Source organism: Oryctolagus cuniculus, chromosome 9 (assembly GCF_964237555.1).
Source record: "Oryctolagus cuniculus chromosome 9, mOryCun1.1, whole genome shotgun sequence".
NCBI lineage: Eukaryota > Metazoa > Chordata > Mammalia > Lagomorpha > Leporidae > Oryctolagus > Oryctolagus cuniculus.
Window position 1 is genome coordinate 26,847,765 of NC_091440.1, and position 72,089 is coordinate 26,919,853.

General features: G+C 37.0%; 1 pseudogene; it reads right to left on the bottom strand.

Moving 5' to 3' along the window:
* Positions 1-19,235: 19,235 nt before the first annotated feature.
* Positions 19,236-58,700, bottom strand: LOC138843738 (exonuclease V-like; annotated as a pseudogene).
* Between the last annotated feature and the right edge of the window lie 13,389 nt (positions 58,701-72,089).

The window sequence follows — 72,089 nt, forward strand, 5'->3', positions numbered from 1 at the left end:
ATTATATTTTATATTAAATTATTTGACCTTATAATAAACAATTCTAACAGAATTATAACAAGGGATTTGTCATTGATAAAATATTTTTGGTTGAACTAATGGGAAAATATAATTTGCATATTAAGTAATTTAAGCACAAATACTAGACTCATGTTATGAGAGAATAAATGGTATTATGTACTAAAGTTTCCAAACCAGATAGTCTTTAAGATTGACATTTTATTTTTGGATGTCCCAGTGCATTTAATAAAATTTATGGTATGATAAAATATTTGGTATAGAATCTTTGTGACTATTTAGTGATAAACGGGTCTTTAAAGTTTTAATAGATCTAACTTTGAGTTAGATCACTCTGCCTTACTGTGTGTTCAGCAGTTACTAAATTTTGGAATTGAAAAATCTTAAGATAGTGAGGAGATATCCAGAAGTGTTTTCAATTTGTTATTCTATTATGAAAAAAAGATCATTTTGATGGCACTTTGAGGTTTTCAAAATGTGGTTTTTGTGCATTTTGACATGAACATTTTCTATTACCTTGTTTCAGAATGCACACAACTACTTCCCTCGACTTGACAATTTCCTGAGCATGTTTCAGTTTGCTTCTTGCCATCCAAACTAAAAACTCTTCTTTATCATTGTTCTTTGGTTATCCTTGGAGTTCACTTTTATAACAGAAATACACATTCCTGGCATTGCAACATATTGTGCACATTTTTCTTATGAATGGACTGTATAAAATTCAAAAAGAGGCAGTCTTTAAAGCTTTGTGTTTTATCAGAAGAATATAAATAGAATTTCATTTATTGCCCCAGCCTTGTGGCACAGTGGGTTAAGCCTTAGCTTGCAACACTGATATCCCATTTGGATGTTGGTTCCACTCTGGTTGCTACACTTCCAATCCAGCTGCCTGCTAATGCACTTGGGTAATTAGCAGAAAATGGCCCAAGTGCTTGGGAACCTGACATCTATGTGGGAGACCAGAAGAAGCTACTGGCTTCAGCCTAATCCATCCCCAGCCACTTTGGCTGTTTGGTGAGTGAACCAGCGAATGCAAAAAATCCCTCTCTCTGTATGTCTCTCCATCACTCTCCCTGTAATTCTATCATTCATATAAATAAATCTTAAAAAAACAGAACAAAACATTTTGAAATAGAACGTGTATAAAACTTTGGCTGCATTTTAAACATTTCAACATTTCTACATGCAATAACGTGAGAAAGCTAAAATTAGTAAAAATATTTTGTGTTCTGAAAAGGTCTACATTATTTTAATTATTTGTCTGAGATGAATATTTTTAAACCAAATTTGTTTAGCTAGTTTAAAGGATGACTATACACTTAATTTAACTGAAATAATACTTACAATAACATGCAAATATTGTTTAAACAAAGACTGTTCTTGTGGAGAAAGGTGAATTATAAAAATAAATACATTTAATAAATTTAAATAATTCTACTTACATTTCTCTGCAACAGTACTTTAATTTATTACTACAATTTCATAATGTAACTCCAAAGTCAATCATATTTGTTCATTGATTAATTCAGCATTAAAATCATTAATAGGGACCGGTACTCTGGCATAGTGGATAAATCCAACGCCTGCAGTGCCAGCATCCCAAATGGGCGCTGGTCAAGTCCTGGCTGCTCTGCTTCTTCTTTTTTTTTTTTTTTTTTTTTTTTTTTTTTTTTTTTTTTTTGACAGGCAGAGTGGACAGTGAGAGAGAGAGACAGGGAGAAAGGTGCTGTTGGTTCACCCTCCAATGGCCGCCATGGCCGGCACACCGCGCTGATCCGATGGCAGGAGCCAGATGCTTCTCCTGGTCTCCTATGCGGGTGCAGGGCTCAAGCACTTGGGCCATCCTCCACTGCACTCCCTGTCCACAGCAGAGAGCTGGCCTGGAAGAGGGGCAACCGGGACAGATTCCGGCGCCCCAGGACTAGAACCTGGTGTGCTGGCACCGCTAGGCGGAGGATTAGCTTGTTGAGCCGTGGCACCAGCTTATGCTCTGCTTCTGATCTAGCTCTCTGCTATGGCCCGGGGAAGCAGTAGAAGATGGCCTAAGTTCTTGGGCCCTTCTACCTGTCTGGGAGACCCGGAAGAAACTCCTGTCTCCTGGCTTTGGATCAGCTAATTTCTGGCCATTGCGGTCATTTAGCAAGTGAACCAGCAGATGAAAGACCTCTCTCTCTCGCTCTCTCTGCCTCTGCGTTTCAAATAAATAAATAAATAAAATCATTGATAAATTCCTATCAAACCTTTGTGTAATTGAGATTGGAATTAATGAAATATGAATGATGACTTCTATTCTCATCTTCACAATTAACTTTGTGGGTAAAAATGCTTAAATTTAAGACACTGTATGTATGATAACTAAAATGTTTGTTATGCACATCAAGTTGGATAACAATTTCTAATAATAAATCATTGGTTTGAAGTTGTTAGGAAATATCTTCTGAAGGAAAAAGAAGCTGAGTTCACAATCCTGAACCTCAGAATTTCTGTTGCCGTTTATATTGTTAGCGCCTTATGTCTCCTCATGTTCCTCTATTCAGAATTTAAATTCCTGCACAGAAATTTTTACCATAATAATTTATTTCTTTATATATGAACTCACATGTAAAGGGTGAGTGATTTGTCCTGGAAAGTGTTTATGATCTTCAGTTCAAGCACAGTAAACTAAATATTGAAGCTGGAGGAAACTGACATTTCTGCAATATTACTGTGTATCTAGAAATCATTTTAAATGGTGCTGGTAAAACTTGATGTTTTATGTAGAAGAATAGAATTAGATTCCTACCTTTTAGCATATAAAAATCAACTCATATTGGATCAAAGACCTAAATTTAAAGGCTGTAACAATGAACATGCTAGATGAAAATGCGGGGGAAACATTTTAAGGCATAGTGTATGTGATAACTTCTTGGATAAGACCCCCAAAGCATAGGCAATGAAAATAAAACTAGATGGATGAGATTTTATCAAGTTAAGAAGCATTTGCCTAGCAAAGGAAACAATCAACAGAGTGAAGAGACAACCAACAGAATGAGAAAAATATTTGCAAACTACTTATCTGATCAAGGGTTAATGACTAGAATATATCATCAACTCAGGAATTAACAATAAAAATAATCAATCCAGTTAGGAAATGGACAAAGAATCTGAATGGACAGCTCTCAAGAGAAAAAATACAAGTGACCAATAAATATATGAAAAAAAATTCTAGAGATAATTAACCATCAGAGAAGTGCAAATCAATGCCACAATGAAATATCACTTCATCCCTATCAGAATGGATATTATCCAAAAACAAAGAATAACAAAGGCTGCCAAGGATGTGGAGAAAGGGGATCTCTTTCTTACACACGGTTGGGAATGGAAGTTAGGGCAACCACTGTGGATAACAGTATGAAGAGTTCTTATAAAACTGGCAACTGACTTGCCATATGATCCAATTGTCCTACTACTGGGTATGTGCACAAAAGACATGAATAGCTAGTATCAAAGAGATACTTGCATGACAATGTGTATAGCAGCACTGTTCACATTAGCCAATATATGGAATTAACCAATGTGCCTGTAATCAGATGAATGGATAATGAAAAAGAGATTTAATATATATATATATATATATATATATAAATATACAATTAAATATTTTTCCCAGGAACTTTTTTTTTAACTTTTATTTAATGAGTATAAATTTTCAAAGTACAGCTTATGGATTACAATGGCTTTCCCCCCATACAGTCCCTCCCACCAGCAACCCTCCCCTTTCCCACTCCCTCTCCCCTTCCATTCACATCAAGATTCATTTTCGTTTCTCTTTATATACAGGAGATCAGTTTAGCATACATTAAGTAAAGATTTCAACAGTTTGCACCCACATAGAAACACAAAGTGAAAAATACTGTTTGAGGACTAGTTATAGCATAAAATCTCAATGTACAGCACATTAAGGACAAAGATCCTACATGAGGAGTAAGTGCACAGTGACTCCTGTTGTTGACTTAACAAATTGACACTTTTTTTGTCTGTAAAAAAAAAAAAAAAGAAGAAATTAGCAATTCCCAACTTGACTCTCACTGGGATTAAACATGACAATAGGTCTGATCTGATTTCATCATCATTTAAAAAATCATCTATTATTTTTCACTTTATGTTTCTGTGTGGGAGCAAACTGTTGAAATCTTTACCTAATGTATGCTAAACTGATCTTCTGTATATAAAGAGAATCGAAAATGAATTCTCATGTGAATGGAAGGGGAGAGGGAATGGGAAAGGGGAGGGTTGCGGGTTGGAGGGACGTTATGGGGGGGAAGCCATTGTAATCCATAAGCTGTACTTTGGAAATTTATATTCATTAAATAAAAGTTAAAAAAATTAAATATTATAAAAAGGAATGATATGCTATCATTGACATCACGATGATCATAATTGGAGGACATCATGTTGAGGGAAATAATCTGGACACAGGAAGGTAAACACCATAGTTTCTTCCTTATATGTGGGAGCTAAAATTAAAGAGAGAGAAACAGATAAATGGCCATGGGTATGCTGTCAAACTTTGTTTTTAATCTTTGTCAAACAAACTTTTATGAATTATATACTACTATAATTTGAATGATGTTGTGACTATTTTAGAATTTATATGAGTGAAGTTGAACATCTTTTCACTTGGATATTGTTTATAGCCTTTGTTTACTTTTCTGCTCAGTTATGGACTGAGCATTAATTTGTTGAATTCTTTATTTAGTGGAGCATTAAGACTTGGCCTATAATGTAAATGAAAAATACATAATCTCAAAAATTCAAAAGAAATCATTTTATTCATGAATTTTGATCATTCTTTAGCATCCAAGTGATGCCTTTGATATGTCATGCTATTAAGGAAAATGTCACATATTTCTGTCTTGTCTGGCAGATTCATTCTCTATCTCATATTTACATCAGAAAAGTACCCAGTTAAAGGGATCAGCATTGCTTTTAGTTCTTGACTGAACAATGAGAGAACCTCCAAGATATTTATCTTTATATTCAAGTAGTCTGTATAGTTGGCTTAGGCTTATTAAACACTACATCCTTTTAAAAGTTTTACCATGACTGCATAAAAAATGCTGCTATGTTTTTGAACATGTATAATATTGTTCTTTACAAAACAACAAACATATTTAAAATGTAATAATTATATTTAGATTAAAACCACATTATACAAATAATCCCATTATGTTGATATACTAATATCACTGCAATTATCTTGTTAGTAATGGTAATTATATATTTGGAAATATCACATCTATAAATGTACTTTAGAATCACAAGCAATTATTTTGAATCAATTGAAGATACATAATACCAACACATGGTATTTAAAAAGTAAATATTTAGGAATTTAAAATCCTCATGAAATATTCAAAGCTTACAGGCATTTATCAAAGATAATAATATGTATAAAATGATATATAAATGGCTACATTATTTTCCCACATTATGCTGCTAATAAAAAAGTTGAAATTCCCAAACACAGCCCTTGGATTAATTCTATCATCACCAAAATTATATCTGCAATGATCAAGACAGTTTTTTCCCCAAGCCTCCATCTCTAAAATTTCTTCCATCTTCCTATTCCATTATCTGGCTGATCATCACACATGTTTTTTTTTACAGCAGAGTGTGCTAAAGTGTATGCAAGTCTGCAGACAGAACTATATTTAATCGTATGTTAGCTGTGATCGATGTACACATCTATTAGTAAGCATTCGTAAGACAGCATGTTTAAGATATGTCAGATGCTATTGCAACTCTGTCTCCCTTTTCTCATGTCTGACTTTAGACATCATCACTGCTACTCCATCCCACCTGGTTCAAACTCATCCACAAGTAATGAGTGTTTGGACACTAGATGCTTTTCATGAAAGAAACACAAAAATCTCCAGTTTTATTTTAAATTACCCTCCTAAAGTTACAATAGAAAGTTTTTAGAAGATATATTTGCAATTTTTTTAAATCAAGGATTTGCTATTCCTCCTGTATATTTTTTCCAGTTTTCCTTAAATTTCCATAAAAAAAAATTTTAAAATGACCATTAGTATTTTAAACAGAACAACTCTGAAACACCTATTTGGTTGGGGGTTTTTACCCCTTTTCACCATTTTTCTGTTTACTGCTTTTCACAAATGGAAGCTCACACTTCTGTTACTTCACAAGGTCTGCCACCATAATTTTTTATCCATCTATTTTTTTTTCTAAAAGTATAATTACTTCAATGCTTGGAACAATGACTTCCTCCTGCATGAGGATGCCAGATGTCCTACCACTGGAAAAAGTTATCATACATTACTCTAAGGGTTTGGATTCCAAATTTCCCCCAGATCTCACTGCTGTGCACCCACTACTGGGTTGGAAATGAGGTCATATACAGATGTTCTTGAACTGGGCATACACTTCCATTTACCGTTATTCATGACTGAATATCAAGGGATCTATCCTTATGTTTGATACAGTTCTACTGATCCTGATTTTCTGCTATTTTATATTTTAAAATATTATTTTTTCAAATAAAATTAAATATTTCCAAAGTATATCATGTTGTCAGTTTATATGCATATACTTTGGGTGCTGATGGACATGATCAAATTAATTTATTCAACAGCACCCATATTTGTGATTTTCTGTATGTGTGACTACACAGAATTTGCTCTCTTTGTATAATTTAAGTAAATAGAGCATTATTTGCTCAACACGCTGAATATAAGATTCCCAGAAATTAACAACAAAAAACTAGAAATTGGAAATGTTTGATTATATCTCCACACCACCTCCATTTTACTCAGCACTTTTATGAATTTGAGTTATTTTTTAAGATATAAAGTACCAGTGAGGTCTTATAGTATTTGTCTTTTTGTCTTTGATGAGCAGACGTCCTCCAGATTCATCCATTCTTTTTAAATGACAGTTTTCTTTTTTAATGGCTGCTGGATAATATTCAATACTAACCTTTCTTTATCCATTAATTCCTATATGCCTATCATTGTTCACTGATTTTCAAAGAAAAGGCCTAAGATCAAATGGATGCAATTATTGCTTAGAGAAGATGGAATAGTTGCATTGTTTTTATATCTTTGGTTAATTACCTGTGAAAACCGCAGATTACCCAATGTAGATTATGGTTGTCTGTTTACATTGTTTACATAGATGTCTGTTAATATTGAAGTTGTGGCAATGTAGTAGAATTTTGTAAGATTACCATCCGGAAAACTGGGTAAATGGTACACAGAATTTCTATGTATTAGTTCTTGTGTATGTACAAATCCAAGTTAAAAGTGACTGGGGCTGGCACTGTGGCATAGTAGATTGGTCCTCCACCTGCGGTGCCAGCATCCCATATGGGTGCCGTTTTTAGTTCTGGCTGCTCTTCTTCCAATCTAGCTCTCAGCTAAGGCTTGGGAAGGCAGTGGTAGATGGCCAGAGTCCTTGGGCCCGTGCATCCACGTGGGAGACCAGGAGGAGGCTCCTGGCTCCAGATCTGTGCAGCTCTGGCCTTTGCGGCCATCTGCAGAGTGAACCAATGGAGGGAAGACCTTTCTCTCTGTCTCTCCCTCTCACTGTCTGTAACTCTACCTCTCAAATAAATAAATAAAATCTTAAAAAAATAATAAGAGACTTAGTTTTAACTGTTGATAAAGGAGGAGGTTTCTCTGTCCTTTTTCTCAGAGCACTTGTTAGAAAAATGTAATTTTAAGTAGTTTCTCTTCTCTTTGAAATGTATGTAAACCCTTTGAATACTAGGTGACACTTTCATCAGTTTTATACTCCAGGAATGCCTTCCTGAAGAACCTGGGAGCCACGTATTGAAAGTGAAGGGAGTTAGCATTTCTCGGGAAAAGTAGAAGCCTAATCTCCAAGTTAGCAAGAGTGGATTCTCATTGCAAGGTGCAAGAGTATCTCCTGTCATGAAGAGATGAGGACGTTTGTTTTTCTTCTGGGTAAGGCCAATCTATCGGAGATGGTCATCCCAACAGTCACATGAGTTTAAGATGAATGAGGGATGATTAATGGTGCTGCCAAGTTCTCTTCCTTGAAGAATGGTAGCTTTTGATTTTTGAACACATGTATCTAGTGGGCTATATCTGTTTGATTGCTTGCAAAGTAAATAACATTCTTGTTTATTTTATATAAACACTTTTATTTCCTTATTATGTGTGGAGAGAAGTTTTTATGGGAGTTAATGAAGACTTTGTAAAAATTATATTTGCCTAACATTTAGAACTGCCAGAAATTCTACAATGGGGGGCTGGCATTGTAGATGACAGTTCGAAGCCTGGCAACTCCACTTCCAATCAAACTCTATGCTAATGGCCTGGGAAAAGTAGAGGAAGAGGGCCCATGTGTTTGGGCCCCTGCAACATATGTGGGAGACCTGGACGAAGCTACTGGCTTCTGGCTCTGGTCCGGCCCAGCCCTGGCAGGTGCAGCCTTCTGGGGAGTGAACCAGCTAATGCAAGATCTTTGTCTGTCTCTCCCTCTCTTTATCTCTCTAACTCCACCTTTAAAATTAATCAATAAATAAAAAAAATCAAGCTAGTACAATATTTGTATTTAAGAACTAGCTTATTTACTTTTTAAAAATGGTTATTTGAAAAAGAAAGAGAATGATCTTCCATCTGGTGCTTTAGTCCGCAGATATGCACATGAGCCAGAGCCAGAGCAGGCCGAAGACAGGAGCTGGAATTCCATCTGTTTCTCCCAAATGGGTGACAGGAACCCAGATACTTAGGTCATCAACTGTTGCCTCCCAGATGCAGGAGCAGGGAGGTAGACCAGCTGCGTAGAGTAGCAGGGACTCTGATATGGATGTGGGTTTCTCGGGTGGAGGATTAACTTGCTGCACCACAACGCTTTCCACATATTTTTTATTAGGTCTTCTCTTTCATGCTAATAGTTATTTATTATTGTTCACCCCTGCTTTCTAATGACAGCTGAACAATGAAGAGGAAGAAAAATATAGAAATATATCTTGCTGATGCATACTGGTAGTTATAGAAGGATGTGACTAGTTGAATAAAACTAGTACTCCAAAGATATTTTCAATCTATATTTTCTATTTATTTTTGCCATCCAACTGTATACATACCTGGAATAAATGTAAAATGTACTAAGAAATTAGGCTAGTAATTTAGTAAACCCAGTAAATGGGTTAAAAAGCACAAGTTTATTATAAAATATATTATGAATATCTTCTAATTATAATTTTGAATGTTATTTTATTATCTTTTTTCAACTCATCTGAATATCAGCTGAGTTTGTAGTGTTAAAAGAGTCTTAGAAATCAAATCATGTACTAAACTTACTGTTATATAGTTGCAGAAAATTGATCAGCATTTTTTATCATCACAATTTTTATGTGTAATTAAAAAACACTCCATATTCTAGGCTATTGGATTTTCTGCTATATGAGTCAAAATATGTTTGTTACAAGAAATGATATATTCTTACAAAATTTCCAAGGGTAATGAAGAGTGCATGTAAGTGGTATTTTGTCTGCGTTTGCCAACATTGAATTTCATTTATTTTATTTTGGAAGTGGAGTCTTCACTGAGTGACCCCATACCATCCTCATAAATTTAGGAGGCAGGTGGTTTTTTCCTCATCCTTCCAGCCTCTGTGGTAGAATGATGGCACAGTCATTAGTAACAGTTCCTATTATGAGACTAAAGCTGAGACAGTCCCAAGCCATTGCTTCCAACTGTACCTCCTTTGGAGGACCTCTTTTACCCTTTATTAGCCTGTCTGAAAGAACACAGAAAAGGATTTCTCTTCAGAGCAAAGTGCTACTTTAAGCATCACAACACTTACTGGTTATGAGGACTGTTTTTTGTTTGTTTGTTTGTTTGTTTTTTAATGAAAATGCATGTGACTTTGTTGGTTTGCAGAATTAACAATTAAATCTAACTTTGTCCTGAGCATCTCTAAAGTAAAGCTAACAAACCAAAACACACACTTTTTCTGACACAAAGACATATTCTATTGATTTACATTTTACAACAGAGTAATATTTATTGCTTCTCTCATAAAAAATGAAGTTCTTCATAAGTGTCCTCAGATTGACACAATTTTCTTTATTACCCTAAAATATTTAAGTACCAATTTTATCTTTAGGTTCTTGAAGGAACTGTTATACATATCTTCTTCAATTTAAAACATAATAAACTGTTAACCATTCAATAAAGCACTATTTTTTTTTGCCTTAGCTGTTTTTATATGTTGGTATGCTGACAATAAGAGGTAATGACCTTTTACAATAAAAGTATGATTTTTATCTTTTTACCTCAGATGAACCAATGTAAAATAATTTTTCACTTTTGCTTGAATTTACTGAAGTTCCTTAGGTATGGTCTGCATTATATTGTATGTTAGTATTTTTCTCCCAAATCAATAGGGCTCTGGATTTGGTTGGCATATGCCCCAAATTCCCACATAACATTGATTGATAACTTACCTAGCTGCTTCTCAATAACTGACACTTCTCATTGTAGGATAGCATAGCCCTCACAATTTTAGCTAGTGTGTTTTATGCTTGATCTTTAAAATTTTATTTAAGATATGTAAATTTCATGTCTATAGATTTAGGAACATAGTGATATTTTAGCTAGTTTAATTCAGCCAATCCCAGAACTTAAGATTCACCATCTGAAAATTTCCCTCCAAATATGAAGTTCCATATTAGTGAATTGTTTCTGGAGTTCTGATGAGAGTAGACAGCTTTTTTTTTCCTTTGCTTGTCTTCGATTCTCTCTGTATTTTGGTTTCACTGCATAATGATATAGATGTACTCCTCATTTGTCCTAAGCTGTCATATGTAATTTTGATATTAAAAGCAAAAGAGAATGAGAACACTCTATTAGTGGGAACGCAAATTAGTAGAGCCGCTATGGAAACTAGAATAGGGTTTTCTTTAAAAAACTAGGAATTGGACTTCTGTGTGATGAAACAAAAGACATGAATTCACTGCGTCAAAAGAAGCCTGCTCCCCCTGCTTATTGCACCAATATTTCCAATAACCAAGATATGCAAAGAACAAACACACTTATCATCAGATAAGTGCCTGTTCTTCCTTACTTATTGAAGCTTGAAAAATCCTCAACCTAAACATTGAATTGGGATTACTAGAGGCTAGGAAGGATAACGGGGGAATAGAGAAAGTTTGGATAATGGGTAACAAATCAGAGTTAAGGAATAAATTTTTTGTTACACAGCAAGGCTAGGTGATTTTAATTCACAATAACTTAGTATATAGTTTATGAACAAATAGGAGAAAGAAGCTCCAAGTCTTCAATCATAAATAATGTTAAATAAGGGGAAACATTGATTTTGTGATTTGTTAAATACATATAATATGCATATATTGAAATGTCACACTGCAGCCCATAAATATGCATAATTTATTATTTACAAAAATTAAAGCCCAATAAGAAAAAGCTATGGAAAGTGTTCTAACTTCAGATGGATCTTCTTCCCACTTAAATGGATTCTATTGATATCTACTCTCAATGGGATACAGTATTATGATTATTCTACTCCTATGCCTCAAAAAACAGGTAAACATAGTCATCTGTCACAGCAGAACATAGAATGACTGATGAGTTTCCAAAATAGAGCTTAAAAACATAAGATATATAAACAAAAATACAAGAAACAATGACCACAAACATAAATACTCATATATATGTACACAAATAGGTTATTAACTGTCATTGGTCAAATATGATGCTTTGTTTTTATCCTCTAGACAATGTTGATGTTTTGATAATATTATATTTATTAACACACCAAATGCAAGAGTTTGAATATGGTTACCAAATTTTCTGTGTTGGAAACTTAATCCTCAAATTCTTACTCTGTTGGTATTTGAGAGTGTAGCCTTCAAGTAAGTGATTAGGGTTAGTGGAGGTCATGAAGGGGACATGAAGAGATTTGTGGTTCTACAAGAAGATGAAGAGAAATCCAAGTTTATACATGTGCTGACACTATATTTTTAAAAATATTTATTTATTTATAACGCTGACTGACAGAGTGAGACACATACACACACACACAAATACTCAACACAAAGAAAAAGATCTTCCATTTCATAGTGCAGTGGCTGCTATAATCAGTACTGGGCCTTGCTGAAGCTGGGAGCCAAGAACTCCAACTGGCTATCCCACATGGTTGGCAGGGGTTCAGGCACTTCGGTCACTGTCCATGCCTTGCCAAGCTCATTAGCAGGAGGCTAAATCAGAAGTTGGAGGAGTAGATAGGACTGGAACCAAAACTCTGTTACAGGATGTGCCATGATGCAATTCTTCTCCCTTCCTCTTGACTATGCTCCCTTGATCTTCCACCATTATTGCACAGCATGAAGGTCCTCACCAGATGCAAAAACAGTGCTCTTGGACTCCATGGATTCCAAGGCTATGAGCCAAATGCACTTCAATTGTTTATAATTTACTAACCTGTGGTATCTGTTAGAGCATCAGGAACTGGTAGAGGAAACTGGGCCATTATCCACCCTTGAAGTACAGTGAACGTATTATCATCTTACCTCTTCTCTCAAAGATTGCCTGACTTGCACATCTGCTCATGGTGTGTGCTTAAGTACTCACAGACTCTTCCTCTTGAAGATCTGTGTCCCTGAGAAACCACATCACAAGAGCTTTATAGCCACCTCTTCAAAACACCAGGCATGGAAACTATGTAGTGAATTAGGAAGGCAACTACTGACAAAAATAATATGCTTACTTCTTCTTGTAAAAATAAATGTAGTTTCAAAAAATGCAAAGAGGCCAAAAACAACGCAGGGAAAAAGACAGTCAGAAGGTGTCCACCTCTCTGTCTTTCTTTCTGTCCTTCTGCCTCTATGTATCTCCTTTTGTTGAAAGACATCTTTCTTCCTTTCTCCCTACAAAAATTCTTATAAAATAAACTATTTAATAAACATCTTTCAGAGCCCTGTAATTCAAACAATAGCAAAAGTTCAATATCCTATGCTTATAATTTAAAAAATTCAATATAGGTAAATTAGTCAGTAGGTGATACTTTATAATTTACATTAAATGAATATTTTTAAAAGCACAACAAATAAAGCACATGAATTTAATTTATATGACAAGCACAGCGATTACATAATCCTTATACAAATAGCTACATCTTGTATGGAAAGAGATAAAATTGCTACTGTAATGTAATTAAAACCAATATTTGGGAAAAAAATTATTAGAGAGTGGGCCTTTACCTTTGAACTTGGGATGCCCTCATTCTACATTGGAGTGCTTGGGTTGAATATTGTCTCTGGTTCTTGAGTTCAGCTTCTTGCAAAAGCAAATCAAGGAGGCAGCAGTTATGGCTCAAGTAATTGGGTCTGTGCCACCCTTATAGGTTATATGGATTGAGTGCTAAGCTCCTGGCTTTGGTCCTGGCCCATCCCTGGCTTTTGCAGTTAATTTGGAGTGAACCAGTGCATCGTAGCTCTCATTCATTCTCTCTGTCTCTCTCTGTCTCTCTCTCTCTCTTCCCTCTCTATCTCCTTCTCTCCCTGTCTCTAAATAAATAGATAACTACAAAAATTGCCAGACATTGTACATTAAGTTGATTGTGCATGGCCAAATGGACTGAAAATTAATGTTAAGAGTATGCAACCTTTCTCATACCAATGCAAATTATGTTCAATCCAGTGACAGATGGGACAGGACTATTTTAAACATTAAAGAGACTCAGTGATACGTTTTTGTGCAAGGGAAAATAAAGTTACAAGCTCATACATATGTAGACACAATTCTTCACTTATGTTTGCTCATGCACTGTTCAGAGAAATAACTCTGCAAGTCATGGAACAGTAAAGGAAAAGCAAATGTTTTGGTGGATAGACTGGTGGGTTTTGTCTGATTAAAGGTTGGAATAAACATGAGTGATCATACAAAAGAGCGAAATGTAAGTACAGCATCTAGAAATGGATGAACCCTTTTTCATTTGAACTAAGATATTTTGAAATACGCTAAAACATATATAAACATTGTATAAATTATCCATTCCTTTTTACTCATCCCATCAAAATAAATCACATACACAATCAAAGTTAGAGAGTGTAACAAAAACAATGTGAAGTGTTTATAACATTTGGTAAGGAGATGAGTGTGAGGAGTTGGATGGTGATTCCAAGGACAATAAATACATGATGTTTGAAATGTGTACAAAAGTGAACATTTTAACTTGTGGTTTAAAAAAAATTGAAATATCTGTTATATAGTGACTATTGATTCTTTGATCAAATTTTCCAAATAGCTTTAAAAAATACAGCTGATTTTTAATTGTATTTCATTAGTGTCTATGTTAGGAATGGTAAAAAAATATAAAATTATTTGACATCATTAATATCATTTATTTTATATCATTATAATTGCCTTTTCATGTATGAGTAATATGCTTAAATTATAATCAAATGTTTATAACAAAAATAATCCCAAATATACATCTGATAGCATGGAAAAAAACTTAAAATAGTAATTTTTAATTTTTTAAAAATATTTATTTATGTGCGAGAGCTAGAGAGAGAGATCTTTCTATCCACTGGTTCTCTCCTCAAATAACTGCAATGGAGCAGAGTTGGGGTGGGGAGTTTATGCCAAGACAAAGCTAGGAACTTCATCTCAGTCTTTACATGGGTGGCAGAGCCCAAGGACTTGAGCCACCTTCTGCTTTCCCAGGCATGTTAACAAAGAGCTGGATGGGAGCAAAAGAGCTGGGACCTGAAATAGTGTCCAAATGGCATTGCAGGCAGCCACTCAACACACTGCACCAAAATACTAGCCCCCGAATGCCAACTTTTAAAAGTATTGACTTGCCAAATTTTCTAATATTTTATGATGAATTCAGTGACCCTAAAATGCAATGTGTGCAATGTATATGTATGGGTATTGTATACATAATTATGACCATATAATTATCATAGCATTTTTGTGTATCAATTATATGAGAATGAACAGGAAATGTGAAAATAATATTTGCAAATAATGCAACCAATAAAGGATTAATAACCAGAATCTACAAAGATATCAAGAAACTTCACAACAACAAAACAAACAACCCACTTAAGAGATGGGCCAAGGACCTAAACAGACATTTTTCAAAAGCGGAAATCCAAATGGCCAACAGACACACGAAAAAATGTTCAGGATCACTAGCAATCGGGAAATGCAAGTCAAAACCATAATGAGATTTCACCTCACCCCTAAATTTAACTGAAAAGTGATCCCTGTTAAATATAAGATTGGGAATAAGAGAGGGAGGAGATGTACAATTCAGCACATGCTCACTCAGACTTACCCCTAATGGTAGAACTAGAAACGCACCAGGGGATTCCAATTCAATCCCATCAAGGTGGCATGTACCAATGTCATCTTACTTGTTAAAGTAATCAGTTTAAGTTCATAATTGATCAAAAAGATGGGATTAAGTATCAGAGGGATTACATGAATAAGACCAGTGTCTGCAAATAATTGATAGATTAAAAGGAGATAATGATCCTACATGGGAAGAGGTATACACAGCAGACTCATAGAATGGCAAAAGCCCTGAACAACACTCTGGCCTCAGAATCAGCCCTTAAGGCATTTGGGTATGGCTAAAAAGCCCATGAGAGTATTTCAGGCATGGAAACCAAGACATTTTGGCAAAAAAAAAAAAAAAAAAAAAAAAAAAAAAAATCTTTGTGAGTCAGATCCCAGCGGAAAAAACAGGCCATCAAAGAAAGCAGTACCTTTCTCTGAAGGGAAGAGAGAACTTACACTTTGAATATGCCCTTTCTAAGTAAGATCGGAGTTGGTGAACTCAGGAGGCTTCCATGGTGTTGGCAGCTCATGACAAGAACCTCGGGTGACTACTGACGTCATAAATAAGAGTGTCAATTGTTAAATTGTTAAATCAACAATGGGAGTCACTGTGCACCTGCCCCCCATGTAGGACCTCTGCCCTTAGTGTGTTGTACTATGAGAATTAATGGTGAAACTACTACTCAAACAGTGCTCTATACTGTGTGTTTCTTTGTGGATACAGTCTGTTGAAATCTTTACTTAGTATATACTAAGTTGACCTTCTATATATAAAGATAGTTGAAAATGAAAAAAAAAAGAAATTAATGCAATAGATGTGGAATCTTATATCTTCAGAATTTGCAGTTGATACTCCCAGCTAGATTTCGACCCCTCATTTCCCTGATAATTCCTTTAGATACTTCCAGAACTGCCACTACTCAGTTAATACTCTTATTAAAGAAAAGAATTTGCTAAATGTGTAAGAATGTCTAGATTTCCTGGAAGTAAAGTTAGCTCTCAAGCAGTAAAAAATATAAAATTACCTAAAACCTAATGGTCCCTCAGTCAGCAGTGTATATTTGTATTGGATCAGAGAATATACATAGCCAGAAAGCAGTGTAGAGATAACAATGTTCTATCTGTGGTAGACAGATTAATTACCCCCAATGGTGATGACCTATCAGAAATTTATACATGTATTATCTTACACAGCAATAAACTGTAGATGTGATTATGGTGAGCAGCTTGAATTGGAGGAGATTGTCTAACATGGTTTAGGCGGGCACAGTGAAAATATAGAGTCCTTAAAAGAGGAAGAGGCAGAACAGCAAATCATTGTGATGCTATATGAAGTGACTTATTCCATCTTCATTGGCTTTGAATATGAAGGAAGGGAACCACCAGCCAAAAAGCGTAGGCAGCCTGCTTAAGCAAGAAAGAAAATGAAAAATTTCTCCCTGAGAGCCTCCAACAAAATGCATATCCTACCAAAACCCTGACACTAGTGAGATTTGTTGGACTCCTCATGTCAAGAACTATAAGAAAATAGATTTCATTGTTTAAAGCCACTGACTGTATGTCAATTTGTTATAACAGCAATAGGAAACTAAAACAACATCACCCCTGAATCATTCTACAACCAAATCACTCTGAAGTGATTCATTTTAGCCTGCCACACTTGTCTTCAGTGTATACAACCATGATCAAACATTGGTAGCACATGTGTTACATTTACAAACCACACAGCTAGATATTGGAGCTATTGATTTTATATTTTCAGGAACTTCAAAATTGTTTATAGAGAACCGAAAAATAAGATTTTCAGAAGTCATTCAGTTCTCTTTATTGATATCTGAATAACAATGAGCCAATTCCACAAAACAAAATTCCTTAATGCTATTTCCTGTTGGCATTCTTGCCTAATTGAGCAACTTCAATAACCTCTAATCCAGTCACTCTTGATTGCATATTTCTGGTTTTCAAATATGGCAGAATTCATTCTTACTAAATGCATATGCAATACCATAACATCAAAGACAGTACCATCAATCTTAAATCCAGAACTCATATATATTTATGATTCAATTAACTTGCTATTTCTCTGCATTGTGTCAAAGAAGAAAATATCTTAGTTCTCATCAAAGACGTGCTTCAGTTTCCTTTCTTTCTTTTTTTTTTTTTTTTTTTTTTTTGGACAGACAGAGTTAGTGAGAGAGAGAGACAGAGAGAAAGGTCTTCCTTTTCCTTGGTTCACCCCCAAATGGCTGCTACGGCCTGCATGCTGCACTGCTCAGAAGCCAGGAGCCAGGTGCTTCCTCCTGGTCTCCCATGCGGGTGCAGGGCCCAAGCACTTGGGCCATCCTCCACTGCCATCCTGGGCCACAGCAGAGAGCTGGACTGGAAGAGGAGCAACCAAGACAGAATCCGGCACCCCAACCGGGACTAGAACTCGGGGTGCCGGCGCCACAGGCTGAAGGATTATCTAAGTGAGCCACGGCACCAGCCTGTTCCCTTTAATACAAAAAATACTCATGTGTCCATTTAAGCTCTGGAATATCACTGTGTCTATCACTAAATAGTAGAAACTCAGTACAATGGGGTTTTATATGGAGCAGTATTTTTTCTATGCCTTGCGGGAAAACAGAAATAGATGGGGACTGGCACTGTGGCATAGTGGATAAAGTCACTGCCTGTGGTGCTGGCTTATAAATGGGCACTGGTTCAAGTACTGGATGCTCCACTTCCAATCCAGTTCCCTGATGATGTGCTTGGGAAAGCAGCAGAAGATGGCCCAAGTCCTTTGGCCCTAGCACCCATGTGGGAGACCCAGAAGAAGCTCCTGGCTCCTGACTTCAGCCTGGACAAGTTTCAGCTGTTGCAGCCATTTGTGAAGTAAACCATTGGATGGAAGATCCTCTCTCTCTCTTTCTCTCTCTCTCTCTTTCTCTCTCTCTCTCTCTCACTTTCTCACTCTGCCTATCAAATAAAGAAATAAATCTTTAAAAATTCAGATGTAGAAAATGCAGAGATTCGATGATTTGTCTTCAGGAAAGTATTCTCTTTCTGTATTATCACAACTACACTTGAAGTATTTGTGTGTGTGTATGTGTGTGTGTGCGTGTGTGTTTTGACATTTTATTTCATTATATAAATGTAGACAGCCTTGCCTAAGAAAGAAAGCAAAGAGTTATCAGTAACTGGACACTTTTCTTAAAAAATATCGTTTTCTGGAAGACACCCTGCTGCAGTCATAATGAGTGTTCATCTCTTTGGTAACTTCCAGCAAAGGTTTATGTATAACCTCATATCTCCTCCAGTCCTCCATAAGCCTTTCTCCTGGGTTTAAAAGTACTTAGAGGTTGCATAAATTAAAAAATAACCAAAATTGAGGCTGGCACTGTGGCACAGTAGGTTAACCCTCTGCCTGTGGCGCCGGCATCCCATATGAGCACAGTTCTAGTCCTAGCTGCTCCTCTTCCAACTCAGCTCTCTGCTGTGGCCTGGGAAAGCAGTGGAAGATGGATCAAGTCCTTGGGCCCCTGCACCCCCGTGGGAGACTGAAGGAGTCTCCTAGCTCCTGGCTTCAGATTGATGCAGCTCCATCCATTGCGGCCATTTGGGGAGTGAACCAGCGGACAGAAGACCTTTCTGTTTCTCTCTTTCACTGTCTGTAACTCTACCTCTCAGATAATAAATAAAAATTAAAAAGATTAAAATAACCAAAATAAAAACTTATATTCCATGAAAGCCAAACTTATAGATGAGTCCCCTTTTACTAAGGTTTATCAGGAATTTTAGAGGGCTCAAAACTCCTCTATTTTTTTTTTTTTGCCTTTTTTTTCTGGCTTGGGGTTCCAGTGTGGAGTGGATCATGACACTGCACTTCCTTCATCTGCAGATGTCATTATAGCTGCTTGTGTGGCCCTTCCAAGGCTCTTCCACAGCAACCATTTGAGGTTCTCAGTGGCCCATCAAGTAGACCATACAATGCTGCTCCTTACCTCTCACCTCTTTGTCTTCAAAGGCTACAGTTTCTGTACCAAGTAGTAATCTCCTGTAAATATTTCCAGTCTTCAGAATACAATAAGTGGGATGTCTGACAGGGTGAGTTCCATGAGGTCACTCAAAAACTTTACAGCAAAGCTTTCCTGCTGGGCACACCTCAGTACTGAAGGCACCAATGATTTGTCTGGATACAATTTTGTTTGGTGGATTAGGGCAGTGTGGGTCCCTTTCCCTTATATCTTGGCAACAAAGATAGGCTGACTTAAAAACAGTCTTTCTTTTTCTGACCTTCCAGAGGGAGCACAGGGTACCTGTGTGTCTTGAGTTCTGCCTGTTCTTAAGCCTTCGTAGATGCATAGCACAGCTCATCAATCACTCTAGCAAGAAGCATACCCTCCACTTCCCTAAACACTGGAAACTCACAGAGATACTCTTCTGACTGTAGTGTAGGAATTGCTATTATGTGGAAAAATTTAATTGCCCACGCATCTTTAGTGGCGATAAGGAGGGATAATCATAACATCATGAAATGCTAGTTTCTAGCTAGGTGGATGCTGGCACCAGAGTCTAAAACAGCTGCCTTCTCACGTTTCATGGAACCAGGAACCTCCTTTCCATAGATCATTTGCATTTCACATGAGCTCTCAGTAGACAGATTCTTTACAAATAGATCCTGAAGGTGGAATCTATGCATAGGTGATGAGACATGGAATCCATTTTTGCAGATATGTAAGGTGATGGGCTTGCCATCTTCCCCAGGGAATTTGGAAGAGGGGCCAGGGCTTGCTAGGTGAAACAATTGACTCTTAGGCATCTTACAGAGCCAGTAACTTTAGGAACTCAAAATCGCTCAAGTCTGAGTACATCTGCAGGTACTATCTTCTCTTCCCCAGTCTCAGATAAGGCACAACTGTGGATTGGGCAAGGGAATTCTTGGAAATTCTTCAGTCTTCCTCCTCATGGTGAAGTGCAGAGATGAAATACAAGGATTGTGATGCTTCTTCCTCTCTGATCCACACTGCACAGACTGTTGCCCACCCCAGATCCCGGCTAATTCTCGCCTTTTTCCTAAGGCAAACTCTCCATGGCTTCTTCATTTTCTCCATACCACAGGTTCAGTTAATTGATCCAGTCTCTGTTCACTTGGATGCTTCTCCAAATCCCGGACTCCATTGGCTAAGCTGTGGTCACAGAACAACTGCTGAGAGAAAGGGCTACTGGACAGGTTTTCCTCCATGCTCAGAACTTGGACTTTTTTTAAAGTTAAGTTTTATTTATTAATTTGACAGAGTGACAAGGAGAGCGGAGGAGGGTTTGGTGTGGAGATAACAGAGAGATACTCTACACACTGGTTTATTCCCCAAATGGTTTCAATGGCCAGATCTGGGCCAGATCAGAGCCAGGAGCCAAGATCTTCACCAGGTCTTCCATGTGGGTGGCAGAGGCCAATATACTTGGGTCATCACCCACCGTCTTGCCAGGTACGTTAGCAGGGAACTGGATCAGAAGCAGAGAAGCCAGAACTCATATCAGCACTCCAGAACAGGAGTTAAGCCATTACAAAGTGGTGGCTTAATCTGCTGGACCAAAGCATCAGCCTCTGCAAATGTGACTTTAATTATCCTGTTTAAAAATATTGGAATGAAATCCACTATCATATCCATACTCCAGGCAAGAGGGTAGAATAAACACTAAATAGTAAAGGAGAAGAAATTACGTGTCAACTGAATTTTACGTAAGGTTTCCAGAAGTTCCCTGGTGACAATTAACAAACATTTCATTATCCAGAAACCAGTCATATGACTATACCAGTAACAAAGGATTTTGAAAATGTCACCACCATTGTTTGGTATTAATATGAAGTTATTAATTAAAATAAGAAGTGAGAGGAACACGTTTTGGAGAAAAATAGTACTCTTTGCTGACCCTTGCTTAGAGCTAGATGGTCAACCTAGATAGTTAAATGACTAATTGATAGATAGACAAATGATCACATTTAGTCATTATAAATATATAATAGAAAGTAGTACATCCTGTGTTTCATCAACAAGAAATACAATGTTTAGCACAATTCTCATTATAGTAATTATTTCTGTGAATGCTTTTCTTCTGTGTCAGCTACTCTATTAGATACATTTTTATATATACTGACTGAAGTTTAGGACAATACTATAGGCTATGTAATTGACCCAAGATTGCACGCCTGGTAAATGAGGGAAATTATTCCTGAGTCCATGATGTATCTGCTTTCCAATACTTGATGCTTAGTATGTGATAATTGTAAACAAATGAATTAGTTGCTCTACAGAATACATTCAATTTAGTTACCAAATGGAGTATTCAAACAATAAATTTGCATTGCAATAAATTTGCATCTATTTAAAATGAGAGTCATATTAACTTTGATCACAATAAATATGGCAAAAAAGTTTATAGTATTTTCCCTTCAGCAGAATTCAGTTAACAGTTCGGGCAGATGTGAAAGATATCAGACATGAAAGCTATAGATCTGTGAAATAACAAATACTATGTGTCACATTGAGTCCAAAGAAGAATCTACATTACCAGAGGCTTTTGGAAAATGACTGTCTGCATCTGTAGGCAGTTTAACTTTCTGCCAAGTTTCTCAACTTCTTTTGTTTACCAAGGGTACATTTTAAAATTAAACATCTTGAGAACTGGCGCCAGAGTTTGTGACATACAGCAGCATTTTGACATTCTTTTGGTTTCACAAAGAAACTGGTTATCTGCAATTCAGTAACACACAGCATGAAATCATGTTTCACTAGTTTATTTAATAATCTTGGTGTCAATTTTAAAAACACAAATTCTAACCTAGAAGTTTAGTGCTTCATGATTTTCAGAATTAGATGGTAGAAAATTGTTACTGTAATACTGAAAAACACTTTATATTTTGTCTTCACTTGTATATATTATTTTCCCATTGATATTATTAAATAAAGTTGGCAATGATAAGGTAATGAGGTCCTTTTACTTTCATCCTCAATAAACTTTTTAAAACTCTCATGTTAGTTCTTTATCATGAATTAATCATTTTCCTTCTTCATTCATCAAATGTTCATTGAGTACTTCCTATGTTTCATTTACTTAAAATGTCTGCCTTGTTTAACAGGTTTCACAGAGGATATTAAGTTGGTTCAGAAATGTAGATACTGGGATTAGATGACGTAGTCCAAGAAGAATGTGTGGACAGTGGTTCTTAACTTTGGTTACATGCCAGAATCATTTGCATTACTTTTGTAACTACACATCCTGGAGTCCATCTAAAAACTATTTAACAAAAAACTCTCCTAAGGGGACCAAGTGAGTCATTTGAAAACATATGTAGAAGATAATATTTCCACAAAATGTTGAGAGCTACTATGGAAGACATGAAAAAATAATATTATCACTCCAAAACACCAGTATTTAATATGTGGTTGTATGAGCAGTCAACAAATGAGCCAGGGAAGAAATTAAAAGAAAAATAATGAAGTCTTAGAGGAATAAGCATGTTTGCAGATTCAAGAATAAAATGATAATAAAAATGTATTTTAATCACAGAAGATTCCAGAAAGAAATGAAGATGGAGCCGGCACCGTGGCTCAATAGGCTAATCCTCCACCTTGCGGCGCCGGCACACCGGGTTCGAGTCCCGGTTGGGGCGCCGGATTCTGTCCCGGTTGCCCCTCTTCCAGGCCAGCTCTCTGCTATGGCCAGGGAGTGCAGTGGAGGATGGCCCAGGTGCTTGGGCCCTGCACCCCATGGGAGACCAGGAAAAGCACCTGGCTCCTGGCTCCTGCCAGGATCAGCGCGGTGCGCCAGCTGCAGCGGCGGCCATTGGAGGGTGAACCAACGGCAAAAAGGAAGACCTTTCTCTCTCTGTCTCTCTCTCTCACTGTCCACTCTGCCTGTCAAAAAAAAAAAAAAAGAAATGAAGATGACACTACAACATATCAAAAGTTATAGAATACAATCAAAGCAGTGTTCAGCCGGAAGCTTACAGTAACTGCTGCTTACATCAACAAACTAGAAAGGCATCAAATAAATGAGCTATCAATGCCTCTCAAGTACCTAGAAAAACAACAAACTATACCCAAAATTAGTAGGAGGAAAGAATTAATTAAAATTATAGAAGAAATAAACAAAATTGAAATAAAAAATGCAAAAGATCAGTGAAATAAAGATTTGGTTCCTCAAAAGAAAAAAAAAAATGATACACCATTGGCTCAACTAAACAGAAAACAAAGTCAGAAGACACAAATTAATAAAAATCAGAGATGAAAAAGGAAATGTAACAAAGAATACTACAGGATTAAAAACAATCATCCAGAATTACTGCAAACAGCAAAATGCCAACAAATTAGAAAATCTAGAAGAAGTGGATAGATTCCCAGACACACACAATCTACCAAAATTGAGTCACAAAGACATATAAAACTAAACAGATCAATAACTGAGAAGGAGGTTGAATAAGTAAGAAAGGCAGCCCGACAAAGTAAAGCCCAGTTTTCACTGTTGAATTCTACCAGATTTTAAAAGAACATGAATTCCAATTCTTCTCAATCTATTCAAAACAATTGAAATGGAGAGAATCCTCCCAAACTCTTTTTATGAGGCCAGCATCAACTTAATTTCTAAACCAGAAAAAGATACAGCAGAGAAATAGAACTATAGCCCAATATCTCTGATGAACAAAGATGAAAAAATCCTCAACAAAATACTAGCTAAGGGACCAGTGCAGTGGCATAGCAAGTAAAGCTTCCGCCTGCAGTACCAGCATCCTATATCAGTGCCAGTTCCAGTCCCACCTGCTCCACTTCTGATCCAGCTTTCTGCTATGGCCTGGGAAAGCAATATAAGATGGCCCATTTCCTTGGGCCCCTGCACCCACGTGGGAAGACGCAAAGGAAGCCCCTGGCTCCTGGCTTCAGATGGGTGCTGCTCTGCCTGGTCATCTAGGGAGCGAACTCTATCTCTCTGCCTCTGCTTCTCTCTCTGTATAACTCTGACTTTCAAATAAATAAATAAATAAATCTTAAAAAAGAAACAGTAACTAATCAAATCCAGCAACACATTAGAAAGATCATTCCCCCGGACCAAGTGGGATTTTTCCCTGGTATGCAGGGATGGTTCAACATACGCAAATCAATAAATGTGATATATCACATTAAGAAGCTGGAGAATTAAAACCATATGGTTATCTCAATAGATGCAGAAAAAGCATTTGATAAAATACAACATCCTTTCATGATGAAAACTTTAAGTAATTTGGGTATTGAAAGAACATTCCTCGGCCAGCACCGCGGCTCACTAGGCTAATCCTCCGCCTTGTGTCGCCGGCACACCTGGTTCTAGTCCTGGTCGGGGTGCGGATTCTGTCCTGGTTGCCCCTCTTCTAGGCCAGCTCTCTGCTGTGGTCAGGGAGTGCAGTGGAGGATGGCCCAAGTCCTTGGGCTCTGCACCCCATGGGAGACCAGGGTAAGTACCTGGCTCCTGCCATTGGATCAGCGCGGTGCGCCGGGTGCAGCGCACTGGCCATGGCAGCCATTGGAGGGTGAACCAAAGGCAAAGGAAGATCTTTCTCTCTCTCCCTCTCTCTCACTGTCCACTCTGCTTGTCAAAAAAATAAAAAAAAAAAAAGAAAGAACATTCCTCAACATAATCAAGGCAATTTATGACATACCCACTGTCAGCATCTTATTGAATGGGGAAAAAAATGGAAGCATTTCCACTTGTCCACCAGACAAGAATGCCCACTTGCACCATTGCTATTCAATACAGTCGTGGAAGTTTTAGCCTGATCCATTAGACATAAAAAAAATCAAAGGGATACAAATTGGAACAGAGGAAGTCAAACTATCATATATAGGAGAACCAAAAAACTCCACTGAAAGACTATTGGAACTCATAAAAGAGTTTGATAAAGTGGCAGGGTATGAAATTAACACACAAAAATCCAAAATCTTTGTATACACAGACAATGCTATGGCTGAGCTTCTAAGATAAATCCCAGTCATCATAACTACAAAAAGTATCAAATACCTTGGAATTAATTTAACAAAGGATGTCAAAGATCTCTACAATGAAAATTATAAAACCTTAATGACAGAAATAGAAGAAAAATCTTCCATGGATGTGTATTGCAAGAATCAATATCACCAAAATGTCCATATTACATAAAGCAGTTTGAAATTCACTGTGATCTCAATCAAATATAAATAACACTATTCACAGATCTACAATATGATGTTAAAATACATAGGAAAACACAGAAAACCCCAAATAGCTAAAGAAATGACATGCAAAAAAAAAGCAAAGCCTGAGGGATCACGTATCAGATTTCAAGACATACTCCAGGGCATTTATACTCAAAACAGCCTGGTACAAGCACAAAGAGACATGTAGAGCAATATAACACAACAGAAATTCCAGAAATCTATCCAAGTATCTACATCCCTTTGACAAACTAAAATCAATCCCTAGAGAAAGGATAGTATCTTTAATAAATTATGCTGGAAAAGTTGGATCTCCATAAACAGAAGTATGAAACAAGATCCCAACCTACACCTTATACAAAAATCAACTCAAAGTGATTCAAAGATTTGAATCTACAACCTGATACCATCAAATTGCAAGAGGAAAACATTGGGGAAACTTTACAAGACACTGGTATAAGGGGATTCCAATTCAATCCCATCAAGGTGTCATGTACCAATTCCATCTCACTAGTTAAAGTTTCAGTTCACAATTGATCATACTGATAGGTCTGAGAGTCAAAGGGATCATATAAAAAAGACTAGTGTCTGCAAATACTAACTGATATAATTAAAAAGGAGAAAACAATCCAACATGGAAAGTGGGATACACAGCAGACTCATAGAATGGCAGATGTCCTAAACAGCACTCTGGCTTCAGAATCAGCCCTCAAGGCATTCGGATCTGGCTAAAACCCAATGAGAGTATTTCAGGCATGGAAAGCCAAGACACGCTGACAAAAACAAAAACAAAAAACAAAAAACCCTAAATGAAAGATCTCTGTGAGTGAGATCCCAGTGGAAAGAATGGGCCATCAAAGAAGGAGGTACCTTTCTCTGAAGGGAAGAGAGAACTTCCACTTTGACTATGGCCTTGTCTATATAAGATCAGAGTTGGCAAACTCTAGAGGCTTGCATAGCCTTGGCAGCTCATGACAAGAGCCTAGGGTGATTGATGCCATAAACAAGAGTGTCAATTGTTAAGTCAACAATAGGAGTCACTGTGCACTTACTCCCCATGTAGGATCTCTGTCCTTAATGTATTATACTATGTGAATTAATGGTATAAGTAGTACTCAAACAGTACTTTATACTTTGTGTTTTTGTATGGGTGCAAACTGTTGAAGTCTTTACTTAATAAATATTAAATTGATCTTCTGTATATAAAGATAATTCAAAATGAATCTTGATGTGAATGGAAGGGGAGAGGGAGTGGGAGATGGGAGAGTTGCGGGTGGGAGGGAAGTTATGGGGTGACAAGTCCATAGTAATCCAAAAGTTGTACTTTGGAAATTTATATTTATTAAATAAAAGTTAAAAAAAGACACTGGTATAGGCAAAGATTTATTGTAAAAGATCCTAGAAGCACAAGCGATCAAAGCCAAAATTGACAAATGGGATTACATCAAGCTGATGAACTTCTGTGCTGCAAAGGAAATACTCAGGAAAGAGAAGTGGCAACCAACAGAATGGGAGAAAATATTTGCAAATTAATAAAATTAGGCAACTGATAAAACATTAATATCCAGAATCTATAAATGCTCAAGAAACACAAAAGCAATAAAACAAACATTCCAATTAAGAAATGGGCAAAAGACTTGAACAGGAATTTTCCAAAAGAGGAAATTCAAATAGCCAACAGACAAATGAAAAAATGCTCAATAACACTGGCCACTGGGAAACACAAATCATAACCACAATGAGGTTTCATCTCACCTAATTAGAATGGCTCTCATACAGAAATGAACACATAATAATATCTGGAGAGGATGTGGAGAAAAAGGTACCCTAATTGTAATCAAGTACAACCATTGTGGATGACAGTATCTATCTACTTCAGAAAGCTGAAAATAGATCCACCATATGCCCCTGCAATCCCACTCCTGGGAATTTACCCAAGCAAAAAGAAATAAGTATATGAATGAGTTATCTGTACCCCTATGTTTATTGCAGCTCAATTCACAATAGCTAAGATATGGAATCAACAAAGATAACCATCGACTGATGACTGAATAAAGAAATCATGGTGGCCGGCGCCGCGGCTCAATAGGATAATCCTCCACCTAGTGGCGCCGGCACACCGGGTTCTTGTCCTGGTCGGGGCGCTGGATTCTTTCCCAGTTGCCCCTCTTCCAGGCCGGCTCTTTGCTGTGGCCCAGGGAAGGCAGTGGAGGATGGCCCACGTGCTTGGGCCCTGCACCCCATGGGAGACCAGGATAAGTACCTGGCTCCTGCCTTCACATTGGCGCGGTGCGCCGGCCACAGCACACCGGCCATGGCGGCCATTGGAGGGTGAACCAACAGCAAAGGGAGGACCTTACTCTCTGTCTCTCTCTCACTGTCCACTCTGCCTGTCAAAAAAATAAATAAATAAATAAAAGAAATCATGGTATGTGTATATTATGGGATACCACCCAGCTATCAAAAAGAATGATAACCTGTCTTTTGCAACAACATGGTTGCAATTGGAAACCATTATACTTAATGAAATAAACCAGTCCTAAAGAGACAAATAATGTATGTTTTCCCAGGTCTGTAGTAACTAATAGTGTACTAAAAATGAGCAACTTAATATGTTATCCCTCTTAGTATTTTTTTTGTTTGTTCTACTTAATACTTTTGGATGAATACTGTAATAAATACACAATTATTCTTAAATGCTGAAACTTAACTGAAAAGTGATCGCTGTTAAATATAAGAGTGGGAATAAGAGAGGGAACAGATGTGCAATTCGGGACATGCTCAAGCTGACTTACCTCAAACGGTAGAGTTAGAGCCATACCAGGGGATTCCAAGTCAATCCCATCAAGGTGGCATGTACCAATGCCATCTCACTAGTCCCAGTGATCAATTTCTGTTCACAATTGATCATAATGATAGGACTAAGAACCAAAGGGATCACAAAAACAAGAATAGTGTCTGCAAATACTAGCTGATAGAATCAAAAAGGGAGAGAATGATCCAACATGGGAAGTGAGATATATAGCAGACCCATAGAATGGCAGATGTCCTAAACAGCACTCTGGCCTCAGAATCAGACCTCAAGGCATGCGGATCCAGCTGAAATGCCCATGAGAGTATTTCAGGCATGGAAAGCCAAGACACTCTGGGGGATAAAAAAAAACCTAAATGAAAGATCTCTGTGAGTGAGATCCCAGTGGAAAGAACGGGTCATCAAAGAAGGAGGTACCTTTCTCAGAAGGGAGGAGAGAACTTCCACTTTGACCATGGCCTTGTCTAAAAATTATCAGAGTCAGTGAACTCAGGGGGCTTCCATAGCCTTGGAAGCTCATGACAAGAGCCTAGGGTGATTACTGATGCCATAAACAAGAGTGTCAATTGTTAAATCAACAACAGGAGTCACTGTGCACTTACTCCTCATGTAGGATCTTTGTCCTTTGTGTGCTGTACATTGAGATTTAATGCTATAACTAGTACTCAAACAGTATTTTTCACTTTATGTTTCTGTGTGGGAGCAAACTGTTGAAATCTTTACTTAATGCATGCTAAACTGATCTTCTGTATATAAAGAGAATCGAAAATGAATCTTGATGTGAATGGAAGCGGAGAGGGAGTGGGAAAGGGGAGGGTTGTGGGTGGGAGGGACGTTATGGGGGGAATCCATTGTAATCCATAAGCTGTACTTTGGAAATTTATATTCATTAAATAAAAGTTAAAAATAAAATAAAATAAAATAAAATGTTAAAAAATGTAATATTTAGGCATGAAATTGACATTTTTAGTTTTGAAGTTTATTTATATCCCTTTCTTTACTGTTGTGGAACAGTGCTTTTCGCTTATTATTACTTGTTGAACTCTTTACTTAGTGTTGGATTAATCTTATGAATACAAAGTACACTGAAATTAGATCATCATTAAAATTAATAAGACATGGGAGAGAAAGTAGGAGAAAACTGAGAAGCATGGAGTGAGGGCAGAGTGGGAAGTATCACTATGTTCCTGTATTTATGAAATATATGAAATTTGTGTATCTTAAATAAAATTTTAAAAAAAGGATTCAAGCATTACCAAAATTATAAGTATGCTAAAGGATTTTTATTTTCTGTTTACAGACTATCATTTCATATCCCCTTCAATAACTATTTTAATAAGAGTTTTATTCTTACCACTCCATTGAGATTTTCTTGTAAATGTCAAAGCAGATGCTTTGTAGTAAATTAGCTGCTACTTCTAGGTTTTTCCATTGGGCATCTTGGGAACATTTGACATAATTGCCTCTACACTCTATCTTGACACAGAAGACTTCTGGGATTCCAGATCCTCTTTGCTTTTCACTTATTTCAAAAGTTACTTCTTATCAACATTGGCCCATATTGCTCTGTTCAACTTACAAATATGTAAGTATGCAGTGTTGCCAATATGGACAGCTTTATGTTTGCTGTGGAAATTTTTAAAGGCTATTTATTTGTTTAACCCAAAAGCAGAGAGAGAGAGAGAGAGAGAGAGAGAGAATCCTCTATCCACTGATTCATTTCCCAGATGGCTGCAGCAGTTAGGTCTGTTCCAGGCTGAAGCCAGGAGCTTGGAACACCATCCTGGTCTCCCACTGGGGTGACTAAATCCCAAATACCTGGGCAATCTTCTGTTGATTTCCAAGATGCGTTATCAGAAAGCTGAATGAAAAGTAGCAATTTTGGAACTCAAACAGGTGCTCCAATATGGGATGCTCATGTCATAAACAGTTGCTGAATGTGCTGAGTCCACAACGCTGGATCCTGAAAGTATGTTTTCTAGATGATCTTAAGCAATTCCATAGCTTGTAAGGTACTCACACATGCATGACTCTCAATTTCATATCTGTAGCCCACACATTTCTCTGTAACTGCATATATGCACACTCAGTTGTGCAATTGACATTCTGTGTAAACACTTAATTTGTATTTCATGTCTAACTTGATAAGAATAGAACTCACCGTTAATATCCTCTCCTTCAAAAAAAGTTTCCTTTCAGTCCCTATTTCCATATACCAAGAACAAACACTCAATGAATCAAAACAAAGCTAGTAGTTATTCACTATTCTCTCTTTCTCTTTCCTGTTCATGTTCAACTAAACAGGAAATCCTGCTGAGTCTTTGTATAAAATGTATCCAGATTTGGGCACCTTTGCCACTGCCATGACTAACACAGGAAAGCAAGCTCTGTCATTCCTTGTTTGGTTGACTGCAGCAGTTTTCTCACTGTTTTCCATACTGGTAGTCTCCTCAAGGCAACCACCATTATCTTTCAGAACTTGAAGCAACTCGTATTAATTCCTCCACTTGAAACACACTATGACATCCAGTTATGTCCAGAATAAAATACAATTCTTACACACAAGGCCTTATATGATTCATCTCCTGCCTATTGTCAGTTTTATCTCATATCTTTTCATGATAGAGACCTTTATAAAAGGGGACATGTATATAAAATGAAAGAAGCAAGGTGCAGTGGATACTCTGCTGATAGGACACATCTCATGTTGGAATGCTTGGGTTTGATTCCCACCTTTGGATCATGAATCCAGCTTGCTATCAGTGCATATCATTGGAGGCACCACGTGTTGGCTCAGAAAATCGGGTTCCTGCCAAGCACATGGGAGACCTGCATTTTGCTCCTGGCTCCAGGCTTTGACCCAGGCCCATCCTTAGCCATTGCCATTTGAATAGTAAATCGGAAGGTGGATCTGTCTCTCATCTGCCTTCCTGCCTCTAAAATAAATAAAAAGTGATTTTAAAATATCAAGATAGGTGGTAGACGGATCGTGTATGCACGCCTCAATCACATTAGCCTACTTTAGATTTGCTAAGCGTGTCAAAACTACTCCTGCTGGAGCCATTTACACAAGCCTCTCCTTTGGCAAAGCTCCTCTGATCTTTTCACAGTTAGTGGTTTCTAGTCTTTTATCTCTGTTAAATAATGCATCTTCAGATAGGCCTCTCATAGTGATAAATCTGAAGTTATCTTCCAGGTGTTGCTTAATAGATTAAGTCACATTTTTCTGCATAGGCTTCTTTATGTTTAAGAAATTTTGCTGAAATATAATGTCTATCTACCTAAAATTGAAAAAAAATTGCAAGCATAGAAATTACTTGTTTACATTTTGTTGGGTTATTTATTATTTATTTGTTGGGATATTTTCTTCTGAAGCACAGATCAGCATTTAGTGGAGGTTGTTAAATGTGTATGTGAAGAAAATATCTTCTCATCAATTTCTACAGATAGTGTTATTAGACCACAGCTAATTCATCCAATCATGTATATATTGCTAAAGTTTCTTTCCTGCTAGAACAGCAGTTTTAAGAGGCTGTGATCACCAGTGTGCTGCCAGAAGGGATGCCTGCACCCACATCAGAGTGCCTGGTTTGAGTCCTGGCTCTATTCCGCAGCCCAGCTTCCTGCCAGTGTGCACCCTCAGGGGCAGCACTGACGGCTCAAGTACTTGTGTCCCTATTACTCAGGTATGAGATACATATGTGTCCCTGGCTCCTTGCTATGGCCTTCCAGCCCTACATGTTTTGAACAATTGTGGAGAAAACTAGTGGATTGGAGATCTCTTCCTGTCTCTTTCTTTCTCCCTCTCTCTGCCTTTAAATAAAGAGAAAAAATTAAAAATTGAAAACTAATAGACATCATATGTCTCTAAACCTAAAATATTTATCATCTAGCCCTTCAATGAAATGTTTATCAACTTCTATATTAGATGCAATAGAAAAGTCATATATTATTTTCTATCATAAAAATATTACATAAGTAAATAGGAAATGCATATGTTGGCTTGCGGTTCTAATTTTATAATTTCATATAATAATAGTAGAATGGTGAGCATAAGAATGTCTATGTTTTAACTTATGGCATTCTCATTTTATGGTTGAAGTTGATAAACATGCTTAAGCATGCTTCTGGTTCCAATTCAACACATTTTTTCACCATTGAAGAGGAAGCGTGATGAGTAACCATTCCCCTCCCAGCATTAATTCTAGTTGCTACTAATATTAGGTACTGAAATAGCAAAGTTACATAGAAACAGAGACTAGATAAATTTACTTGTGCAGGACCGATGTGGCCATCCACTCTCAGGGAGCCAACTGAATGAAAAAAATTGAAGTACTTTCAAAGTTAGTCCTAATATTTTTGTTTGTTTTAAGAATATTAGAATTGACAGAGCATGCCAAATTCAAATTTCCCATTTAATTTCAAACTTTACCATGTAAACCCAAGTCAATCTTCGTTTTAGGAATTATTGTTTATTACTAAATAGCCAGTGAAGCTACTATGTTTCTGATTTGTTAGCGGAACATCAAGAAAAGGAATCTGATGCTGTATTTAGTTATGTGGAACAATAAAATCTGCAAACTGCTAATTGACAGAAGTTTCAGCCAAATCCAAAATTCTTTATTAGAAAAAAACTTTTAGAAAAGAAATAGAGAAATGAGCCAAACTGTTTGTTTTTTGATATCATTGCCCGGTCTATTGCTATATCAGATATTACTTAGGTAGACCAAAAATTCTTATTTTACTGAAGATGTTATTTTTCATTGAACAAATGGCCTCAATTATACATGAGAGCAGACTGCATATGCCTTAATTTGTGATCTTGTCTCTCAAGTTTTTATTCTCCCATATTATCTTTCTGCAGTTTTAAATTGCCTCAATTTAATCAATTTACTATAATTCCACAGCCCATGCTGAAGGTATAATGACAGCACTAACCAATGTCTGTCACTTGTTTACTCCATAAATACAGAATTCCATGAGTACCAGGCCTTCATCATAGCATTATATTCTCAATGATTCTTTTTAAATTAAATAACATTCAATTTGATTGACAGTGGGAAACATATATTTAGCAGTACTTCTAAAGATGAAAAACTGTAGTAGAAGTTTAGTTTGACCATCTAAATTTGAAATTGCAGAACCAATTTAGTGGTAACTTGTGTGTATCTAATGCTGTTCCTTGAAATTAAACATTTTCATCTGGCCTATACTTTGAAACTTTGTGATTTTTAAGAATGATATCAGATAAAGACTGCTATTTAAGCTGTCAGTTTTCATTATAAAAACAATGTGAAAAAATAGATCAGTGTTTTAATTTCCTGATGATCTCAATCCTGGGGAAATAACTCTGAAATATCCCAGATACACCTGCACACATCTCTAAAATTACCCTGATTAATTCTTATATTTACTTTTTGTTTATGTAGCTATTAGAACACATAAGTCACCTTAGAAATAGGAATTAAGAAACAAATGCCTTAACAGAAGCTTAATAAACACAGAAATTTTTTCCAGAACTGAAGTGTTGAGGATAAAGGATGTGTCATAATAATTGATTTTAAGGCTGGGCATTGTTGCAAAGCCGGTTAAGCCAATGCCTGCAATGCTTACATTCTATGTGAGTGCTGGTTTGAATCCTGACAGTTCCACTTCTGATCCAGCTTCCTGCTAATGCACTTGGGAAAGCAGTGGAAGATGGCCTGGGTACTTGGGACCGTGCACCCATGTGGGAGACCTGAAAGTTCCTGGCTCCTGGCTTCAGCCTGTCCCAGACCCAGGCTGTTGTAGCCATTTTGGGAGTGAACAAGCAAATGGAAGATCTCTCTCTATCTTCCCATCTCTTTGTAACACTGTCTTTATGAATAATAATAGTAGTAATCGAGTTTAAAAATAGAAAACATAAACTAAAAATTTACGCAACTTATATATAGCAGAAAAAAATATCAATCCAGCCTAAGCAAAATGCTGAGTTCATTTTTTTAATTTTCACTATTTAATACTTCCAGAAATGCTACTTGTGGGTAAATTAGACTGATTCTTATCTTCTCCACTATTCTTTATTATTGTTTCAGAGTAGAAGCTACACTCCCAAAGCAATATCCATGATTCTAGAATCACTTTACAAATTTCCTCTCACACTTAAAATCTCAGAGCCATTAAACAGACTTAGATTTTAATCAGAGCTCCCACTTGTATTGGTTATTTGACTTTGGACTAATAATGCTCCTTAAACCCTTATCTATATAATAGTGATAACAGCAGTAACTATTTTACAAGGTTACTTTGAGGATTAACTAAACTAAGTATTCATAGTTTAGTGTCTAAGCATAGTAAATGTTCAAATAATTATGTTTCCAAATCTGTTTGTATACGACTAACTATACTTACATAAATTGCATGTCTTTATTAAAAGGGAATGAACCTAGCCGGCGCCGTGGCTCAATAGGCTAATCCTCCACCTTGCGGCGCCGGCACACCGGGTTCTAGTCCCGGTTGGGGTGCCGGATTCTGTCCCGGTTGCCCCTCTTCCAGGCCAGCTCTCTGCTATGGCCAGGGAGTGCAGTGGAGGATGGCCCAGGTGCTTGGGCCCTGCACCCCATGGGAGACCAGGAAAAGCACCTGGCTCCTGGCTCCTGCCAGGATCAGCGCGGTGCGCCGGCTGCAGCGGCGGCCATTGGAGGGTGAACCAACGGCAAAGGAAGACCTTTCTCTCTCTGTCTCTCTCTCTCACTGTCCACTCTGCCTGTAAAAAAAAAAAAAAAAAAAAAAAAAAAAAAAAAAGGAATGAACCTGAGTCCTGATTTTGGGAGATTTCAAGACACTTTTCACAAGGAGGACAGTGCTGTTATGAATTTGTCAGTCCAGGTACTATAACAAAGCCATTACCTATCATGAGCTATTTTAAATTGAAAAGCAGATGAAACTGACAATCCAAAGTGTCACTTTAATAAAATGCATTTTGTTAGGCTTTTATTCGTTGATTCATCCCTCAAATACATACATTGAACATTGCTGAGCCAGGGTTAAAACAGGAGACACAAACGAATCACTTAAATCATCAATACTGCCTTCAAGAGCCTACCTTAGCAGGAAACTGGAATCTGGAGACAGAGCCAGGTATCAAACCCAGGCACACCAATGTGGAATGCAGGTAGACACCTGCATCTCAACTGCTAGGCCAAATGCCAACCCCAAAGTGTGATTTCTTTCCATGTAACTTTAGAAAGAGATGGAGATCCTTAAAAGACCTTTTTAGGATGAAATTTGTCTTTTCATCTGCTCCTGAAATCATTCAGCAAGAAAAATGGATTTGTGTATATGTATGTGTGCATGTGTGTATGTGTGTGTGTGTGTGTGATAGAGCAAGTTGCCTTGTGTGGAAGCTGGGAAATGTGCTAGTGTGGATGTGAGACTGTGATCATTAAACTTGGACATCTATTGTTACTGTCATAGTCTGTGTAGGAGCATAGTTGGGGGCTGCAGGTTAGTCAATATGTTTTTATTGAAGATAAAATCAGAATTTCAATTTTTGTGGTATGCTACATATCCAGCATTGCACAAAGTTCCATCTCTATAGCCTTCGTATTATATGATTTTACTACAGCCTATACTCACCATTTTCTGTACCGTTGTAGGTTGTTCTCTTTCAAGAAGTATATTGATATGAAAATTTTATAACACAATTCTAATTTATCACATTAAAATATGCTGTGCCATTATATCATTTTTATCTGATCATTTCAGAATGCTTTATAACATTTGTTTATTCACATGAATACATTTACTTGAAATGACATAAGCCAGGAAAAGTTTCAGTTACTGAACCAGGGCTGGCACTGTGGCATAGGAAGCTAGCCCTCTGCCTGTGGCACTGACATCCCATAAAGGCACCGGTTTGTGTCCCAGCTGCTCCTCTTCTGTTGTTTCTCTGTGCTAATGGCCTGGGAGGGCAGTAGAAGATGGCCCAAGTCCTTGCGCCCCCTTTACCCATGTGGGAGGCTCAGAAGAAGCTTTTGACTCTGCTTTGGATCATCCCAGCTCGTGCTCGTGTGGCCATGGTGACCAGTGGGTGGAAGACCTCTCTCTGTCTCTCCTTCTTTCTGTAACTTTGCCTTTGAAACAAAATAATAAATCTTTTTTTAAAAAGTTACTGCAGCATCCAGTGCAGTATTTGACACTAGACGAGATCGGGCGCGTTCAGGGTGGTATGGCGGTAGATAGTATTTGACGCTAGAATCACTGTGCCTGCCTTTTAAGCTTTACAGCATACTTTCTGATTTTACATAAGTGCACATTAGAATAAGAAGCACAATTATAAATATGATATCCTATTACATCATTCACTATAGTGAACAATGTTTGTCAGTGTGGATTTTTAGGCACAGATCCACTTAATAGCTTGTTAATAGGTAAATTTCAGCATGAATATTTTCCAGTATTAAAGAATATGATTCTTTCTTTAAACAAATGTTTATTTGGCAATTTATATCAGGTACTCCTTTAGGTATTGGAAAATATAAGTGCAAGATGATATTCTAAATATTGAGAAGTTATAACCTATAAAGAAAGACACATATTAAAAATAATAAAACATTGTTCATATAATTTTTCTTAAGAAAATGCATAAGTAAACTATAGAAGTTGAGGACTTCAAGTTGGTATGTATGGGGGGAGATACTTTTGGAAGAAGTGAATAAGCAAATTTTAAATTAAACCAAATGCTGAAATGGAAACAATCATGAGAAAAATATGTGCCTGAAGAATAAGAGGGGAACAGAGAATGCAAAGATCCTGTAAGAGAATCAGACTTGGTTCTTTCATGGACTCAGCTACATGCACTCTATCAAAACTTTGGCTATTTTGAGGCTCTTTAATTTTTGCTGTGATATAAATCAATATGGCAGTTATGCACTGGAACCTCTGTGGTCATTTGCAGCATTCTAGTTGTAATTATTTTTCCATAAAAAGAAAAATAGTGCAGGTAGCAAAGACCTATTAAGAGATTCTTGTATTTAGTCTTTTGTAATCCATTTTTCCTTGGCTCACACACAGTAGTAATACATTTTTTGCCACCATCTCAGTGATATTAAATTTTAATTTTATACCAGTGATGATAATGTTTTGACAACCACTTATTAATTGGTTACCAATCCTTATAAAACCTTATGGGGCCGGCACCGTGGCTCACTTGGTTAATCCTCTGCCTGCGGTGCTCTCATCCCATATGGCTGCTGGTTCTAGTCCCGGTTGCTCCTCTTCCAGTCCAGCTCTCTGCTGTGGCCCGGGAGGGCAGTGGAGGATGGCCCAAGTGCTTGGGCCCCGCACCCGCATGGGAGACCAGGAGGAAGTACCTGGCTTCTGGCTTTGGATCGGCATAGCGCCGGCTGAGGCGACCATTTGAGGGGTGAACCAACGGAAGGAAGGCCTTTCTCTGTCTCTCTCTCTCACTGTCTAACTCTACCTGTCAAATAAATTTAAAAAATTAAAAAATACTTTTAAAAAAACCTTATGTATTTAATTCCTTTCTATGAACATATTACTTTATTCCATTTTTGTTAAGATTTTTGAAAATTGGAGTGTCTTGCAACTTTCAATTTTATTACTAATAGAAAGGAAGAGGACAAGCAGAAGAACTTCTTACTCTTGCTGGTCAAGGAATATGTAAGCTCCAAGAATCATAACAAAATAATAATGAAATACTTCTATTGCATAGAGATCATTTTGAAAGTTATTGACTTGTTCTATAACGTCACATTCCATCTTAATTATATTTAGGAAGTACATTTTGAGTATGAATATTCTACATGCAGGATGCAAAAAACCTGGGAATTCAAAGCAATTTTAATGGCTACTGATACTACCTCCTCTAGTATTTGATGAAAACAGATTTAGATATGATTTCTTCTTTCAAAAAAAAATAAGGAGATATATGCTTTTTAGTTAGCATTTTTCCCCCAAGAGACCAATATCCTTCAAAGATCTGAAGAAGATTTACATTCAAAATATTGATCCAAATATTGGGTAATGTGCCAGACATAGAGATTTGCCACTTAATAATCCATAAAGAAAGCACTCTGTTCCTAGCACACTGATCTCTAGAGTAATCCAGTAAAGAAGAGACCATATGGATTAACTGCTACCTAGCAGAATGTTAGAATCCTGTCCTGAGTCATAAGTATGACAGGCAAAGACCCTCCCACAGATGGAAATCCAAATATAAAAACATTGTCACCATAGACAAATATCTCACTGTCTATGGCTTTATTGACTTGATGTTTCAAGCATCTGAAATACATGGAAGCATTAATAAAATTAAAATGATGGAAAGTTAGAGTCATTTTTATGTTGTGTAGTTAACACCTTTAAAAATATTTTGTATTTCATAGCTGCGTATTTATTGTCTTTAATAGAAAATTGTATATGTTACACAAAACCAACTAATTTTTCATTTCATTTCTTGATCTTTGCATTGTACCAACAATTATCATTTGGTTTATCAGTAAAGAAAGGTTCAAAGAAAAGAAACTTTGGGTCAGACTACAGTGTCTTCTTTTTTGTGGTATAATTTTCAGCATAAAATGTTAAATAAAATGCAGAACCTGTAGATGGAAATAATACAGGGACCGAAAGATATAACAGGATTTCGTGGCAACTTCATGTTTCTTAGAAAGCCTGCATTAATTTCCTTGAGCTGACTCAACGAGTACCACAGACTGGGTGGCTTAAGACAACAGAAGTTTATTGTCTCATAATTCTGGAGGTTAGAATTTCAACCCTATTTCTCAGTAAGGTCACATTCTCAGTTACTTGGAATTAATTCTTCAACATATTTTGGGTTAAACACAATCCATGATGTCTTTTCCATCCTTCTGCTATGAAAGGAAATCTTGGTTTGAACATGACCCTTGAGGGCCATTGACACCCTACTTAGTGAGTAGCAGACATAACACTCTTCCTTTGTTCACTGGTTTGGGTTTCACTAAACTCCCACATACTCTCACTTTGTGATTGTGAGTCATCATGAGCCCTGTATATGAATGTGCTGTCAAGGAATTGTGGTGTGTATGAATTCTGTGCATATCTCCTATGCTCACTGGCATGTTGCACTGCTCCATCAGATTTCAATTACAAAATACAAATTCAAAGAGCAAATTACTATTTTATGACATCATGAAATCAACAGATTGGCCCCAACATCGTGGACCACCACTTACCATGACTGATCCAGCTACACCTGGTTCTGAAACTTCAACTTCAGCAACATATACTAACAGTCAATGCCAGTTTGGTACCATTCCTTAAAATGAAGAAAGAGCCAAAACAGAAATGATTCCATTTTTTTCTCTCAGTAATAAAGTAATATTTTAGGTATAATTTTGCCTTTTTTGCCAGAACTTCAGCTAGCACCATGAACTATGAAGTTTATCTTTAACAACAACAACAAAAAAAAAAATGAGCAGAGCTTCTTGAGAAGGAAATAGCTTATTATGGCTTACATAATGCAGATTCACAGTTCAAAATCAAGGTATACCCTTAGTCTGGCACCTGGTGGCGGATGGTAATGCAGAAGGTTGTGCATGGTGAATCTGGAAGCAGAGAGAGAGAGAGATAGAAAGAGAGAGAGAGAGAGAGAGAGAGAGAGCAAGCATAGCTTATATCGCCATGCTTCTTGCAAGAAGTACCTTCAAGCACCCAGTGAACTAAAAGTCTCCAACCAGGTCCACAGAACAAAGGCTATAATTAGACCAAATTTTCATCTATAATCCATCAACCTTTAACAAGGGACTTAGTAATTTAAGAACTTGCATGAATTTGGGGAGTTATGTCCTGCTCAAACCATAATATATCATTAAAATGGGGGCTTGCAAAAGATTCTCGAGTAAAGCAGTTAAGTAGAAATCAACTTGGCAATGTAGAGTGTTCTGGAATGGGCCTATGATCTTTGGATGAATTGGTCATATCATATACCCTTCCAACTAAAGTTGGAGATGCAATACAGCATTAGAATTGCATTTCCAATTGCACAAATGAAGCACCAGGTTGGAGGTAATATCATGTATATTTTGGTTTCTGTCATTCCCAGTATGTTGTATACACTGATTCAAAGGGTATCATGGGCTGGTGCCATAGCTCACTTGGTTAATCCTCCGTCTGCAGCACAGGCATCCCATATGGACACCAGGTTCTAGTCCCAGTTGCTCCTCTTCCAGTTCAGCTCTCTGCTGTGGCCTGGGAGGACAGTGGAGGATGGCCCAGGTGCTTGGGTCCCTGCACCTGCATGGGGGACCAGGAAGAAGCACCTGGCTCCTGGCTGTGGATCGGCATAGCGCCAGCCATGGCGGCCATTTAGGGAGTGAACCGATGGAAAGAAGACCTTTGTCTCTGTCGCTCTCTCTCACTGTCTATAACTCTACCACAGAGACCTTGAGAATCTTGTTGCAGGATAACAGGCAGGGGTCTGGTTATCACAACAAGACATTCCTCTCCTCTTTTGGAGAGGCAGCCTGATGCCTACCACCACATAGGCAAAATAGTGCTGATGTTAAACAAATACACACTTACTGATGCAGCAAGGCTGAATGCTATCTGGAGAGAATAAAAGCTGCTGGGAGAGGCAAAGATATGTTCCTTCTCCACCCGTAGAGAGGCTTCCTCTGGCACCCTGCTTTTCCATAATCTCTTGTCTTTGTTCTTATTGATTACCTTCCATCCCCTCTCATCTTGGAAAAGTTGCTGAGTAGGTCTCCACATTTTCTACCATAGGAGGTATAACAGTGAAGATAATCTCCTCTCTTCTTTGAAGAAGAATCCTAGTTCTCGGCAAATCCATCTATATTTGTTTTCCCTCAAATCACATATATTTGTGTTAAAAGTAACTCATCTCCCAAACAAAGGGCTAAAATTCCCAGGGTGATACCAATGTTGTAGGAGTAAGAGACAACACTCTGATGTCTAAAATGTTGATGATTTTTATTGCTTATATTAAATATATACACATATATGGATATATTTATGTTAGCAAACTGCAGAATATATTGTTTATATCTGCGGTTATTGTGGAGAGAGAATAATACAACACGGTGATAAGAATACAGCTGTATAGTATAAACACAGACTAGTAAGAAATTCAACCATTAGAGACAAACATTTGGAAAAGTGGTGCAGACACTATTTGGGATGCCTGCATCCCATATCTCAGTGCCTGGCTTCAAATCTTGGTTCTACTTCTGATTCAGGCTTCCTGCAAATGGACAGCCTGGGAGGCAGCAGTGACGACATCCCTGCCTGTCACACATGTGGGAGACCTGGATTGACTTTTGAACTCCTGGCTTTGGTCTGGTCCATCCCCAAATGTTGTGGGTCACTGGGGAGTGCAATGTCAAATAGGAAATGTCTCTTGGTCTGTCTGTCTGCCTCTCTGATTGCTGACTTTTTTTTTTTTTTTTTGACAGGCAGAGTGGACAGTGAGAGAGAGAGACAGAGAGAAAGGTCTTCCTTTTGCCGTTGGTTCATCCTCCAATGGCCGCTGCTGCCGGCACTCTGTGGCCAGCACACCGCGCTGATCCAATGGCAGAAGCCAGGTGCTCCTCCTGGTCTCCCATGGGGTGCAGGGCCCAAATACTTGGACCATCCTCCACTGCACTTCCTGGCCACAGCAGAGAGCTGGCCTGGAAGAGGGGCAACCGGGACAGAATCCGGTGCCCCGACCGGGACTAGAACCCGGTGTGCCGGCGCCGCAAGGCGGAGGATTAGCCTAGTGAGCTGCGGCGCCAGCTCCTGACTTTCAAATAAAAAAATAATGAAATAAACTAAAAAGTGAAATTCAACCACTGTATTATGAACATAAACCACCTTGGAGAGTGAGGAAAGTAGGTGTTGAGCTTCCCTCCATAATGTATGTATAAGCAACTCTAAACAAATTCTCAGAGAAATGAAAGATTCCTACTAGAAATGTAACAGAGAATGAAAGTTAGCAGTTATTTTCTTTCCATTTTCTTTTTTATTTATTCTTTTTTAAGTTTTATTTGATAAATATAAATTTGCAAAGTACACCTTTTGGATTATAGCAGCTTTTTCCCTCCATAACCACTCTCCCTCTCGCAACCATCCCATCTCCCACTCCTTCTCCCATCCCATTCACATCAATATTCATTTTGAATTATCTTTATATACAGAAGATCAATTTAGTGCATACTAAGTAAAGATTTCAACAGTTTGCACCCACACAGAAACACAAAGTATAAAGTACTGTTTGAGTATTAGTTGTACTATTAATTCATACAATACATTAAGGACAGAGATCCTACGTGGGGAGTAAGCGCACAGTGACTCCTGATGTTGATTTAACAATAGACACTCTTGTTTATGACGTCAGTAATCACTGGAGGCTCTTGTCATGAGTTACCAAGGCTATGGAAGCCTCTAGAGTTTGCCAACTCTGATCTTACATAGACAAGGCCATAGTCAAAGTGGAAGTTCTCTCCTCCCTTCAGAGAAAGGTACCTCCTTCTTTGATGATCCGTTCTTCTGCTGGGATCCCACTCACAGAGATCTTTCATTTAGGTCATTTTTTTTTCCACAGTGTCTTGGCTTTGCATGCCTGAAATACTCTCCTGGGCTTTTTAGCTGGATCCAAATGCCTTTAGGGCTGATTCTGAGGCCAGAGTGCTGTTTAGGACATCTGCCATTCTGAGTCAGCTGTGTATCCCGCTTCCCATGTTGGATCCTTCTCTCCTTTTTAATTCTATCAATTAGTATTAGCAGACACTAGTCTTGTTTATGTGATCCCTTTGACACTTAATTCTATCATTATGATCAATTGTGAACTGAAACTGATCACTTGGACTAGTGAGATGGCATTGGTGCATGCCACCTTGATGGGATTGAATTGGAATCCCCTGTCACATTTCTAACTCTACCATTGGGGGCTAGTCCAAGTGAGCATGTGCCAAACAGTAGAGGGAAGTGTCCTTTCCTTTCCTGAGGGCTTGTTGAAGTTGTGAGCATCTGAATTCTGGAAGCCAGGCCTTCTGCTTCCCCTCACATTTACGTTTTGTCTGCTGGTCTGAACACACATAGCCTTTCTTCTTGCCTCTGTTGGGTAACTGACATGAAGGAAAAAATCCTTTGGCCACCAACAAAGCTTCATGCGTATGCCACACTAGAAATGAGGAGGCACATGAACTGTGTCTACTAAAAGGACAATTTGAACACAGAGATAAATTTCTAGATGTAATCATAACTTCCTCAAGAGTATTTATAGGACTGATTATTTTTCTTAGAGAAGGGAAAAGCTCCTCCTTCAATAGGAAGAACATAACTAGAATGAAATTTAAATGAGATGATGCTATTGCTTTGAATTCAATCAGATTTTTATTTGGTTAATCTGTTAGCTTCTTGTAAATCTTTACATTGGATGCCATCGCTGATTTAGATGATTCTTAGACTCCTATTATTTTAGTCACACATAAAATTTTGACTTTAATTCTTGAACACTGAAATATACTTATGTCCTGAAAAATGGGGTACTTAAATAATTAACACTCAATTATTATTTACAACAAAATCTAAACTGAGGGTGTTATGTAGAATAGCTTACCACAATTGCATGTGTAGATGGACAAATGAGCAGGAAGATTGAAAAAGTAACTGGGGCTTACTGATTCAATACTTTATCAGGAATGGGTCACTAATGGAAAAATCAGAGGTTTCCTCACACAGTTCTCTTGGGAGCTTAGTTATCCTTGAGAGACAAACATAGTAAAAAGAAAAAAAAATAGCAGTTTGTTTCTTGAAATTACATAAGATGCACCTGGGCATTGCATTGCAGAGTCTTCATTAGCTTAATAAAAAATCATATAAATTTTCATGAAGCCCCAAAATTTCAGCACCAGGAATGTTGAACACACGTATGTTCCTGTGTACATTTTAATTGGTGCTTTTTGCTCAGATCATGATGGGACTCCACAGATTTCTCTTGCCAGTATAACCACGTGCAGCCCTTGGAAGTTCACTGCAGAGTACTGACCAATGTCTTGACCTTCAGATTGGAGTAGTTTAAACACCAGTTCTTCAGTACTTAAATTTTCTTTAAAAATGTTTTTGTGGTACTGTAATGTAGAATGGACACACAAGACTCCCTTTACTGAAACTGGTATGGGTGTATCAAGCCAAGGAAAAATTTACTAACACTATGATTATTTTAGAAATGTTTATTTAGAAATGTTATTTTAGAACTATTTAAGGGAAAAGCAATTACTAAGGGACATTATAAGAATCTTAGAAAGTCATCTTCTGGGTGGTCTTGTCTTAGGTATTAGTTCTGCTGTGTCATTTACAGATAGTTGATCAACTCTAAATTTCATAAGTATTTTCCATGCTTATTGTGTACAAAGGAGGACAGAAGGACTGCTATAGTTTGTATATTATTTGTCCCCCAAAGATTCACATGCTAGACAATGTGGCAACATTGGAAACCCTAAATAGTGTAGAACCCTAAATGCTGGGGCTGAGGGGAAGGTATTTAGGTCATTAGGGATACTGCCCTTGGAAAGGATTAAGATATTTCTCATGGTTAATTCCCTCGAAAGAATTAACAGAGAGCCAGTCTGGCCCCTCCCTAATATCTGGCTTCCTGTCTTAGCATGGGCTCTCCTTTCCATGATGCAATCTGCCATTATGGAATACAGTTAGAAAGACTATAATCAGATCCAGTGCTATTGCTTGAATTTGCAGCATGGATACTCTGAGAAATACAAGCCTTTAAAATTTATGCAGTATCCAGTCTCAGGTATTTGATTATAGCACAGCAAGTTACTATAGGGACTTAATGTCACTGTGCAGAAATATAGGCTGTTAGTTGTATGTACATTTGGCATTTATCAGGAGGCCAACACTGCAGTTCCGACTCCTTTACATAGCTATTTTTGCACCCACTTACATTCTAATGTAAAGGCATGGCATTCTACGTCTGCCCATGTGAATTTCCTAGGTACAGCAGATATCTAACAAAATAAAAATTTTAATAACACATGAAAATATATGTCTTGGGAAAATATTAACAAAACAAATGTAGTTCTCCTATCAAGGGAAATGATACAAACCCAGGAGTCAAATGGGTGCATAACTTGGGTAGTGTTTGTAAAGAAGTCTGTGTTAAAATACATGTGATGCTGTGAGATTCTATCAGATTCTCAAACCAAAATGACTTGACTGACACTTATCAGCCATGACTAAATCATTGAATACCCTGGTGAGAACCAGGGAGAATACGCTGGATTTTACACTCCCCAATCACTGGGAAAAATTACGTTCTGAGACAATTTTATCTTTACATAAACTATATTCACATTTTTCAGATGCCCTCCAAATACTAATAATGCTTTATTATAAATGCATACATTGAAATGTATTGGATGATGCAAACATGGCAAGTTTTCATGTCAACTCTGCCCTAGAATTAGCCCTGATACCCCAAGAATCCGCTCAAAATCATTCCACACTGATTCAAGATGCCCAAACGAAGCAATACGTTGCTCCTCTCAGCAGTCAGGTTTTCCCACCATCTTCTCATGACCAAAGAATTGCTACTTTACTTGCGTAAAAATAGCCACAGTAATAATAGAACTTGCTTTGATTGGCTTAGGAAAGTAAAAGGATGATTTCAAATCAAGTCATAATATGAAAGTCACATGTAAATAAAAGACAGATTGGTAATAGTGAATTAATTAGAAATCGAAGGCATACATTTTGTCCCCAGTTTTAGGGTAATATTTACAGAGTAAAACAGAAAGATTATTGAAAGTACTAAAATTGTGATAACCCTTAATCTATTGTGGGATCAATTTATCAATCCAACTTAAGAATTTGGAATCCTTTTCATTACATATTCTGTCACATTACCTGGCTTAACAAACAGAAGGTCAATGGGTCTAATATTTAACTATGCTTAAAGTGGAAAATCACTGGTTAATTTTAATGGTGAATAAAAATGCATGTTAATTTAACTAAGCCCACTCAACCTTTATGAGCACCACTATGAGGGTTAACATCTGTGTGATAATGTGCCTGTTAACTGTTGACTGAAGATAAATGGCTGATCTCAAAGGGTATATAGAAACAGGAGTAAAACCTAAAGGTTCATCATTTTCATGTTTATTGCTTTTAGATGTTATTTCAATCTATTTTATATTAAATGGAGTATTTTTCTGGTAATTCAAATAATACTACAGTTTTGAAGAAAACATGGATTTTTAAATTGAATTAGATGGACCTCTTAAAAGTATATAAAATATGTCTCCAAAAGGAAGCGATAAAACTGCATGTGCCCGTGAGTCGTGGATACCTCTCCGCATCTGGCTCAGCATTATTACATTACTTGTGGTATTTCTTGCTCAGCCAGATGGGCACCCAAATCCCTTTTAATTTTCGTGGAAAATGAACACCAGAAGCTTTTATATTTTGTGTTTTAAAACAATGTTTCTCCAAGAGTGAGCCACTAAAGTATTTCTAGGTATAAATACTCACTTTAATAAGCACTTCACGAGGCTTCATACCCCTGATATCTACCAATTAAATACTGATACATGATTTTCTGGTTTTGCGAAAAAATTTAAAGTGCCTCCAAGCTTTCCAAATGTTCTTGCAGGCTCGAGCTACTTCTTTAACAAGGGCTGCAAGCATCTGTTTGCAATGAATGAAAAACTCGAAGAGGAGAATGGGCCACGTGACCCTTGGAGAACCCAGCCTTCCATCTAAAACGTTTTGGCCACTTCCCATCTGAATATTTTTGTAGATCTAGGCAGAAGTTGGACTTGAGAAAAATAATACCATGGGAGAATTGTATAGAAGACTAAGGACACTGACATCTCAAGAGAAGAGAAGAAATGCAATACAGAGCAGTGCTTTTCCACATTTTATACTGGTCTAACCTGTAATATTTGATCAGGAGACTGAAGAGAAACATTTCTCAACATCAAAAAGCATACTGGCATCAAAGCATACTGGCAAAAAGCATAGTGGCATCAAATGATACTTCCACTAGTCCACCACCATCACTGCATATTATTTCAATAACTGAAGAACAAAAATCACCTTGTAATAGCTAAGCAGGTGTCAATTTTTTTTTTTTTTCTTCAAAACATCAAGTGCTAGGTAGTTCAGGCCTTGAAATGCATCTGTCATAACTTCTTTTCCAGGAAAAGAAGCTACAGGTGATGTGTAAGTGAATGAAATGATTATACTCCAATTAAAATTGTATTTATGTACACTAACTTGACTTTTATATATATTTTTTATTTATTTGACAGATAGAGTTAGACAGTGAGGGAGAGAGACAGAGAGAAAAGTCTTCTTTCCATTGGTTCACCCCCCAAATGGCTGCTACTGCCGGAGCTATGCCAATCTGAAGCCAGGAGCCAGGTGCTTCCTCCTGGTCTCCCACATGGGTGCAGGCACCCAAGCACTTGGGCCGTCCTCCTCTGCTTTCCTAGGCCACAGCAGAGAGCTTGACTGGAAGAGGAGCAACCGAGACTAGAACCTAGTGCTCATATGGGATGCCAGTGCCGCAGGCAGAGGATTAACCAAGTGAGCCACGGTACCGGCCCTGACTTTTATACTTTTTTATTTTATCACATGTTATTCTTTATTTCAAGTATCTTAAAGAATGCCATAAGCATCTTTAGTTTACTAGTCCTGCCCTACAAAAACATGCAACATACCAGAAATAGGCCTTGAGCTGTAGTTTGGTAAAATCTGATCTTGAATAAAAATGAGAAAAACTGTAGACAGAACCATCTGTCTCTTGAAGTTGGGAATCTTTCATTAACATATTTGGGAAAACATTCATTGGTTTTAATACTTATGGAAGAAGAAGATATTTCACCAAATTTGGCCAGAAAAATTAACTAAAATATGTAGTATATAGGTGTCATCTCAAATTACAGTCTGTTAAAATTTGCTAAGACCTGTAATGATCAAAAAAATTTATGTTCCAAATATCTGGTTATTTAAAATTTTTTTGCTGTTTATTTTTATTCTTAAGGAAGGATATAATATTATCTTTTAAAAAATCTACTTCAAAAATGCAAGAATTTCACAAATAATTATTCTTAATGATTACCAAAACAGTTATGAGAGAGAATTACAGCACAAATATCATACAAAAATGTTTCCTCTAAATAGCGGATATGGTTACATGAGATCTCTCTATACTAATTTTTTTTCCTTTTGAATACATTTGAAATTATTTCATATAAAAATGAAAAGTAAAACTGTATGATCATTTTGACTTGTTTCTATTTTATTCACTTCTATAGTCATTCATTAGATCCTGTCTATTTCTGGCATAAATTTCATCACTATACCATAAATTTACCTAATTATTTAATTGTTCTTTTTTTCAATTCATATGACTTTTCCTCAGATATATATTTTATTGAAATATTGTTGACTCCCTTGATTTTTAGTTACTCCACTCCCCATTACCAATCACACCATCTGCTGCTTCTTTTTTTTAATTTATTTTTTTATTTGTTTATTTGACAGGTAGAGTTATAGACAGTGAGAGAGAAAGAGACAGAGAGAAAGGTCTTCCTTCCATTGGTTCACTCCCCAAATGGCCGCTAAGGCTGGCGCTGCGCTGATCTGAAGCCAGGAGCCAGGTGCTTCCTCCCGGTCTCCCATGCAGGTGCAGGGCCCAAGGACTTGGGCCTTCCTCAACTTCCTTCCCGGGCCACAGCAGAGAGCTGGCCTGGAAGAGGAGTAACCGGGACCAGAACCCAGTGCCCACATGGGATGCCGGCACCTCAGGTGGAGGACCAACCAAGTGAACCATGGCGCTGGCCCCAATCATCTGCTGCTTCTAAATGTACCAATATCTAATTGCTTCTGTCATCTTCTCTCCTCTACTTGAACATATTTTCCTTAATGTACTCTTGGCATAAATGGTCCTTTCCCTATGTCAAAGTTCAGTTTACATCCTATGTCTTAAGGGGAGCCTTATTTAAATTAAAGCATTATTTTAAAAGGATAATATTTTGCCACATCAAATGTAGACTGAGTGGAGCTGGCATTGTGGCATAATAGGCACCTGTGGTGCCAGTATCCCATGTGGGCACCAGTTCAAGTCTCGGCTGCTGCAGTTCGAATCCAGCTCTCTGTTGTTGGCCTAGGAAACAGTGCAAGATGGCCCAAATGCTTGGGTTCCTGCACCCATGTGGAAGACATTGAAGAGGATCCTGGATCTTCTCTTCAGATTGGCCCAGCTCGGACTTTTGTGTCCATTTGGGGAGTGGACCAATGTATGGAAGACCTCTCCCTCTGTGTCTCTTCCTCTGTAGCCTCACCTCTCAAATAAATAATAAATCTTTAAGAACATGTAGACTGAATATAAAGTATTTTTTTATTCACTAAACAATGAGGGGATCATTAAGCTATCACAAGTAATTTACAGGATAGTTCAATGATCATTATCAAGAAATCAGAAATGCCATATTGAATTAGTGTATATAAAAATTTAATATTCACCAGACAGACTTCAACTGCAAATATGTAAGGGGCAATGTTTATTTTCCACATGAAGAACCACTTCCTTTGTTGTGAGTTATTTATGGTTTACAACCTTGTAAATGATCTCAAAGACAATGAATATAGCTAGCCTGCTGGAATCTGCTAATACAGTTGATTTTGTTAATAGAATACTCAGTAATCTTGTTCTGTGTGTGCCCATTTCAAAACCTTCTACAACTATTGCAGATACTGACTGATTTCCTTTCTTCCTTTTAAAGTGTTGCCTGTAGCATTTCCAGCAATTGTGGCCCATCATTCTGATACCTAGGCAAGCAGCAGCAGCATTCTCTAGGAAATTGCTAGAACATGTAATTTCATGCCTATTTCAACCTTCTGATTCAAAAAGCACATTTTAACAAGATTCCTGGCTGATTCATATGAACACTAAAATCTTGAAAGTACTGAACTATGCCACATACATTAATGCTGAAGGAAATTGATAGTCTTGCAATGTTCACCATTTTGGTCCTATATCTTATGCTCCTTGATTTGCAAACTCTTTGGGATACAGCATTAAGCAAAGGAAGGAATTGATTGAAGTATATTATTAAATAATTCTTTTTATTTTTTCATCAAAATGGGCAGCTGGTACTATTTTTTTTATTACCAGAAATTCTTAAATAGCCTTATGTTTTTACTTGTTACCTAGTAATTGTGGAGACATGTGAATTAAAGCTGAACTCATGTCGTATTTTAGAACATCAAATTCATGAAGAAAATATGTTTTATTTCTTGAAAGATTTCAGGAATTTATTGTCATACAATTTTTATACAGAAGTAACACTCATATCAGTTAAAAAGGAAAGAGAGATCAGGTAGCTACTTTAGTAATCAAAATACTCAAGCAGGGGCCAGCGCTCTGGCATAGCAGGTCAAGCCGTCGCCTGCGGTGCCAGCATCCCATAAGGGATCCGGTTCGAGTCCCAGCTGCTCCACTTCTGATCTAGCTCTCTGCTGTGGCCTGGGAAAGCAGTGGAAAATGGCCCAAGTCCTTGGGCCCCTGCACCCGTGTGGGAGACCCGAAAGAAGCTCCTGGAAACTGGCTTCGGATTGGCACAGCTCCAGCCTTGGCAACCATCTGGGGAGTGAACCAGAGGATTGAAGACCTCTCTCTCTTTCTCTCCCTGCCTCTCCTTCTCTCTCTGTGTAACTCTGACTTTCAAGTAAATAAATTATCTTTTAAAAAAAATCCTCAAGCAGGAAAAATTGTGCCTGTTTTCGTTTAATTAATATGTTTTCGACATGCTATATTTCTAAATACAGAATTCCCCAAACCATCAAATATGTTTAATTTCTTATTAGAGTTATGCATAGTATGATTTGGACTAACTATATCAGCAAATAATGTTATAGGGATAATTATCCAATTACATTTTCACCTAGTAACACATCACAAATTATTCTTTTTGATAATTAATTCTTCTTTAAGATTTATTTATTTATTTATTTGAAAGGCAGAGTTACAGAGAGACAAGACAGAGTTAGGGAGAGAGGTCTTCCATCCACTGGTTTACTCCTAGATGGCCACAACAGCCGGAGCTGTGCTGATCTGAAGCCTGGAGCCAGGAGCTTCTTCCAGGTCTCCCACATGGGTGCAGCAGCCCAAGACCTTGGGCCATCTTCTATTGCTTTCCCAGGTCATAGCAGAGAGCTGGGTCGTAAGTGGAGCAGCTGGGACTCAATCCGGTGCCCATATGGGATGCTTTACCCACTATGCCACAGTGGGGCCCTGATAATTAATTCTTATCATGAAAAAAATCTTACATTTTTGGTATATCAAAGGATTTTTACTCCTTTTTTTCAAAAAATCTTAACAAAATTTTAAAAAGTATAATAATATATATTTAATTTTTGATACATAAACTTGTACATATTTATGGAGTATCATGCAATTTTAGTAGATGTATACTTTATGTAATATTAAAATCATGGTAAAATATCTTCTCAAACATCATTTTTATATAATGAATTCATTCCACATTCTTCTAGTTCTCATTTTAGAAAAATTTAGAGCCCAAGGCTGACCCTGTGGCAAAACATGTTAAGACACTGCCTGCAGTGCCAGTATCGCATGCAGATTCTGATTTGAATCCTAGCTGCTCCACTTCTGATCCAGCTCCCTGCTTGTGTGCCTGGGAAAACAGCGGAAGATAACGCAATTGCTTGGGTCCCTATACCTAAATGGGAGACCTAGAAGAAGCTGTTGGCTCCTGATTTCATCCTGGCCTAGCCATGGCCATTGCAGCCACTTGAGGAGTGAGCCAGTGGATGGAAGAACGATTCTCTCTCTCTCTGTAACTCTGCCTTTCAAATTATTAAATGGAATCTGCAATAGCAGAAGAAAAAGAAACAAAGACGTACAGCTCATCACTATCTATATATTCTATTGCGTCGTGGGACACCAGAGCTTACTCATTCCATCTAACTGTAACCGTGCCATCCGTCTACCTTACACCATGATCCCCTCCCTGCTATTCCCCCAGCTTCTGGTAATCACCATTCTACTCTTACCTTCTATGACAACACTTTTAGATGTCACATATGAGTAATATCATGTGGTATTTGTCTGTGTGAGCCTGACCTATTTCACATAACGTGAAAATGTCTACCTCCATCCATGCTGCTGCAAATGCAAGATTTCATCACTTTTATGAATGAATAGCATGTTGTAAGTATTTTTACACAAAATTGTATATATTTTCATTTAGTTGTATCTTTGAGGAACAACTTCTTGAAAACTCAAATTTTAAAGTGTAATGTCTCTTCTACTGCTTCTTTAATGCTAATGCAAATGTTCCCTACTCTGCAGCTACCAGATAATGTAAACAGAAGCAGTTTCGGCATCACTGAATTAAGATGGGAGAAATATAGTGCTTTATATATGCCTAAAATGTATTTTTCCTATGTCTTCTCTAAATAAAGAAAAATCAGCATTATGATACAAGCAATATTGAAAACTCATGAGCTCTGGATTCTATCAAATCCTTGAATTTCAATTGACATAAAACACATAGATCCCTGAATGTTGTTGGTGACATGAAGCAACCAGCATATATTGTAATCACAAAAATTAATCTTAAGAGAAATCTTAAAAAGCAAGAAGAAAATTTCATCAGTCTTTCTCCAAAATTCATTTTTCAAGTAATGAAACTCATGGATGAATAAACAATCTAATTCTTTGTAATTTTGCAATTTGAAACTTTGCAATTTTCAAAACTTGTCAAGCTTATTTGGGACCTAGGGTTATACATCTTAGCCTTAGGAAAGTTCTTCTCCAGTTGTCTTAAATAACAGGCTTCTACGAGTTTTGGTTTGTTTTTGAGCAAGGCACTTCCTCTCTTGCCCATTCTTGTTTTGTATTGTTTTATGTATGAGGTTTTGATTGGCTCAGCTTTTTGTTTTATAATCTTCTGACTCAATGGGAAAGGGGAAATGAGAAACCAATCTCATGTTTTGAAACTTCACTTCATAAATTAATTTAACTTTTGCCATATTTAAAACAATAAACTGCAAGTTTTTGTTTTTAAAGAAGAGTTATTTCATAAAGAAAATATCTTATTTTTAAGATTAAACCAACTGTTCACGTCCAGTTTCAAAGTATTTAAGTATACAGTGAGATCTAATTAATAGAAAGATTATACTTAGCAATGTCCTAGAGGTAAATAATTGCCAAGCTGAAGTCCAATCTCCTTTACCCTTTTTTTCTCTCTCTTAGTATTGTTTTTCTCTCTTAGTATTGTTTCTCTAATGACATTCCTATTTCAATCATTTGTGCCATAATCCTCCACTCACTCAAACTATATTTCTTTTTTTGTTGAACATTTATTTATTTAATTGAAAATCAAGTTACAGAGAAGCAGAGTCAGAGAGAAAGAAAGTCTTCCATTTGCTGGTTCACTCCCCAAATGGCTGCAATGGCCGGAGCTGGGCAGATCTGAAGCCAAGAGCCAGGAGCTTCTTCTGGGTCTCCCATGTGGGTGCAGGGCCCCAAGGACTTGGACCATCTTCTACTGCTTTCCCCAGCCATTAGCTGAGAGCTGGATAGGAACAAGAACAGCTAGGTCTCAAACTGTCACTCTATGTGATGCTGGTGCAGCAGATGGAGGCATAACCTACTACACCACAGTGCTGGCTACAAAATTGTATTTCTTAATAAAGATAGTTGATTGGAATCAGACATTTTGAAATAAAGGCATTTATTTACCATAAGGAGGAAAGACAAGTTTAAAATTTTTAAATTTATATCTTTCCTGTAATTTCATTTGACACACTCTCTCTCCTCTTTTCCACTGCTCTTCCCTGCTCCCCTTCCTCTCTCCTCTTCCTCCTCTTGCTTCTTTTCCTTCTCCCTTTCTTTTCTTTTCCCTGTTATTCTTCTTGTTTCTTTCCATGATATGAGTAGGCAACACATTTCAAGAAAATTTGAAATGGCAGTCATTTTTAGAGCATGTTTTTTTGTGAGTTATATGCAACAAAATGTTCTAACAGCTATTGTCAGTGTGCAAGAGAAACTTAATACCCTATTATGCACTAAATTATTATAATAGTTAATATATCCAAAGCATTACTGTATCACAAAGGAAATAGTTGTTTATCAAATAATATTACTGTTTCAATAGTATAATGATATAAGCAAGGAAATAAAAGATTTCTGATATTGAACTTTTCCCCTTGCTTCTGCTCTTTAAATTTGAAAAGAGACAGACACACTGTTTTCACGATCTTCAGAGAAAAATGTTTATTTTCCCTTAAAATAATGCTTTCTTAATATAGAAAAAGCTAAGTGAGAGAAACATTCCAATCTGCTCTCAGAGAAATTAGGTTCCCACCTCAAGGTACACATGCATTTTGGTCTTCATCCTCTTTACTTTGTCCTATTTTTCTTCTTAGCTCCTTAGGGTACGTCTAACAACTTTGAAAACTTTAGATAAATTGCACTGAGAGTTTTACCCTCTTCAGTGAAATGCTATTACAGTTTATAGGCTTGAGCCAAGTTAATATTTGATTCAAACACTGCAAACTGGTAATATGAACTCATTCAGGTGATGCAAGCACATTAAACTTAAAGATGCAAAAAGTGAGTTCTTGTGTTCCACCCCAAGCTGCATAAAGGCCTTTAGCACAAGATCTGAGAAATGTCTAGATACACCTGTTAAATAGCCTTTCCTGGATACCACTTGTATATATCTAAATTGTTTTCAGAAAAAAAAATTACCCTTATTATCCAATTTTCAAAAGAAAACTTTGAAAGGATTTGTAATCATGATTTTGAGAATATCTTGTTTCTGTTACTTTGACAGACATGAGTTTAGATTATCGAATGTATGACACACAGCAGAGTTTTAAATAAAGCTTCGTGCTTTTGCACATGTTTGGATTTGTCATCATTTAGGAAATTGTAGGTGTCAGAAAGATTTAGTAGAGTTTTTCTCCATTATGCAACTTAAGGAAACACACTCACCTAGTTGTTAAAGTTTATTCATATTTTGTGTTATGTTGTACAAGACAGGAAAATCTGAATTGAGAAATATTCTGGTCACCTATCAAAACTTAAACTCAATTTAATTTACATCTAAATAATTTAGATGTAATCTTTTCATATACTATCTATTCAAATATAATATGATCAGTAAGTACTTTTTGGATGCAATATCACTAGTGTCAAGCATATAATCAAGTAGAGAAGATAAAACTATATAACTCAGGAAAGTAGAAAAGAATAATTCTTTTTTAAAAATTAATGAAGGGAACAAATTTCATGTATGTTTTAAGAGCATAATGATGCATCCTACCGCACCCTCTCTCCTCTTTTCTATTATTTTTCTTTTAATTTATACAATGACAGGATTTCAATTCTTTTTATAGTCACAAACTTAGCCCTCCACTAAATAAAAAAATTCTACAAGTTGGAAGTGGAAAACCATTGTTCCTCAAGAGTATATACAAGGACTATAAACAATAATCAATTCTCAAAATTTCCATTTTATACATATAAACTACATTTGTGTAATATTATATTAGTTATAACAATCAGAGGAAACATACAATATTTGTGTATTTTAAACTGGCTTATTTCTCTAAGCATAATGCTCTCCAGTTGTATTAATCCTAATAGTTTGTTGAGAAAATAAATCTGATTGGGTTCTTGCAGATGAGTAAAACTCTACAGATACAAACCTATTATATTGAAATTGCTACCACTGCCATTGAAACAATCTGGATAAAGAGGAAAATTTAGTTTCCTTCATATTATGATTTAGTTCTTCAAGCAGTCATATAAAGTGGACCGTAGGAATGCCATTTAATAAGAGGAAAGGTGGTTGAAGGACAATAAGAAGCAGGTCTAGCACCACCCCACTCATAGGCAGAAGAATTAAATTCCAAACTCAGATATCCCTGGCTCCAATTGTCATGTTCCTTACTATTTTTGTAAATCGTTATTCTGAAAAAAAAAATCAAGGATATCATAGGTAGCAGAGATGACTTTAAATAATCTGGTATAAGGGAAGGAGCCATGATGAAAAGGTCCTTCAAGCTGTATCTCTATTTTGTATGTTTTAATTTTCTTGAAAGAAAAAGAGAGATATAGAGATGGACATAGAGACAAGGAGAAAAAGAGAGAGAGAGAGATGTTTCCTTTGCTGGTTCACTCCTCAAATGGCCCCATTAGCTGAGGATAGCCAAGACTGACATTAGGAGCCCAGAATCCTATCTGGGTTTCCTAGTTAGGAAGCAGGGACCTAAGCATTGAAATTCTGTCCCCATAAGTATTAAATTATTTAGTTCTTATATTTAACAGGAATCACTTTTCAGTTAAATTTAAACACCTAAGAATAATTGTGTATTAATTAAAGAGTTCAATCAATGGTACTAAGTAGAACAAAAAATACTAAAAGGAATAAAATAGTAAGTTGTTACTCAACAGTTAGGGCTGATCAAGTCATTGTTTCTTACAGTGTCCATTTCACTTCAACAGGTTTCCTTTTAGGTGCTTAGTTGTCACCGATCAGGGAGAACATAAGAGTGGGAATAAGAGAGGGAGGAGATGTACAGTTCAGCACATGCTCACTCAGACTTACCCTAGAGTTAGAAACGTGCCAGGGGATTCCAATTCAATCCCATCAAGGTGGCATGCACCAATGCCATCTCACTAGTCCAAGTGATCAGTTTCAGTTCATAATTGATCATAATGATAGGATTAAGAGTCAAAGGGATCACATAAACAAGACTAGTGTCTGCTAATACTAACTGATAGAATTAAAAAGGAGAGAAGGATCCAACATGGGAAGCGGGATACACAGCTGACTCAGAATGGCAGATGTCCTAAACAGCACTCTGGCCTCAGAATCAGCCCTAAAGGCATTTGGATCCAGCTAAAAAGCCCAGGAGAGTATTTCAGGCATGCAAAGCCAAGACACTGTGGAAAAAAAAAAATGACCTAAATGAAAGATCTCTGTGAGTGGGATCCCAGCAGAAGAACGGACCATCAAAGAAGGAGGTACCTTTCTCTGAAGGGAGGAGAGAACTTCCACTTTGACTATGGCCTTGTCTAAGTAAGATCGGAGTTGACAAACTCTAGAGGCTTCCAAAGCCTTGGCAACTCATGACAGGAGCCTCCAGTGATTTCTGACGCCATAAACAAGAGTATCAATTGTTAAATCAACAACAGGAGTCACTGTGCAATTACTCCCCATGTAGGATCTCTGTCCTTAATGTGTTGTACTATGTGAATTAATGGTATAACTAGTACTCAAACAGTACTTTATACTTTGTTTTTCTGTGTGGGTACAAACTGTTGAAGTCTTTATTTAGTATATACTAAATTGATCTTCAGTATATAAAGACAATTGAAAATGAATCTTGATGTGAATGGAATGGAAGAGGGAGCGGGAGATAGGATCATTGGGAGTGGGAAGGTTGTTATGGAGGGAAAAAGCCACTATAATCCAAAAGTTGTACTTTGGAAATTTATATTTATTAAATAAAATTTAAAAAAGATATTTAGTTTGAGCCTTTTCCACAATAAACATTACAACAGCATTATTAGTGTAAGTGACTTCAATTTTTATATTAAAACATTTAGTTTCTTCAAGTTATAGGGAACTAATATTTGTTGAGTGTCTATTTTTTTCTCAGTATATTAAATTAAATTAAGCTACATTTAAGTATTATGGTTACTTACACAGAACTACTATCGTTTCCTCTATCATAGAGTTAGTATCACACACACACACCCACACACCCACCCCCCCACAAATATAACCAATACATATACTTAATTCTCTATTAAATATTGTTAGCATTTTATGTCATTCATTCTTTAACTCATTCTAAAAGTAAAGTTGTTGAGTATATTAGCCTAGTGTCTGAGGATGCAATAGTGAAAAATGAAGCACATGATTTTAAAATCCATAACATGGTTGGACTTTAGTCGAATGAAATCAGAAAAGGCATATAATGAATAACAGAATAACAGATTAGAAAATAAATCAATGAATATCAAGTATGCACGTTAATTAAGAATATGCTGTGAAGAACAAAAATATGATCCTAAAATAGTGAAAGAGGTTGAGAAATGTGAAGAGTGGTGGAAATTTTTGTTATGGTAGTGGATGTGCTTTTGGTTTCCCACCCAGATGTCCGGGGCCTGATCAGTCACTTTCCCACTGTTCGCACGCGCTGGGAACCACAGGTGTCAGCTGCAAGTGCTGCTCTTGACAGCCCAATATTGACATCCTTGGAGATCATGAGCGTCTCTCTCCAATGACTGAAAAATTTATGGATAATGATGTATGCAGGACAATTGTTGTGGTAGTATTGGCACTCCAGAGCTCCCTATAGGGTCTGTCTGAGGGTACCTTCTTCCCAAAACATATTTGCTTGTTTCATTCCTTCAATATCCCAATACCTGCTTTTTACATTTTTATTACAGCTTTCTCTTGAATATATTCTCCCCATTAATTATATAGCCAGAAATTATTCTCTCAGACTGTGGTTCTAATAATCTGATGTGAGATAGGTTGCAGGAAAGATATGACTGTGAAGACAAACATTTAGAGGATTTTTGTAGTGATGAGGAAAGAAATAAGTGAGATCTGGGGGTTGTGGTGACAATAGAGGAAGGGTAGTTCAAATTGAAACAATTATAGATTTATATTGAAATTTAAGCCAATAGCATTTAGTAAGGAGATGATGTGCATACAAAAAAAAAGTAGAATTGAGAATACTAACTTCTATAAGCTGTTGATTCGATCTCTGGAGTAATTGAGTTGTTATCAAACTGGTATAGAAAACAGTGAAAAAGAAACTGCTTTTGGGAAGATAACACTGGAGTTGTTCTCACTGTGTATCAAATTACCCCACAATTAGAGGTTGGAAAAAAAATTTAAAATGTTAACAGAATAGTAATTTGAGCAGGACACAATAGGGTTAGCTGTTCTCCGACTTGGTGTCAGCTGGAGTGTTTACAGGCAGGGATGTTCAGCCATCTGAAGATCTACTTATAGTTGGGAGTTGTTAACTTCTGGATTAGACCCTATGTGGTCTATGCTTCTCAACATTATAGATGGTCCTGAAGATTGGAGTGCCAAGAGAGTGAGAGAACTAGGCAGAATTCTCTTTGCTTTTTATGTTTTTAAGTCATGCATTGTCACTTCTAACATGTTTTATCTGCCTTGAACATCACACATTTTTAACCCAGATTCAAGGAGAGAGAACTTATATCCTGCTTCTCAATAGAGGTTATTCAATGTTACTGTTTACACAGATAATACCGTAAGATAATTTGGGGGCAATACAGTCTGCCATGTTTGGCAACCAAGTTTGGCCATAATAAGTGTGAGGATCCTGTTACACACTCAAGTAAAGATGTCAAAAAAAAAAAAAATGAAGTATGTGTGTTTCTGAGTTCAGAAATAAAATGTAGCCCATATCAAATAATTCAGAATATAATAAAATTCTGCTTTGCTCCACTTGGTTCAACATGCCTGAAATCGATTTTCACAAACGTTCTTTGCTTCATAACTATTAGATTAACTTTTCTATTCTGCTTTACATTCCACCAGAATGTACAGAACCCATAAAGGTACAGAATTAGGAGAAATGTGTATTAGATAATTCAAGGGGGACGGCAGCCTCAGGCAACTTTTGGTTAAGATGGAAGTGACTCTTCTTCAAGCAAGGAAAGGAAGTAATTCAAAGTGCATCCAAGTTCTAAGATCTCCTGTGTGGAGCTGTAATTCCTTCTCAGGGACTAGTATTTTACCTATCAATGATGGAAATTTTCAAGTAAGACCAAGTTATTAAATTTCTTTATAATCTCTTACTGTAAGCAAATCATGAAACTGTTTTATAAGTGATTTTCTTTGGTTGCAAGACTGAGACTCTATAAACTAACTTTAAAAAAGAGAAACTTTGGAATTCCAATTATATACATGAAATAAGAGGAAGCTGATTTAGAAATAATAGAGTCTGCATAGTTCCAGGTTTCTTATTAGAGACAAATTTTGAAAAAATATATTTCTTTGCGGGGCGCCGGATTCTGTCCTGGTTGCCCCTCTTCCAGTCCAGCTCTCTGTTGTGGTCTGGGAGTGCAGTGGAGGATGGCCCAAGTGCTTGGGCCCTGCACCCACATGGGAGACCAGGAGGAAGCACCTGGCTCCCGGCTTTGGATCAGCTCAGCGCACCGGCCGTGGCGGCCATTTGGGGGGGTGAACCAACGGGAAAAAGAAGACCTTTCTCTCTCCCTCTGTCTCTCTCTCTCTCTCACTGCCTAACTCTGCCTGACAAATATATATATATATATATATATATATTTCCTTGTTGCCATGAAATGTTTTATCTATCTATCTCTCTATCTATCTATCTATCTATCTATGTACACACACACACACACACTTTTTTTTCTATTCATATTTCTTTCATCATTTACTCCTGGTTGAAATTCCACAAATGGATATATAATTTCATTATATGATCCACCATATATTATGCAAGATAAGGAATACCTCATAGGAAAGTAAAAATCCCACAGCAAAGAATACAGTCCAAGAGGAAAAAAGATAAACAAAGGAAAACCTAAAAACAAATGAGAACATCAGATTAAAAACAACAACATCCGACCATTCCCTGTGTCTCTGAACTGTAATTCTGATTGCTAGCATTGGGTCTATTCTAAACAGTGAATATTTATGTGGATTGGAACTTCTCTTTTGGGGTGCATCTTGATTAGTTTGACATGGTTGATATAAATCTTGATATATAAACATATAATATTCCTTACATTCTTTAATTCCCTTACTTCAAATCTATAAACAAAATTTGAAACTAGCCCTATATATCTGTTACTTTTATGACAAGATTCAGTAAACTAGAAACACAGAAATAATTTGCTTAATTAAAGATGCATATTGGGTCAAATAACTAACTTCCAAACAAACTAAACAACTCATTGACTGAAGTATACTTTACTTCTCTGATTAATCCATAAATAGCTTCATGGTTCTCTTTTTTCAGGAAAAAAATGTGTGTACACTGAAAGCTGTTCCAAGAGAAAGACAATAATCATACTCTACCAAATATATAGCACCATATGGACATTACCTACCCATCCTTTGTGTGTTGGTTTTATGGCAGGGAAAAATATTTTGCTTGAAAATTAAATTATTTCTAAGATTGATAAACAGCTCTTAGTTTAATTAAAATGAAATAAATCAAAATGACTTTATCTGACTGCAATTATCTTATCAAAATGCAAAGTCACTCCTGTGCTGGAATGTTTTAAGTGCTTTTACAGAAAATGAAATTCAGAAATTTATTAATTTTCCATGAAAGTTTGCTCAGAAAAATATCCCACTTCTGTCTATAAATTTCAGGTGTTTACTAAGAAATCAGCCATGACTGTTAGTGACCTATCCCAAATAGAGAGCTTGACAATGACTTTCTGATTAACTGCAGACAATTGTGTTTCCTTCCTAGATTTTCAAGAATTTAGATGTGGATTAGTAGCCCAATAGCTATTATGTTCTGAAGCTATGAAAACTTATCACTGAGCAATATAAGGGAAGTCATTGCCTCCCTTGCCCTACCTTCCCTTGGAGTTCCTTATTCCCTGAGGTTTTATAAAAGTTTCTTAATAGCTTACATTTTTCTAAAATTCACTGAGGGATATGTCAATCTACAGTACTCTTACGAGGGTGCATTTCTTCCACAAACTCCTACAGTTTCTTTCAGGCATTCATTTTCAAGGTGGGTTCTCACTGAGATCCTCCTTTCAAAGAGCTTTTCTTTTCTTTTTTTTTTTTTTTAACTTTTTCCTTTATTATTACCCATGGATATTTAACCCATCTGGATCATATGGTACCCACACAGGGTCTTGAAGAACACCATGGGATAAAGAATTTTCCAGAAATCTTGGGAATAACTCATCCATTAGGTCTATTTCTCAAAACCAGGATCCGCTCAGAACTTTCTATCTACTCAATTCCTTTTCCTCCACACCTTTCCATTATGCATTTCAGGCTTTCTATTTTGTATTAAATAAAATCTTGTATCTTCAACCTGTACAGGCATGATTCCTGTCTTAGCAGCTGGCTTCTTGAAGCCTATCTCTTCCAAAATACCTTTGGATTAGGAAACAGATCCCCTGTTCTGCTTACTGCATATTACTGCCTCTCCAATGACTTCTCCAGCCAATTAAAATTTTGTTTGATTTCAATGAATCTCTCTCGGCTACCCTTTCTCTTTAGTGTTGGGGTTTATGTTATTATTTCTGCTTCAAAAAGGTAGAGAATATCTACTTTAAAAAAATATTTATTTTATTCATTTATTTGAAGACAGAGTTATAGAGAGAGAACAAGACAAAGGTCTTCTATCTGATGGTTCACTCCCCAGATGGCCGCAAGATTGAGGTTTATATATTTCTTGTTTTATGGCAGAATTTTTTTAGAGATTTATTTTATTTATTTGAAAGAAAGAGTTACAGAGAGAAGTAGAGACAGAGAGAGAGGTCTTCCATCTGCTAGTTGACTCTCCAGATGGCCACAACGGCTAGTGCTGTGCCAATCCGAAGCCAAGAGCCAGGAGCTTCTTCTGGGTTTCCCACGCGGGTGCAGGGGCCCAAGGACTTGGGCCATCTTCTACTGCTTTCCCAGGCCATAGCAGAGAGCTGGATCAGAAGAGGAGCAGCCAAGTCTAGAACCAGCGCCCATATTTTTTAATTTTTTAATTATGACCTTATTCAGTCCTATGCAGAGTAATCATAAATTCAGCCTATAGAATCCAGCTTGATTTGAATGGGGGGCTCTTAATAGTTAACACTTGCGTAATTTTGAAAAAAAAGATCAAATAATCTGGGGGACGGTTCCTGGGACAATCAACTGGAGCTTGTGCTATCTCATAGTCAGTTTGTAATTGTCAAATGAGTATCCCTAGGTTAATTACTTATGTTCAGAAAACTTAACATAAGTAAAACCAAATATATTGTCTAATGATACTAGTTTCCATCTACCTCCTTACTCTTAACTGTTGTAGACATACAAATTAAGACACATTTGTACTATGTATCTAGAACCTAGTTAATGTTAATACATTATTATCAAACACATATATCCCTACCTTCCTATTCTTGCAAAGATGTTTAAAACTCATTTATTACACTGTACAAACTTTCTTAAGATTTGTGCATGCTGAAAAACTTCTTTCTCTTCAAAATTTCCACTTGACACTTCTTATTAGCGTTGATTTAGCAATATTTTATATTATACATATTTTATACATAATATGTGACACATTTTATATATTTTTAAATACTTATTTATTTATTTTAAAGGCAGAGTTACAGAGAAGTGGTGAGACCAAGAGCAAGAGGGGGGTTTTCCATTCACTGGCTCACTCCCTAAATGGCTGCAAAGGCCAGGACTGTACCAGGCTGAAGTCGGGAACCAGGAGCTTCTTCCAGGTCTCCCACATCAGGAGTAGGCGCACAAACACTTTGACATTCTTCTGCTATTTCCCAGGTCCATTACCAAAGAACTGGATTGGAGGTTGAGCAGCAGAGATAGGAACAACACCCATGTGGGACTGCAGCTTTAGGAGGCGCTTTAACCTGCTACTCCATAGAGTGGGTTCCTAAATGGCATATTATATAGAGAGCAAAAAGCATTTTGAAATTTGCTTAAGTAAAATATAACATCTGTATAAACATTTAGGTTTTCTGAGTTGCTTTGAGTGTTTTAAATTCACAGTGTTAATTGAAGGTAGAGAAAACATATTAACTTAGTGATTGACCTTAAAAAGCCACATTTCAAATATTTGCATATTAACCATATAATTCATATAAATATTTGATAAAATAATTAAAAATGTATTTGATATGCCTTATAAATAGTTTACACAGGAAGCTTACCCTTCAAAACATTAAATATGCATGATTAACTCAGATGCAGGAGTTTATAATAATAGAAATATTATTCAAAACTACTGCATTAGATAATTTACTGGGCTATAATAATTTAATTTGATTTAATTTAGTAGCTTACAAAATGGTGATTTTTTTCTACTGGAGAAAATAAGATACATGTAAGTTAGTAAGTATGGTCAGAAAAGCTTCTATTTGTAAAAGTACATATCTAGGAAGTTAATCAAATTAATGATTTTCAGAAATTTTTATAGATTAGGGTGCTTATAGCAGTTTCAGAAAATTAAGTAACCAATAACCTGGGAAAAATGAAGATACACTTTACAAGTATAGAAAATTATGAATATTTGAGTTTGATTTAGGGAGAAAATGGCACCTGTTTTCTATAATTAATAATGATCACATAAATAATATGGAGAAAATTATTAAACCCAATGAGAATTTATAATTAGCAAGTAGAAAAAGTTATCATTATCTATCTGCCTATTAAGGATAGCTTAGTCTATCCTTATGCATATTATAAACCTACATTATTTGTTGGTTTCGGTGAACTGGAATTCCCAGATTTTGGTAATTATGCTTTTGCCTCCATTTGGATTGAGAATTTTTTCTCATTTTCCTGATGAATTACATGTTAATTCAATTTGTTTTACTGTCTATTTTTTAGCCAAAACATATGTTCATAGTTACAGCTTCCTATTTTCCCAAGACTTTTGGCCAATAATTTTTAAAGTCAGGCTCCTGAGAAATAGCTTAATGGCAATGCTGGTCCACAGATAACTCAATGCCCCATGAGTTAAAAGATTGTGATTCAGCCAAGAGAGTTCTTCGGAAAGACACCAAGAGAAATTCTGTTTCATAGTAAAGAAAAAAAGCAATGTTTTCTGATTCTGCAGTAGGGAAAACTAATTTTTATGAATGTTCAGTAAAATCATGTGTTATGTACTTAAATGCATTCCTTTATTTTAGGTTGAGTAGATGAAGCAGTAAGAAAAGTAGCAGTCAGAAAAGATGTGTGACTCCTCTCCACTAAAGCATGCAGAGTACATCACACAACTTTGTTCAAACAGACAGTAAGTAAGTCCTCTTATGATCATCATGTATTAATTCCAGCAGACACTGAATTCTTGTGCTAGGGTTGTTTGGGGTTTTCATTTCCATAAAGCTCATAATTTTTTTTTTTTTTGACAGGCAGAGTGGACAGTGAGAAAAAGATTGAGACAGAGAGAAAGGTCTTCCTCTTTCTGTTGGTTCACCTCCCAAATGGCCGCTACTGCTAGTGCACTGCATGGATCTGAAGCCAGGAGCCAGGTGCTTCCTCCTGGTCTCCCATGCGGGTGCAGGGCTAAAGGACTTGGACCATCCTCTACTGCACTACCGGGCCACAGCAGAGAGCTGGACTGGAAGAGGAGCAACTGGGACAGAATCCGGCGCCCCGACTGGGACTAGAACCCAGGGTGCCAGCACCACAGGCAGAGGATTAGCCTATTGAGCCACGGCGCTGGCCTGAGCTCATAATTTAATCACTAAGATTACATTATAGGCAATTCTTAGGTGGTATGGCAAGCACTATGATAGATGTTTTTACAGACAATGATAATTCCTCCCAGATGAACCCAGTGGAAACTGGGAAGGGATTAAAGAAAAGTTTGTATAAAATGAAAACCTGAAACGCATTATAAAATAAAGTAAAATATTGATATTAGTGTTTATTTATTTTTATTTTTATTTTTATTTTTAGTTTTAGTTTTAGTTTTATTTGACAGGCAGAGTTAGACAGTGAAAGAGAGACAGAGAGAAAGGTCTTCCTTTTCCGTTCGTTCACCCTCCAAATGGCAGCTACAGCCAGCCCACTGAGTCGATCCGAAGCCAGGAGCCTGGTGCTTCCTCCTGGTCTCCCATGCGGGTGCAGGGCCCAAGCACTTGGGCAATCCTCCACTGACTTCCCAGGCCACAGCAGAGAGCTGGACTGGAAGAGGAGCAACCAGGACAGAACCTGGCACCCCAATTGGGACTAGAACCCAGAGTGCCAGTGCCGCAGGTGGAGGATTAGCCAAGTGAACCGCAGCGCCGTCCAATATTAGTGTTAAAAACACATCTTATTGAATATACACGATTTCTGAATAATGACAATAATGATAATGGACTATACATAATAGACAATACATAAATAATGTATATGTAAAATTCTTTACAAGCAATAAGCATGTAATCCTTAAAATAAATAATTTAAATATAATAGTGTCTTTAAAATGCATTATTTACATCAAGTTTTGTGATGTTGGTAATTTTTGTACTTTTTAGAAACATTTCCTGGGGTGTGGTTTGGCTCAGTGGTGAAGACTTTGCTTTGGAAGCCTGCATCCTACATCAGAGTGTAGGCTTGTTTTTGCCTAATTTAGAATGTCACATAAAGAATGTTCTTTTTCATATTTCCATATGGTCTTCAGATACATGGGTGGTATTCTTTAAGTGTTGAAATCTTTGACTCTTCTGAAAACCAGAGTGCTCAATCCCAGCTCTGCTCCTGATTCCAGTTTCCTGCTGACAAGTACCTGAAGAGGCAGGAGGTTCTGGCTTAAGTAGCTGCATTTCTAGCTTCCACCTGGGAGACTTATTAAATTCCTAGATCCCAGGCACTTGGAGAATCAATGGTTGGGAAGCCTTTCTGTGTGTTTCTGACTCTCTCTTTCCCTCTGTCTCTCAAATAAATTCAACAAACACAAAGGTCAATTATTCCTGAATCCCTTAATATATACTCCCTACATCACATTTCCATGGCTAATTTATTTAAAATGCAATTAATAATTAATAAAATAACTTATAAAACATTAATACATAGAGAGAAACATTTGACTTTTAGTTCTAAAAGACTATATACCATAATATGCAATAAAGAGGGGGAAGAACTGGATTCCATTATTTTAACAAAGAAAAGTGACAAATTTCCCCAGTGTTTTGGCATTAACTAAATCCATGAGAAAATTCTTAGAATCCAGGAAAGAAGCACAAAAATAGAAACAATTGTTTAGAAAGGAAGAAAAAAATATTTTATGCTTGCATCAATTTACAAACAAGAAAAAGCACACTCTGGTTTTCAGAAGAGTCAAAGATTTCAACACTTAAGGAATACCACCCATGTATCTGAAGACCATATGGAAATATGAAAAAGAACATTCTTTATGTGACTTTCTAAATTAGGCAAAAACAAGCCAAAGTAATTCTTATTAAAATGACAGAGGCAGGCATTTGGCCGACATAGCAATTAAGACAGTGCTTGGGAAGTCCCTGTGACAGAGACTGAATACTGACAACACCCTGATTCCAGCTTCCTGCCAGGGCAGACTCTCAAAGGCAGCAGATGATGGCTCATGTGGTTGGGTTCCTGACACCCAACGGGAGACCAGCATGGAGTTCTGGAGTTTTGATCTTTTGGCCTGACCCAGTCCTCATTGCTCTTAGCATGTGGAGATTGGACCAGCAGATGGGAAATCTATCTTTCTCTCTCTTCATGGTTCACTGCCTTCAAATGAATGAAATAAACAAGTAAACAAAAACAAACATTATGCCAAATTTTCTTTTTCTATTAATGTATAGGGAATTCTGAAACATGCCTATGAGTGAAAGACTGCACCGTACAAGTTGTGTTTATATGTGCATGTCCCATTTTCCATATCTGAACATGTCTCTTTATCTGTGTATGTGAAGAAATGAAAATTTATGATTAATTATAATTTGATAATTATATGTGTATTTTTGGACAACCAGTATAGAGACAAGCAAGTCACTGTGTCTCAACCCTCTCTTGAACTGCAGACTTCATCATCCAAAGATGAAAAATGTATCTCTTCATTTTTCATTAAAATGGTTCCCAAGTCCAAATCTCTGTCACGTGAGAAAGTCATATCCATTATGTTTTAAAGCCTAAAAACTAGGAATCTTCCTTTAGTCCACTATTTATCATCACATACTTAACCCACCACCGGATCTTTATAATAAAATTTTTTGTGTGTCTTGATCTCACCAATTTCTCTCCATCCCCAGCTCCATAATATTTTTCCATTATTCTTCTGGACCATTTCAATAGCTTCCTAATTCATTTCCTAGTTTATATTTTTTTCAAAATCTTAATTTAAAAATTCAGTGAACAGAAGGGACTTACAGTTTTTTTTTAATTTTATATAGTTAATTTATGTATTTCATCGGAAATGTAGAGACAGAGAAAGAGAGAGACTCAGAGATCATTTGTTTGTAAGTTCACGCCCCAAAAATTCTAAACAGCTATCACTGAGTCAGACTGAACAGGAACCTGGAACTCAATGCAGGTCCCCAGTGTGGATGGCAGGAATTCAAGTAATGTACCATCATCTGGAGTCTTCCAGGGTGTTCATTGGCAGGAAGCTGAAATCAGCAATAGAGACAAAACTTGAACTCCAGTACTCCGATATGGAATGTGTATGTCCCAGGCTGACTGTTAAGCACTATAACAAATGCCCAGCCTTGAAGTTTCTAATTTTGTCTTATAAAATATTATATATTTTATTATATATATGCTTTCAAACATCTTCATATATGTATATGTGTGCATCTGCCTATATATAGTTGATTTAATGCTTTTTTTTAAAATTTTTTGACAGGCTGAGTGGACAGTGAGAGGGAGAGACAGAGAGAAAGGTCTTCTTTTTCTGATGGTTCACCCCCCAATGGCAGCTGTGGCTGGCACGCTGCGGCCGGCGCACCGTGCTGATCCGAAGCCAGAAGCCAGGTGCTTCTCTTGGTCTTCCATGCGGGTGCAGGGCCCAAGCACTTTGGCCATCCTCCACTGCACCTGCACTCCCGGGCCATAGCAGAGAGCTGGACTGGAAGAGGGGTAACCAGGACAGAATCCGGCACCCTGACGGGGACTAGAACCCTGTGTGCCGGCGCCGCAGGCAGAGGATTAGCCTATTTAGCTGCAGCACCGTCCCTGATTTAATGCTTATTGTGTCACATCGGTTGGTGTTTGGTTCCCTATGGTTATTTTCCATGTGTAATCTAAATCGCTAAGTAGTTAACATGTCTATGTAATCTGAGCATTGCTGTTTCCAGAATCATCTTATACCAATTTCTCTATACATTCCCCTTACTCTACAGCCCTTCTGGTCTTATTTTAACTCTCCCAACAGTAATCTCATTTCCATCTTGAAACTTTTGCCCTAGTTCCTTTGTAAAGTCTAAAACCTGGACCCAATCACTTTCCAATAATGCTTTGATTTTTGTTACTAAGGCTTATTATGATTTTATAGTGATTTTCGTTTTAAAAAAGTTTTGTGTTGATATAAAAATAACAGATTTTGTGCATTCCATAGGAATAATTCCAAAGAAACAATTGTACTCCCTCACTCCCCTACTTTCCCAAATGTCTCTCTCCCTCTTTTCTTCCTTAGTTTTTGCAGAGATATTTTAATCCACACCATATTTCAATGCTTAATGTGCCACTAATCATAATATTTAACAAGTAAAAAGTGGGAAGACCACAGTTCCACAGGAGTATAAACATTTGTTAAAATGAAAATCATATCCCAAATTGATCATTTCATTCCTATATATTTCTTGCATTCTGCAGTAACCACTACATATTTGTCTTTTTGAGACTGGCTTATTATGGTAAGCATGATGGTTTCCAGTTCCATCCATTTTGTTGCGAAATAGGATATCATTCTTTTTTTATTTTTTATTTTTATTTTTATTTATTTATTTTTTGACAGAGTTAGACAGTGAGAGAGAGAGAGAGATAGAGAGAGAGTTATAGATAGTGAGAGAGAGAGACAGAGAGAAAGATCTTCCTTCCGTTGGTTCACTCCCCTAAAGGCCATCACGGCCGGCGCTGTGCCGGTCCAAAGCCAGGATCCGGGTGCTTCCTCCCAGTCTCCCATGTGGGTGCAGGGCCCAAGCACTTGGACCATCCTCCGTTGCCCTCTGGGGCTACAGCATAGAGCTGGACTGGAAGAGGAGCAACTGGGACTAGTACCCGGCGCCCTAACCGGGACCAGAACCCAGGGTGCGAGCGCCGCAGGTGGAGGATTAGCCAAGTGAGCCACGGCGCTGGCCAGATTTCATTCATTTTTATGGCTGAGTAATAGTCCATAATGTAGCTATACCATATTTTCTTCATCCAGTCCTCAGTTAAAGGACATCTGGGTTGACTGCTTATTTTAGCTGTTGTGAATTGAGATGCAATAAATATGGGGGTACAAATAAATCTTTAATAGGCTGATTTCATTTCCTTTGGTTAATTTCCCATGAGCTGGATGGCTAGATTATATGGTAGATCTCTTTTCAGATCTCTGCAGAATCTCCATAATATCTTCCACAATGGTTGTATTAGTTTGCATTTCAATCAACAGTGGTTTAGGGTAACTTTTTCCCCACATCCTGGCAAGGATTTATGCATTTTGATTTTGGGATGATAGCTATTCTAACTGGAGTGAGGTGAAATTTCACTTTGGTTTTTATTTTCATTTTCCTGATGGCTAGTGATGGCTAGTGATCCTGAGCATTTTCTAAAGTATTTCTTCACCATTTGAATTTCGTCTTTTGAAAAATGCCTGAAGGGGTGGGGGAGCCATTGTAATCCATTAACTGTACTTTGAAAATTTATATTTACTAAATAAAAAATAAATAAATTAAAAAAAAAAAAAGAAAAATGCCCGGTAACGTCCTTTGCCCATTTTCTGACTGCATTGCTTGCTTTGTTATTGTTGAGCTTCTTGAGCTCTTATTAAATTCTGGGTATCAATTCCTTATCAGTTGCACACTTTGCAAGTATTTTCACTGTGTTGAGTGTTTCTTTTGCAATGCAAAGGCTTGATATAATCTCATTTGTCTATTTTTGCTCTGACTGCCTGTGCTTCTGGGGCTTTTCCTAAGGGTCTTTGCCTATCCCAATGTCTTGTAGAGTTTCCCTGATGTTTTCTTCTAGTAACTTGATGGTATTAGGTTACAGATTTAGATCCTTGGTCCAGTTTAAGTTAATTTGTGAGTAAAGTGTAAGGTCGCATCTGATTTCATACTTTTGCACACATAGATCCAATTTTCCAGCACTGTTTGTTGAAGAGATTGTCCTTTCTCCAGGGATCTATTTCAGCTTATTTGCCAAATATCTTATTTGATATAGATTTGTGGAATAATTTATGGGGTTTTTATTCTCTTTCATTGGTCTACATGTCTATTTTTGTGCCAGTCCCAGGCTGTTTTGATTATAACTGCCCTGTAGTATATCTTAAAATGTGGTATTGTTATGCTTCTGGCTTTGTTTTTGTTGTGTAAGATTGCTTAAGGTATTTGGGTCTTTTACATTTCCATAACAATTTCAGCATCATTTTTCTAGATCTGAAAAGAATATTGTTGGTATGTTGATTGCGATTTCACTTAATCTGTAAATTGTTGTTTTTCAGTAGTATGGACATTTTGATGATATGAATTCTTCCAATCCACAAATATGGACTATTTCCCCCTTTTTGTGTCTTTCTTTTTCATTTCTTTAATGTTTTGTAATTGTTATTATAGAGATCTTTTACATTCTTGGTTAAATTTATTCAAAGTTATTGAACTTTCTTGTAGCTATTGTGAATAAAATTAATCTTAGAAGTTATTTCTCAGCCATGACATTGTCTGTGTATAGGTTTTTTTGTGCATTTATTTTAGTTCCTACTATTTTACCAAGCTCACTTATGAGTTAC